General features: G+C 47.8%; 1 protein-coding gene across 1 annotated transcript; it reads left to right on the top strand.

Moving 5' to 3' along the window:
* The first annotated feature begins 36,956 nt into the window (after positions 1 to 36,956).
* XIRP1 (xin actin binding repeat containing 1) lies at positions 36,957 to 58,810 on the top strand. The gene is made up of 4 exons (XM_049799133.1): positions 36,957 to 37,023; positions 47,128 to 47,288; positions 48,595 to 48,648; positions 50,291 to 58,810. Exon 4 carries the CDS (start codon positions 50,291 to 50,293, stop codon positions 57,980 to 57,982), a length of 7,692 nt encoding a protein of 2,563 aa, XP_049655090.1. The 5' UTR covers positions 36,957 to 37,023; positions 47,128 to 47,288; positions 48,595 to 48,648; the 3' UTR covers positions 57,983 to 58,810.
* The last annotated feature ends 2,983 nt before the right edge of the window (positions 58,811 to 61,793 follow it).

The following is a 61,793-nucleotide window of genomic DNA, read 5'->3' on the forward strand; positions in this document are numbered from 1 at the left end:
TCTGGGTCTCACAGTCATGAAAAAATCAGTTTCCATTTACAGATTAGCATCAGGGCCAGGCTCCCTCAAAGCATGGGTACCACTTCATCATGTCACCTCAAGGATGGATGGCCAGGATGGAACAGAGAGTCATGCAGAAGGCCCTGGGAAGAGGCATAGCACTAGAGGGAATGATGGACAGCCTCTCATGCAAATTCCTGCCTGGTTATCCACATCTAGAAATTGCCCTATCCAGTAGGTACCTAGGCATCATGCTCAAAGGAGCCCACTAGAAGTCCTTCCCGAGCCTGTGCTCCTTTTCTCTCCTGTGATCTGACCCACTCAATGCACACCCATCATATAACCCCAGACAACCTCTCATTAGCCCTTACCCCTCAGCACCCCGTGGGGGTCTTGCCTGCTACAGCAGGGGAAAATTGAGCTGTCTTGGCAGTAAAGGAAGGTGAACTCGGGAATATCCCCACCAACCTCCTCAACGTTGCTGTGATGTGAAGCCAGTACGATGGGGAGGACCCTCTAACGCAGAGCATGCAACACGTGTGCATTTTGTTATCATCTCTTCACCCTTCAGAAAGCAGCTGGGATTCCCCAGCTGTGGCAGGATGTCCGTGGAGCTATAACTTTGTAAACTCAGCTCAGCCTTTCAGGAAGAGATTTCTAATTTTATCCAGGCCATTCATCCACCCTTAATTTGCAATGAAAAAAAGAAGCTGTTGCAGGGTTATTATTAACTATTGGCCAAGACGGAATGAACTACAGGCTTGGCTGACTCCCTCTTTGGTAGAGAGCAAGTGCGCAGGCAGCAGACGCGTCGCTGTTTTGCTTCCCAAACATTTCTGCTCCTGAGTGAGGATGTTTGGTAGCCAAAGTAGCAGGAGAACCTCTATTTCACAGGTGGAGCTGTGTTGTCCAGGCTCCACCTCAGCCAACTGGGCTTGGAGACCTTTGGCCAGCCTGCAGTTCTTAGCCTTGCTTCTCCTCCACCTGCTCATAAGTGCAGCACCTCTTAGTGTCAAGCCCTTGCTCTGCTAAAATGAGTGAGAAAAGTCCTTATCGACCTCACTCAGGCTCTGAGATCAGATCTCAGACACAGCGGGGGGGTGTTTCACCATCACCTTGTGAAGTTCCCTTGTCTCCACTCCCTTCAGCGGTGGTACCTCTGAACACTCGCTGAGGACAAGATTTCTTGCAATACAGAAGGTCACATTCAAACCACTCAATCAAGCACGAGATGATCCTGAGCCTTGCTGCAAGGTCAAGGAAGCGATGTGTTAATCTGGCCCAGCACTGGTTCCCAGGGCAGAGATGTGAAATGCCCTAAGCTGGAGATCTAGAACCAGGATAAGAGGATCTCCAGCTATACCTTTGCATCCAGCTATGCCATGACCGTGAATGAGTCTGCCTATGATGTGTTTGCAAGAGGTGATTAATGACAAGTCTTCAGCTATGAGAAATCTTTTTAATACAACAGGTAAAGTAACAAACAATAGAAGAAAGCAACAGCAAGAAATCCACTTCTTTATTAGTTGGGCTTATAGCCCAAGGATTCAAAAAACCGCTCTTAACCAGAAATGTTGCAAATGCTGTTACCGTTTCCCTAAAGCCTCCCAAAAATACAGTTACTCTTATGCTTGTCGTTGCAGGATTTGCCACTTGCTTCATACTTTTCCCCAAAATCACCCTGGGAAAAATGTTCTTGCTAACCCAGCAGGTATCCCATTGCTCCACCTGCTTTTGCTTGCGTCGAGAGAGGATCCATGCAGTACTAAACAGCCCTTCACCATAGACATAAATCAGTTTGCACCCAACATCTACTGAAGAACCTCATCCCAGAATTTCCTGCCAATCCCCTGCTAAACGAGAGGGGAGAGGGGAGACAAACCAGGTCCCAGAAAAATATACCCTGGACATGTGAGTGTGTAAAGCTGTAAGGCATGGGGACTTCCATGGTAACCCTGTGTATAAACAGGACCAAACAGCTTGAAGTAGCTGCTTTCCTTGCAAGGCCGATGAACAAAGTATCTCTGTAGCTTGGCCAACACAGCAAGCTCCAGCCAAATGTAAATAGCCTGCAGGGCTTTTTGGCACTTTGCGCTCTATTTTGCATACAGCTGGTAATGTTTTAAAGGCCAGGCCCAGCCAAGGGTAATGCTTCCAAGAACAGAGCAGGAAACACTTTGTGTACAGAAAAGGGTCTCAGGAGAAATCAGTGAAATCTTAAGACCTTTTGTGTTTCTTTCTCCCTCCCCAAATCAGTGTGTTTCATTTTTACACTAAAAATTTCCAGAGCTCCAGGTAGGCTGCCTAGATGCGACCGCCGTGTTTCGTGCTCTGAGCGCTCAGTAAGAGAGGTATTAGCTTGGATCCTGCAAACACATAAACACTTGCTGTGTGTAGGCAAGTCCTGCTGAGCGTATCCGCGACGTCTTTCAGGGGAGAATTTGCTGAAGCCAGCTGATGTGAGTGCAAAGCGTGAGAGATGGCATCAAGGGAGGATCAAAATTGTATCAAAGCATCTAGTGACACCCTTTGAATCTTCCATAGTACCAACGCCAAGGAAATATCACGATATTTTCAATTGTCTGGATATCATTCAACCTTTTGGAAGACATTAGCAGGACTTAGGGTTTAGGATGGGTAGTTGTGATGGAGGGAGGCAGTCTCTACCTCGAATACTACTAAACTTCTGCTCTCCACGTGCTTGTCCTTGTTTGTGGGATGGGATTTCCCTCTTGATAGGAGGCTGAGGAACTGGGATTCCACTATTTTGTTCAGCTTATCGCCTTAGCACCACCATGTAGGGTATGAAAAGGAGAGATTTGGCTCTCCTGCAGCCTCTCCCGCTGCTGTCTGCTGGAGTAGAGGGCTGGGGAGGGGAGGCAGATGGGTCAGGCGGAGTAGAGCCACACTGAGCATGCAAGGCTGAAACAGGTAGTCACATAGGATTAACATTGCAGTAGGAATTTTGTTATCCTTTGCTATCATGTGTTTAAAATCACAGCATACCAGCACAGGCATTTTGCCCACCTGGCCCTCTCCTTTAAACTTCATTGTGTTTGAATGTGTTTATACATTAGGACCATCATGTCCTAGAGGGACACTGTCCTTCTGTTAGCTGTCCCAGTCACTTGATTATTCAGGACTGAAAGATGGGGGCTGGCTGAGTTAGCAGCAGCCGTCAAAACTGGCAGCGAAAGGGAATATATGTCAATAACTCAGAAAAGTGAAGCAGACACGACTTGGAGAGGAGTTATTGATGCACCCTCATTAAGTCAAATAGAAAGTTCTGTTTATCATAATTTAGTGTCCTTTACTTTGTATCTTACAGATGTCTGTCCTTCCACAGGTAATTCATATGTCCAAAGCCAAATCACTGCCCTCCAGACAGGGCTGGAGCACAATAGAAGGATCACGCTGCAGAGCAACCTCCGGGGACAGATGGGGCACTGTGTGCTGCTGTCAGATGTAACAAAGAAAGAGCCACGCTTTCATGTCTTTGTATTGTGGCTGCACGTCATGGGCTGGCCAGGGAACAGAGAAATGGGGAAAAAACAGAGTTGGGATCTATAATGAAAACCATGCATTTGACCTCTCTGGCTGGGGACACAAGCTAAATCTCATTGGCTTTAAAGATGGCAAAATCAGGTTCTCCCCAGTCAGGGCTTAGCCCCCTTCCCTCTGACCAGCTTTGACTTGTGTGCATTGGACATTCATGGGATGCAGAAACTCTGGTGTTGTCAGATACCAAGGAACCAAACTGTCCTTGGCCACAGGGACATGATGATATGCAAACACGCAGTTGTCCAGTCTGGAAGTTGCAACACAGCCGGCTTTATATGAACGTCTTTTCAGCCTTGTTTCCAAACTGAAAAGGCTTCTGGACCTCCTGGGTGAGCACCTATCCTCCTCACTCCAAACCTTCTCCTTTCTTTTCCAGGCCAGACAAGGAACAAACTCCCACTCCATCTCTTGCTTCCCATGAGGGTTACGCAGCCTAACTTGAGATTAGCACTCACAGGGAGAGACCCGTCTCTAAAATGCCCCTACCTCTCTCCATGAGAGAGAGGGAGTGAGAGAGAGAGATGCCAGCACAGATCTCGAGAGGACATCCTGGAAGAAGGGGAAGAAAACACCTTCTTATCCCAAATTTCAAAATGTCTTTGTCCAGTCCCAACAAGTGATTGGCACACATGCAAATGTGTCTACATGTGTTCTTGTACCCAGTAACTTTTGAACCTGTCAGTCAGATGCAGGGGAGGATACCTCATAAGCAGCTACAGTACATGAACAAAGGCAGAGGAGAAATTAATTTCCTGGAATCGATTTGCCCTTAAGAATTTTTGTAACCCAAAATGGTTGATTTGTACAATCAAGCATGGTTGCTGGCAAGTCCAAAGAGTGTAAGAGAGGTGATGGGTTTATTCAAGGAAAATGGGAGCTCTTAATACAGGCAATTTAAAAAATAAAAAAAATCAATCAGGAGGTACTAATCCACAGGGAAACTGGAGACAGTGGTGCTCATAAAACCACCCCCTGTCAATACCTACCTATTTGTCACACATGAAGAGTCAAACTGTGGCATTGCAACTGTGAGGGGTAAACTGGAACCTCTCAGACATGCAAGTTTGAATCAAGGAGGAAGTCCCTTGCTTCCCAGAGCAGGTACCTATGGGCTGCACCAGTTATGGTTCAAGACCTCAGCAGTCTGCTGAGCAGGTCGTGTCCTGAAGAGCTGAGAGAAGTTGGACTCAACCCCACCGAAGGCCTGCAGAGTCACTTGGCTTGAACCTGGAGGAAGCCAACATATAGGTTGGGTTGACCCTCACTGATGTCAAAAAGGACTTTAGCCTGGATGTCTCCAGGGAGCTGGGGTGGAGACACTGCTGCCCAGCATGAGCTGCGATATCAGAATCCAGCCTTTTGTTAGTCTGGGGGAATGGAGGTGGGATGGCCTTGCAAGACAAGCAAGCACAAATGGCTAACAAAGCAAGATAAATATGGGACATAAATATGTGATGGTGCAGGAGGCGGTACCATAAACTTATTTTATTGCCACTTGTCTGCAAAGGCCAACATAACTCACTCCCTTTGCCTCGCTCTGTCATTCATGAATAATGAGATTGCCCAAATACATGCCAATAAAAACCTCACACCCTGCACTGAGATGTGTGAACTCTATCCTGAATAAGGAAATAAAGGAACAGGGATTTTTAATAATGATCAATCCCCTGCTCTCCATATCCTGAATATCTGATGTAGCATTTACTGATTACCAATACAATCCGATCCTTCGTGTAAGTTCCTACACAGCTGCTCTCTGACTTAGCCCCTCTCTTAAAAGGTCTTCAGGAGCTCCTTCAGGAGTGATATGAGTACACCTGAACTCCTGCAGGCAGAGGTCCACAGTGTTTGGTGAGCAGCTCACAGCAAGCGTAGCCCAATCTCTGGACTGAGCAGGTCTGTGCAAAAGCAATCAGCGCAGTGCCGTTACCCGAGCAAGCATCCTGGGGGCTGAATTAGTCTATCCTGCCTCTCTGCAAGGTTAATGTGGCTTTTGACTTGTTTTGGCTCGCAGCAAGCAGTGCAGGCATACTTGCAGAGCCAGGCTGTGCCCAGAGGCACTAACAAGGGCTTGACCCATGCCTCCAGCGGGAGCGGGGAATCTGCCTCGTGGTTTTAGAGATACATATTGAATAGCTAGCAACTAGTGCCTCGGGTACCGGCAGATGAGAGGTTAATGCTTCCTCCCTTTTTGCTGAACATCAGCTTCTTTTCACCTGCCCCAGAGAACAGTGACTTGGGGTGGTGTCCCCCTCCCTCCCTGCCCAGCCACATCCCCACAGCCCCCTCCAACCCCTGTGTAAGCCAACATCCACCAGAAAACGTGACAGTGGGACTGACTGTGCCAAAGCCAGAGGGGAGGGAGCTGGTTCAGGCTGGTGGATTTGCAAAGCCATGGAAAGAGGTTTCTCTCTCCTGGGGCAGGGCAGCAATCCCCGGCCCATCGCTCCCATGCACCGATGTGCGGGCTCGCCAGAGCCCACATCAACGCAATCTCTGCCTCCCAAAGGGAAAGCCACTTCAGGGATGGGATGTCTCTTCCCCTGCACTCATCACAGCCCAAACCCTGCCAAGCAGCCCTCGTAGGAGGCAGAGCCGGGGTCACGCACTCCCTGCCTTCCCCCTCTCTGCCAAAGGGCAGAGCGAGAAAAAGACAGCAAAATAGGGAATGTGGGTCAGCAAAGAGAGCTAGAGCCTTTTTCCAGAGCCCACGAGGGAGAATTGCTATAACCCCACGCACAGGACATCGATGGGCAGCAGGGTGCCTGCTGGATGATGCACAGGCAGAGAGCTGATCCCCAGAGCTAATCGTCTTTCCTCCTGTTATAGACCAGCACTTCTGCGTCACCGTGGTCAAAGGGAAAAAGGAAAGCAGACGATTCTCGTTGTCTTCCCACTACCGGGTGTCAGCAGCACTTCCCCAGCTTGCACGGGCCGCATCACCCAATACCATTGCTGCACTGCTCCATCTGGGCTGAGAGCTGGGAGCTGTAAATCAAGGTGTCCAGTGGTAGTCGTAAGGGGATAAAGCATCCACAGTAAAATTTCTCTGACAAGTAGTCACAGCTGAGATATCACTTGATGGATAGCAGCAAAATCCCCAATACAAGGTGATGGATTCTCTGTGGCTGCGAGCAGACTGAACTCTGCTGCGGCTGTCAGGGCTTTAGGACATCTGCCACTTCAGCAGGTACGTGTGAGGACGTATCCACCCCAAACCCTACACCACTCTCAGCAAGAGTAGCACAGGTAGCTTTCTTTTTCCAGTTGCCTCCAGCTAAGGAGAGCTGACTTTGTCATTAATCCATCAAGCACAGAGGCATCAGTTTTAGTCCCACCTTCAGCACTTTGCTCTTCTCCACCTCCTGATCCATGTAGGTTAAAAAAAAATAAGTAATTGCCTCACCTATCTAGGGTGATTTCTCCAGGGCAGAGCCTACATCAGTGCCAATCACTATGGGGCCTCAAAATGGTTTAATCTCTCTATATGGGTGTATAATGAATTACAGTAGAGTGTTAAAACAGTGGAGATGGAGGGACCATGACATTTATGCCAGATGCCAGGACATGGGGCACTCACCTTATTAGATCATGTGCCCTAGAACTGGAGCCAACACCAACACTGAGTTCTGTAACTTCCCTGTCCCTCAGGATGGGCTGGTTCCCAGGGGTGGGCTCAAGAGATACAGGAGAAAGCTCATGTCCTGATTAAAGCCAAGCAGCCCAAGGGTTATTTTCAGGGTGGTGGGAATGTCGTCCATCTCCTGGGACAATCTCCAGCCATATCAGGATGTACAGCCACCCTGTAATAAATACCCATCCTCATTTATGACATGATCATAAATGTAGCAGCAGGAGCTGTAACAGAGAAAATAGTACCAGATATGGCTTGGAAAAATATAATCAGGGCAGGGTTTTCCATTTCTCTTTGGTTTCCTGGAGATACCAGGAATTTCAAGAGATGAGGTATATCTCTAATATATCCTGATATTCTGCATGCTGAGCATCAGCTCTAAGAATTATTTGGGCTGTAAGAACTGAGGTTGTCATAGGCAGCTTCCCTGAACTAAAGAATTGCATCGCAGTCCAAAACCACTTACAGTGTCCCAAAAATAAAATACAGGTGCCTAAATCCACTCAGCTGGAGTAGATATAGGGTAGGGGTTACTTTGGTTGGTTGGTTTCTATCTTGAAATCTTTCAAATAAAATATAAATTGTGGTTTTAGTCAAAGATTTCTGGGGGAATTGTTGGGACTTTGGCAAAGGCTCCTGCTTGTGAGATTTTGTCAGCTCTGTGCTGAGCAGGACTCACTGGTGGTTCTCACTGGCAAAAGGAATCAATACGCCACAGAGTCCGTTTCTCCTGGCACATAGTCTGGTTGGGTATCTCAGCCCACAGAGGGTGAGAAGGAGCAAAATACAACCCTCCAAAAGCTACCACAGCTCCACACCTGTCTAGACCTGTGCACCGAATGTGCAACTTTGAATAAGTGAGTCTTGTCACAGGGATGCCTGCATTTGCAATGCTGAATTATGGTCCATTTTTTTCCCCTCCAGCCTCATGTGCCACATAGAACTCAATGGCCTGACCCTTAATCCTCCGTCTGGGGGACAGTACCTGGTACTGCCTGGGCAGAGAGGTATCACTAGAAGCCCCTTCTCACCTGGGTAGAGTACCATGACCCTGACCTACTCATGCCCATGTTGCTCTCGTCAGACCCAACGCAGAATTGTCTCGTACATTGGGGAGGAAGATTCCTGACAGGTAAATGAGCCCCATTCTTCAGCTCAAGACTTCAATGCTCAGCAGATATGTTTGATGAAGGACAGGAACTTATACAAAAACAGTTGCTTCTCACTAAAAATTATGTTTAAACCTCTTTTCTGCTTGGAAAAGACCCAGTGTCATTTTGTGAAGGGCTGTGGATGATGCATAACTCAAGCATGCTGGAAAACCAGTCTGGTCTGCACCAAGGGAGAAAAATGTACATTACAATTGAGGGCTTTCCACCCATATCTCCCTTTCTGCAAGGCCCAGCCACAGAACAGGAGAAGATTACTGTGTTATACAACCCAGCCACACACCACTCAGAGTTCACATGCTGTGGTGGTACTCTGGAGACAGCCTGCACATAGCAGAAGGCTACAATAAACACTACTGCAAGACAATCCCATTCATTTCAGTGAGACTCTTCTCAAAGAAAGCAAAAAAAAAATCCAGAGATGAAGGAAGAAATACCCAGACTAAGATGACATTTGGATTAGGTCCTATTTTAGGTTCTGTTTGCAGGAGCTTTTGGCCACGTTTAGATTCCGCTATAGATGCACGACCCAACGTGGCACATGTCTTTCTACCCGAGGAGCCACCTGGGTGGGGATGGGTTGAAGAAAGTCTCGGCTGCCCACCCAGAGGGTTTCATTGTCAGAGCAGCCAAAGCACGCAGCGATGAAGGGAACTGTTCCTGCATTTGCCGCACAGGGTGTCTGTGTCCCTACAAGTGACCTGGCCCATTCACCCCAGAAGATTCCCTTTGACAACATTTGGATGATGTCTTATTTTAGGTTCTGTTTGCTGGAGCAGAGATCTAGGCTGCATTGTGTGATGCCTCGATGTCCAGATAAGGGACATTTTGAAGAGCGTGGAAGTCACTTTTTGAATGCCATGAGCTGATAAGCAGTATCTAGGAGCCACAATAAGTTACCAAGCCTCCTCAGCTCTCTTCCTTCCCTCCTTTCCCAAGTCAGGACAAACTTTGTGGAGGACTGAACTGACCTTGCACTTCCATCCCTTTGAATTCCACTCTCACTGTGCCCTTCCCTGCTTATGGTACCAATCAACAGTGACAGCACATAATTTAAGCTAGGGGAAGGGTGACATTTCCTAAGCATTTGGACTTTCTGAGATTTGATACAGATGACAAACCTCATCAGGTTGAAGATCTGGGCTTTCTTGTGCATGACCCTAAAACAGTTCAGGTGGTTTTGAGAGCTACCCCACTAATGGTCCTTATTTTCTCAGCTCACCTGTGGACTGCCACATTCACTCATACCTTAACAAATGGACTAACACCCTCTGGAGCCAAAAATAGTTCCTGCTTCGGCCGCAGTAAGAGCTATACAACTGGGAGCATAACAGACTCGCATCCTTGGCAGAGGGGACACAGGCGAAATTGTTAGCAGGCACCAAGAAGGGGTTACAGCACCTCGAGCCCTCAAATAGTGCCCACTGGTGTGACAGCCACCTCCTTGGTGAACCCCAGGGTCTGCTCAGGGAGCCGAGATGCGTGGACATTTAAACAGGGAGCTGCTCAGGCTCTCGGGAGGATCTCAGCTGTGCTTTATAGCAGGCGATACCGGAGAATTACATCCTTTTGACAGACATTGAGTTGGACCTGTAATCCAAAAGCTGTCACTGCTATAGAAACTGCTACAAAGGAAAAAAAAGTCGCGCGGCTGTTACCCTTTAGCACTTTGGCTTTATCTTCACAGTAACTTGCCTTCCTGCTAATATAGATTAGATCAACACTGACAAGGAGCATGGTGGAGTCTAACAATGTCAGACAGTCAGAGAGCTGCTCTGATGATGTTTAAACCACCCAGTCCAATGTTTTGGGATTTGGGTTTTTTTGGTTTAATGCAGAGGACCGGGCCAACCGAAAGTAAATGGCAATAAGGGAGGTACCTGGCAATTTCCAAGCATCTTCACCTATATCTGTATTTTTTCCCGTGCATTTATATATATGCATTTAAAGTCTGCAGCCAAAGTGGGAAATTCCTAGAAATTCCTCTTACCCATTAGCATCGTACGAACGCAATCACTAACTCCATGGTATTTTTGCCTGCACAGGGTCACATCAGCAGCTGGATTACATGGAGCTACACTTGGATGTCCCACTGCAGATGCAGCCCCGAGCCCTTTCAGTGGTAGAGATTGGCCTGTACAGTAAATACACGCAGGCTGGTTACCAAAGAGGGAGGGTGGTCGTTCTTTTTGAGCATTAAAAGTGTCCTGGGCCCTTTGAGGAGATCTGTCTATCCTACATTAGGTCAAACCCTCTAATGTAGTTGAACATTTGCTGCCTTCAGAAGGGTTAACCGCAGTAACCAGCCTTGAAGACACAGCTGCCACTCCCCAGCTGGTGGAAGAGGTTATCAGAGATGACCATCTCTAAAGTGTCCATTCAGTGGAATTTGTCCAAGCTGGGCTTCCGAAAATGCTTCTGTGCTTTCTTTGGATTTTAGCCACTAAAGGGAAGATCCAGGTTGGCACTACTGTACTGCATTTAGCATTATTTTGATGTCTGGCTACAGTCTGTTTATAATAACCGTTCATGAAAGATGTGGCCCTGATCATATGTTAGAGTTATTCTGGTGTTGGCCAGCGGAAGGAGGATTAGGACTGACCTTGGAAACGCTTCTTTTTTATCCTTCGTTGCTGTTACTGTGCCAGGCAGCCTTTATAAACTCACCCAACATTTCTGCCCCATCTCATTCACAAGATGATTATTGCACTAGTCCATCTTTCCAAGATGCGTCCTCTTTCAGTGCTAGGCTTTATTAGTTTGATAATTTTCCTGTATTGTCAGGTAAAATGCTAAAAGGCTACATCTTGGGGGAAGAAGGGGCAAACCTCTTGCATATTCAACAATTGGTGTAATTTAAATAAAAGATGGGGCTGAGGAGAATTCCAGCCTAATTACACATTACAATGGTGCTGTGCTGCTTCTGGGAGAGCAGCCAGGCATCTGGAAAGAGGTTCAACTCACAGCAGGGGGGAGCTGACAGGACAAAGGAGAGAAGGCTGGGGAATAAGCGGAACAGAAAATACAACTAGAGGAGGGTGGCCCAGCTTCAGCCAGGAAATGGCAATATTACCAACACCAGGCAGCATGGACATTGCAGCCATGTGGCCCATCGCGGAGGTAAATCTGGGCCAGAGCAGTTTAAATCCAGATGTCTCAGGCTGCTCCTTAACCTTGCACCAGGAGCACACGCAATTCATAGCTGAGCTTCTCAACTGTCATGGGCCACCTTGGAGGCCTTTTCAAAGAGTCATCCCAACATACTGCCTAAGAGCTCTGCTCCCTTTGGGCCACCTTGGAGGCCATTTCAAAGAGTCACCCCAACACAGTGCCTAAGAGCTCTGGTCCCTTTGGACTACCTTGGAGGCCATTTCAAAGAGTCACCCCAACACAGTGCCTAAGAGCTCTGCTTCCTCTCCCATCAATGCAACAGCTCTACACATTCCACTGGAACTGGCCTTGTCTGCACCTCACTCACTTTCAAGACACTGTTAAAATCTCCCAGTTTCTCCCCCTTGGACAGATCACCACTCCTTCTTGCACAAATTCCCAGGGCAGAGGTGGGACTATAGGACCACCTTCCCCACATTTCCCCTGCATCCATGAGGCTTCCCTGGCTGAGAGCAGCAGCTGGGAATGGTTAGTAGACATTGAACTCATGTCCTTTGCAGACAAGGGGTGGTCTTCTCTTTCTTGGCATACAAAGCAGCAGAAGAGGGTGCCCTGGCAGCTGCTGTTTGAAAACATAGCTTAAGTGACTGTGAAGAGCCAGATGGACTTCAGCCCTGAAGACTCCAGTGCCCTATTTAGCCACAGAGTGGGGACTTAGCGAGTGACTGCAGATTTTGCATGCAAGCTGTCTCAGTATTCTCCAGCGCTGGTTTGGAGGACTCCATCCAGCCTGGATCTCCAGACCCATTCAGACCTGCCAACAAACTGCCGGAACAAGCTTGGGGAGCTGAACAGCGAGGAGCCAACCCATTTCACCAGCCTTCAGACGATAACAATCCTTCCCAGCCCATGAGCCTGCGAGCAGGAGAGGGGAAAGGTTCCAGATTTCATTCTTAATCCTCCAAGTTATTCATATTACCCCCGTTCCCCAGCATTAGGAAGGGCAACGTTCCCTTATATGGTCAAGAAAAAGTGGAGAATATCTGCAATACATTCTCACATCTGTGCTCAGCCGAGCCTGGCCAGCATGTCCCTGTGAATGCAGAGGCCGTAACTGCCAAGAGCTGTGGAGCAAAATGCCTCCGCCCTGCTGTGAAAAGGCAGGCAAGGGGGATAAACAGATATGGGTGGAAACATTGCAAAATGGATCACATTAAGCAATGCTGCTCATGGGTTTATGGTATCTGATCTGGGATGTTTTCCCGTGCAAGCCTGGAGTCCAGTGGGAAAAGGCAACTTGCAAATGTGAAAACAACAGTAAGAAAATGCTGCAAGGCCAAGTGCTGGAGAAGTAACTAAAACGGGGCATGTAGACCCCCAAAGGACCCAGAAGAAAACTGGTCCTTCTTACTAAGACAAAAAGGTGCAGGTTCTTCTAATCAAATTCTCCAACATCTTGCCTGATATGAAGGTCGAGGTTTTGAACTGTGGAGGCTTAGAAGAAAGAAGGAGGGTTCAGACAGGCTCTTCAGGTAAAAAGGGACAAGACCATTGGGAAGATCCTTCCAACAGATAACATTAGGGCTAGAAAGAGGGACATGCTTCCACGTTTCTCTGTTGGTGGAGAAATAAATGCCATTTTTGAATTTTAAATACCAATACCTGTGCCACCTCGTGTGCAAGAGCATGACCCATCTGAAAGGTTGCCCAAGCAGTGTTTGGCTAATGATCAAGTTCTTAACCATGTTGATTTCTTTCACCTAGATGTCCTACTTTCTTTCAGAAAGGATCGGATGTTCAACAGATGGGTTTAGTTTTTGCAGGACACTTATATGCACATTAAGGAGAACTAAGCATGTTTTCAAGTGTAATCCCCAAGTCTGAGAGGCCTCTGGGCTAATAAAAAGTCAGTCTGTAGTCCTGAAGACTTGGCATGTATTGCATCCATATAGTGAAACCCAGAGCAATGTGACCACATCCAAACCAGACTCGAGCATTCCTGGGGTCATGCTACCCCAGGGCAAACCAGTGCCAGGGTGCATGCTGATGATGAAAATGTGTTTGGTTGTGACCTGCTGGTCTCGAAAAAGGGTCTTACCAGGACACAAGATGTCCTGCTCTGCCCTCCTACTACCTTGGCCTTGGTTCTGTGGCCAAAATCACCCAAGGCAATGGTGCAGGGAGGAGGCCGTTAGGCACCAGGGCAGCAACCTGGGCTCAAAGATATCTTGAGTTTCCTTCCACCTCCCACCTCCAGCCCTGTCAGAGGATGCTCTGGGCCCAAGGACCAGGCTGGGATAGAAGTTGCCAAGGTTGGGCTGGGGCTGAGGAAGGGGGGGTGAAGCATAAAGAGGAAGAGACAGACACAACTTCATCCTGATTGCCCCACATTTCTTTCTTCTGATGAACATTTGGATTTGACCTGGGATGAAAGAGTGGAGAAGAATGTTTAAGTCACTAGTAGCTGGCTGAAAAGGAAGCACACAGTCTCAGAGCCTGGCAACGCGGCTCACAAGCCCCCTCACCAACTCCAGCCCCAGAAGCTATGGATGCTCTGGAAATCAGAGCGTTTCTGTGTCAAGCTCCATATTTGAGAACTAAACAGAGGCGCTTTGCTTTTCAAAGGGGCCAAGCACCTTTTGTTTCTTTTTCCCCTGATGACTTTTGTTGCTCCTTTAAAACTAGAACACTTTAAAAAATCCTTTAAGATTTAACTAATGTTTGGGGAGCATCCTGTTCCAGAACACAGCTTTACACACCAGAAAATGGTCCGATTTTCAGGTAAAACCTTTCCTCCCATATAGCAGTTTCTTCAAAAAAAGCATCTTAAAAGCATCTTGATACAATACACCCCGTACTCACAAAAAAACCCCACTATCTCTACATCCTAGAGACTTGTGCGGCCTCAGGAAAACCTAAAGCCCTACTGTTGTGATGAAAAATACCCCAGTACTTTGATTTTCTCCTGAAGGTTGTATGAGGAGACATTGCTGGCAGCATGACCTATGCCCCTCTCCAGGTCAGCCCTGCTCTTCTTATAAACATTTTGCTCCTTTCCGCCAGCTCTGTAGCAAAAGCATCCCTGTCCAAACACATGGAGGAAAAACTGCTTTCCCCATGGTGGAACAGAGGTGATGGGACAAAGATGCACAGGAAATGCTGGGCACTGGCTAATTGAGCTCTATTTATGGGTAGGTAATTAGGTGCAGCTGCAGTACAGCTCTCATAGCTGCAATGAGAGACAAAACATATTCCCATTGCACGGATGTCCCTTAACTCTGTGCTCCTCTGGGGACAGCCTGTCTGGAAACAGCCTTACAGCATCCCTTGAAGGGGGATGGAGGAAGGAATGCAGACTCCAACACAGGAGACTGCTTCCAGGTCCCAAGAGTGAGCTGACACGGGAAGGGAATATCAAGACTGCCTGTACACTATCACTGCTCTGCAGCTTGGACATCCAGGCCGTTGTTCAGACACCAGGTATGGAGCATTTGGATATAGCAGCGAATAAAAGCACCTTTTACTGCCAGTGTCATGAAGTTTCTGTGCACTGGAGGTCAGGGGTCCTGTGGTCTCTATCTCCGGAGCGTGGCTGGGATACAGCCAACAGCAGGTAACAACCTTCTCATGAAGAGAACACTAGGGAGGCAAACACGCTTATTAAATGGACACAGACAGGGTGGTTTCCCAAATTCTGGTGGCTTTCTTACCTGTTCTGCTCCTCCTTGGTGGTGGGGAGACCAGATGTTTGCTGCGCTCACTGCATCCCCTCTGCTGCTGCATCCACTGGGGCAGTGAGTACAAAATCTGTCCCCTCTCCCTTCACAGGCTCCCACCTCCTATTTTTAAACCAAATTTCCCCTGGATCCATCAATTCCATTACAGTCAGAGAGGATCCTAGCAATGCCATTTTGACATGTCTGTGTTTCTCGCAGTGAACGATCCATGACATATCTCAGAGCCAAGCTCCTCTGAGGTACCCTCTGAAAAATCTATCACATCCTGAAGTGGAGACACCCCCTATTTTGTATAAATAAATATGATTTAATTACTCCGTGGGAGTGTCTGGAACCCCTGCAAGGATGAAGCTCCCTTCAGCTGAGTGCCTTGCAAACACATATGGAGACAAGTTCCCTGCTTTAAAGACCTTCACCCAACCTTTTTCCAGCTGATGGGGTGAAGAGGCAAGAAATTCTTGCAAATGTGGAAATGCTCCCCAAAAGTAAGGTGGAAGCGCCCTCTTGTGTCCTCCTAGCAGGCCAAGGGGATTTGTTATGGAAAAATAGATGGGTGCACGCTCTTTTTCACACCTTTTTGTACAAGTGTGGAATACCATCACTACCTAAAAGGTAGAAAATGGGGGAACAGGGATTTGTCCCAGTGTGACAGCGTAGAGGGAAGGACCATGCAGAGGCAGCACGATCTGCACCACACCATCAGGAAACCCAGTACAGAGCCCACCAAGCTTCACTGACATGTCCTCAACCAGAGAGGTGCAGGGAGGAAAGTGCCAGATGGAGGACAACAGTGAGGGGATTTGGGAAAATAAACTGCACAGAAAGTTAATTTTAACTGGAAGGGTTTTTTTAAAAAAAAGCAGATTTTTGCCTTCTAGATCCTTTCCAGAATGGGATGTGATTGAGAGACTGGCTTAGGGCATCTTTCAAGGAGCTTTTACTACCTGAACATGCCAAAGTACTTTGGTGCTTCCCACTCCCCAGATGTTTTCCCTCTGCTTGATATGATGCTCCTCTGAGGATGAGGACAGCGAGGAAGTGTAGGGCACCAACAGCATCCATCCACGGAAAGGGGCTCTGCCCAAGGTGCCTTGACCCTGGACACACATACCTTTGCAAGCAGGACCCTTGAGCCTCAATAAAAGAAATACCTCTGAGGCTCTGCCCCCTTTGCTCACCCAGCTGTGGGTGAGATGCACCCGGGAAAACAAGTGGTGGATGCAGGTCTCCACGCACGGGCAGCGGGCAGCTCGAGGCAGGTCGTTCAGGACAACCCCCACAGGAAAAAAATCTATTTGGAATAGATCTATTTGGAAACAATAATTCAACAGTCCCCCAAACTCTCCATCCTCGATGGACTGCCTTCTTTGGGTGGACAAACTCCCCCAATGCACTTTGGGGGTACCCTTGGCCATTTCACAACAGATCCCCTGAAATTAGGGGAGCAGTGAACCTCAGTCCTTCACAGGGCAAAGGGTTTACAACAGCCAATACGGAGGAAGAATACTGATTATGAAAAACACATGTGAACTGCATGACAAACACCATATTTAGAGTATTTACCTCTGAAGACGTGAAGACGAGACAGAGAACAGGGTTGTAAACAAGGAAATGAAGCTCAGAAATGGAAAGAGGTCACAAGCAAGGAAAGAGGAGAACACAGCTTGAGCCTCTGCAGCTGAGGGTTTATTCACATAACAGCTGTCCGCAGGTAATCCTGAGTTTCCCGTACAGACAGCAAAAGTAACTGGTTGAGCAAACAGCAGCCAAACCTACCTCCCCCCCCACCACCATGTGTGATCTGTGCTCGCTGACTCCTTTCCACTGAAAGCCTGCAGTTCCCACGGGGTTTTGTCTCGTCAGAGGCACGTTAAGCTCCTGAGGGCACACGCTGTACCGTGCCTGCCGACACACTCATCCATATGTCCCCACGTTGCTGTAGACAGATGACTTCTCTCCTGGTGGGGACATCCCCGGGGCTCCGTGCGTCTGACAGCTGCGGGATGCACACAGGCAGCCTCTGAATCCTTTAATACACCATTTCTCATGGCTGGAGACCACTTTCTGTATTTTCAGTAAATGGTGGCACCATGGACTGGGAGGTTTCAGGCTTCACAAATCTTTCTCCTTACAGGAAAAGAAGGGCTGGAAGAGATCTCTTATTTTTACCTTTTCTGCCTTTCAAAGACTAGCACACCACTGTTAATAATAACAACAACAATAATAATAATTAATAAATCTCACTCAGATCCCACTTTGGTATGCAAATGCTTCCTCCTTATTTGCATCTTTCCAAAAGACCATGGAGATATAAAGCCAGATCTATTTCTTAACAGTCACATCAAGCTGACAATGTGAAGGCCTTCAAGATAAATACGTAGGGCTTGGGAATACAGCTCTTCAGTGAGGATTTGCAGGCACTGAAGTGTTATAAAACTCATACCCAGCCAGTTCACCTATAGCCTGCGAGCCCTCGCAGCCTGCCGCAAAAAAAAACCAGCACATATCTGCACCTTTCAACCTAAGGTTCATTCTAATATCTGATCTTGAAATTCAGACGAGGCCCGGTGGAAAAAAAAAAGCTGTTTATAAGGCCAGAAAGAGCAGTTTGGAGTCCTGACACATGCAAGACTAATGCAGTTCTGCCCCATTCCCAGTCCCCTGGCCCAAAACCCTTTCCCTGCTCCTAACCGCGCACCAGGAGGGAACTCGGCCCGGGGACCGAGGAGGAGGCGATGACAGCTGCCAAGCGCCCCAGCCAGCTGGAAAAAGGCTGAAGATGAAGCAGGGCTGTCGGACTGGTCCCTGGGGAAGTGCCCCATCACCCCCCCCAGCACCGCTGGGTCGTTATGCAGCCGTTATGCTCCAGATACGCTCAGAGCCAGACCTCCCCCAGCTGAAAGCGATGGAGCGACACACATTTTCCTCCGCCAAGAATCGGAGATGAGTAGAGCCGGGCTTGCCGCTTGCATTCAGCGTGGGTTTCGGCAGCGGTGCGGTGATGCAGGACTTGAGCTGCTTCTTGGCCCCTTGCCCACAGCGCCGAGCCTGAGGCCGGGAGCATCTCCCCCTCACCTAGATTTACGCTGGCTCACGTTGCCAAGACAGATCTTAACAGATTTCCCACGCATCTGCTGCAAGGCTCGTGGTCGCGGCTGGCAGGCAGCAGTGCCATTCGGCCAGCTCCCCCTGAGCTGCTCTGCTGGGGTCCCTTTCCTCTGAGTCAACACTTTCAGGTACAAAACTTTGCTGTGCCAAGAGCCTCTAATGCAGGCATGGAGGAAAAAAAAAAAAAAAAAAAAAAAAAAAGACACCCTAATGGTCACCAAACCTTTGCACATCTTCCAAACAACCCACAAACACACTGCAAACCGTACACAAGGGCGCGTTTGCCACGCAGGAGAGGGCAGAGATGCAGAGGGGCTGCTGTTGCCTTTCTCCTTCCTCTAGTGTCAATCAGGATGGTGTGTATTCTCCAGCTTATTAAAAAAAAGGGGAAAGCAGAAGATTTTGCGCTGGTTTATGGCTGCACCCAGCTCTGATATATGCCCACAGAGTACAACAGCACAGAATATGCATGCTGTGTAGTTTGCAGACACACACAGAGCCTCACAGTGTCTTAGAGGCAGCCAGGAAATATTTCCTCCTCACAAGAAATGTATTTTTGCTGGTTTTAATTTTCAGAGCTTCCCGGGGGGGGGGGAAAGATACTTTTCAATGAGAAACCGAAGCCTGAACAATCTGCGGTTTCGCATTTTGCTGGGGAGGGTGGAGGAAACATCCACCTCCAAACGCTTTCATAAAACTATCTCAGGCAATCACCCCCTTTCACAGGGAAAAGCCTGTGAACAAAAAACATGATCAGCCCGAAGGGTTACTGCAGTCCTGTACAGTCAGAATAAGATGGTTTATACACTAAAGATTGAAAAGACAAAGTCTTTCCTTGAGAAAAAGCAGTGCATGAGACAAGCAGAATGCTCAGGGTGAGGAGAGTCACAGAGCTTTTAGTTGCATGGGCTTATTCGTACTCAAAAATGAAAGGTAACTCTAGTTCTCCCATTTTCCTCCTTCTTTCTTTCATTCTTTCTTTCTTTTTTTCTCTCTCTCTTTTTCTCTCTCTCTTTCAACATTTTGCCCCACTCCAGCATTCATTTTTCACTGCCACATAAATGGGCAGTTTCTCTTTTGCGATAAATAAGTGCAATGAAGAGTTAGGGGATGTGGCTTGTATCCGCAGAAAGGCATAGGAGAAATCAGGGAGGTTTGGGGAATGGTCATTTGCCTCCTCGAGCAGCTCAGGAAAGCCTGGGACATTGCTCCACAGGCACGGCTGCAATGGTGTATCCTGCTCTGGAGGGGAAAACCCACGTCCCCCTCCTCAGCACCAGTACGGGGGGGCCGTGGTGCAGCTGGTCACATCACTGGGTGCAAGAAGGGCAAATTTGGCTCAGGATTCACCCAGCTGGAGACAGCCATGCGGAAGGGTACAAAATCCACCTGGGAACAGGGCAAAGCAGGTTTTAAGCAGCAGCATTTGGGGGAAATGAGTCATGTCCTAAAGGTCAGAGCTCACACCCCTGCGGTTAAGCTGCACCACGAGAGGCTGTGAGCATTGAGAGGAGTCCATCTAGGTGCAGCATCTGGCCATAGCGAAGATGACTTCAGGGTGTTTCATGCAGAGGGAGATGCTGCAATGTGTCCTGGGGAAGCCATCGTCGGGCCAGGTAAGGGAACACGACCAGAAAACCTCCGTTTGTCAAAGCAGAGGCCATTTCTGGGAAGGGTTGGTTGCAGTAATAGTCTTGACTTGAAAATGTATTTCAACTGTCTTACACGATCAAACTGTTTCTTTGGCATCTTCAAAGCGCCATGGGACCTGAGGCCTCATTCCTCTACCCGGAGTCTAAGTAACATTGCTCACCTCAAGAAATCTTGTAGCTGGAAGTTCAGGTTGTTTTCCACCCACAAACTCCATAGGGTTTTGCACAGGCAATGCCAGTGATATTCTCAAAATCAGACTCTAAAACTCTAAAATGAAGGCCATCAGAAACCTGTCCTTTTCAGTATGTTGGGACCAGTGTTTCATTTTCTTACAGCCTAGGGTGAACTTCACCTTCACACACTCTGCAGTGGTGGGTGAACTTACTTATGGCCATGCTGATGTCCTGAGGGCCACATCTTAACTTCAGTGAAGTTCAAGGTGCCCCTGATTTGCTGCCTCTCATGTCAAGGTCTCTGCAAAAGCCGAGGCCAAGCAGGAGCTGGAGTTGGTCTTGGATGTCTCCACATCCTCAACCCTACAACCTTGGCTGTCTCTGCCACCCAGCCTCCACCTGAACCTGAGAGTATGGAGTCTGAAAAACTTCAACTTTTGGATCTTTTTCTGTCCTTAGGGAAGCCAGAGGCCATCCTACTTCTTGAAGTTGGAAATCACCAAATTTCCTGCCACAGTATGTCCAGCCCTCATAAAACCCAGCCACTACAGAGATGTCCCAAGAAAATCCAGTCTCCCAAGCTTTCCACCCTGGTTCCTAAAACAAAAAAAAAATGAAAAAAAGACTAGTCAGTTGCAGCAGGAAGCATTCAAAGGGTCTGGGCATCCCTGGAGGTTCTTGCAGCAGTTTTCCTGTGCTTCCCCCACAGACCATGCGTTTGTGTTTCAGCACACTGGGGTGAAACTGGAGCCCCACAGGCACGAGGGGCACAGGCAGCCCAGGGCGAGCACGCACATGAGCTTCCTCCCCAGTACACGCCAATGCTGTGGAAGCTCATTAAAAATGAACTGAGTGATGCGCCAGCTGTAAATGCAAAGACAGGTCTTTTCAAATAAGCCCTATTAGTTCCACATGTGCGTTTGATAGATAATTTTTTGGTTACTTAACATGAAACCAATAATTATGGAAATGACTGCGAGGATCCAGATACTCTCCACAAGAGAAAGACGGAGAGCGGAAAGAAAGCAATACCAGAGACTTTGCAAGGATTTTTCCTCCCCTAATGCACCCATCCTTAGTAAACTGCTAGTGCAGAGCCCTACCCAGTAGACCAAAGGAAAGAAATAGGCTCTGCCAGCATCAGCTCCCTGGAGCTGTGCAGTGCCTTCAGCTACAGGATTAAACGCTCGCTATGCAGCCACACACACAACCCTGAGGCCGCGCAGGCAAACGGCTCTCCTTACCCCCAAAAAATGGGGAAAACGTGCTGGAGAGAGTGCAAAACCTGGCTCTTTCTTCCACTGCCTGTAGCTAGTTTGTTGTAAATTCCCTGACAGGGGATCAAATCTGGAGGGCACGCACATCACAACCAGTATTTTTCAGAAAACCATTTACACATCAATCTGTTTATAACAAATAGCAGATCTCTACTCACACCCAAACTGATTTATTCCCTCTCGTGCTTGCTCGCACCCTGCACCATCCCACCATCCCCGCACACAGCCATCTGAGAAGCAGGGCACACATGCACGCAGCAGAGCAACACGGGCTAGGCACATGGGGGGAAAGAAAGAGGAACGCGCACGTTTTTAGAGGGAATACAGCTATCAAAACAACATTACACAACTGAAAAAAAAAAGAAGAAGAAAAAAGAGAGGTGGTTATGTAAACCACTGTCCCCGTCTGGTCAGCACAAATCTCATGTGGGCTTAGGTCAGTCCATTTGACACAGCTAGAAATAATTGTCTGTGTTAACCATTAGTAGTTCCCAGTTCAAAGTTCCCCACTAGCTGCCTCTGCGCCCTGCCTGTACCCCCTCTGCCTGCCTCACGTGCCTGCCTGCCTGCCAGGCGAGGCACAGGCAGCGTTGCCCACTCCTGCCCACATCCATTCTGGAGAGCTCAGCACCTCGGCAGGGGATGCAACACTGAACTGCAGCATCCAGCCTGGATGACCTGCTCTGCCCTGGATGGCCAAACCAAGCGCCCTCAGTGTCCCCACAGGGTGTCTGACCGTAGCAAACAAAACCAAAAAGCAGACCTTATTGTTCCTAGTGTGGTGGTCAGGAGTTGTCCTGGGCAGGCAAAAAAGCTTCGTAGTGCCTGGAATAAAACTCCAACCCCTACCCTGGAGAAGGCCTGTGTTGCAATCGCAGGACAAGGAAGGATGGATGACTCTAACAGGTAGAGCTGTGACCCTACAGAGGAACATGCCAGTGGCATCACTTTGCTGCCCAGGATCACGGAGGCATCTGGAGGACTTTCCAGCTTTGTCCTCATTTTCTGCAGTCAAATTCCCATTGCTTGAGGGAAAAGGGTGTGACTTGGTCATTTATCACAACGAGGAGAGAAAGTGCAGCCTGGCTTCTTAAAACCTCTCGGCTTTCTTTTCTCCCAGGGTGAGAGCCTATAGAGGGTCCTTGGGATGGAGGCACACATAAGTAACGTGGTTGTTTCCACCTTTCTGCAGGACACAGAGGAGGTATTTGTGGCTGACTGCTCTTTCTAGCTTGGCATTCTAGGCCACCACATTTTATTTAGAGTTAAGGACATCTGGAAAGGCCCTTGCAGGAGCACAGTCAGTGCTGAACGGTTTGATCCCCTTGGACAACAGGAGCAGAGAAGCCAAAAGAAAATCGGTGTCCCAAACAGGGCAAGGGTTGCTTGGGCTGGTGACTGGGAAGAACATTTGGGGGCCACAAAGGAACATGAACAGAAGGGTCCTCACAGCACCTCTTTACCCCATCTCCTCCACCTGGGGAAACTGCTGAAACCCCAAAATCACATCCCATCAAAGCTCCCAGTTTCTTCAAAAGACCTCTTCCAACTTCTCATCAGGCAAGACGCAAACCCCAAGAGACTTCAGATTAATGATTTCCCTTCCTTTGTTGTGGGAGGAAAAGGTGTTTCGGGGACTGGTACATTCAGTCCCTCCATCCTCTAACTAGTCCCTCACTGCCGTGATTTGGTACCTGGAGGTAAGTCAACCTGATTCAGGCACCTTTCTATGCAAACCAGTGGAACTACTTACAGCAGCGTGAACATAATGCAACGAGAGGAGAAGCAGGCAATAGGACTTGGAGGATTTTGTCCTGGACATTTGGGACCAGACGGTGCAGCTCAGCAGTGGGCAGGTGTGCACAGCTCTAACCCATTTCTCTGCCTCTGGACTGGGATTCACCTCTTCTTCTCAGCTCACAGAAACTGCTCGGCATGAACAATTAATTCCCGTCTTCCCACAGATGCTTGCCAACAGAACAAACCCAGTGCACTGCTAATAGTGAGGACTAAAATCACTGTGAGCTGAGCAAGGCCCCCAGCAGAGGCAGTAGCTGAAGAAACAGCCTAAGGCACTGTAATCCTGGCAAAAACAGTTTCAAAACACACTTTATCTAGTGAGTGTGCCTTAATGCTATGCAGAGAATTGTTTCATGCAGCCTTTTTCTGGAGAGAGGAGCTGGATAGCAGTAGTCCCCGAAATAATTCACGGGTTTTTAGCAGCCTCTATTACTCACTAGTGGATGGACTGCAACGTTCATTGTTTCATTCTGTCAGCCAAATCCTTCTTCTCTAAATTAAATAACTAACAAGGATGCATCCGAGTTTCAGAGCTTTGTTTTGCCCATACAACTAAAATCCTTCTAGCCTCCATCAGATTTGTCTCTTGGTAGCCCAGCAGCTACTAAAGTCACTGGTATTTTCCCATTACAGGGCAGGGCATCCTGCACAATCCTACAAGAATTGAATCTTGTTCAGTGGGAAACATCCAGCAGGTCAGGGAGACCCTGGGAGCACAGGAGAAGGGTGAAGGGTTCAAGTCTGGCACAAATCTAAGTACGTACAAAGCCAGGGTTGTGCTCTAGGCTGGTCCTTAGGCACTGCTGCAATGAACACGACTGATAGCATGAGAAGAGTGTACCACATGAAATCAGACTCACTGTATCCACAGAATAGAGAATTAAAATCATTAACGCTGCTCAGTTGGTTTTAGATGCTGGAATAAAAGCTCGATAAAGAGGTTTTGTTTCAGTAAGAAGCTAATCAGAAGACATGGAGAAGCGCAAGTTATTATTTCATAAAGTAATGACAGAGACAGTCAGTTTGTTTATCCAGATCGCTGCTTTGCCCTAACTCACTCACTCCTCGTCTCAAAGGTTTCTTGCTTAGCTTAGGCATTTCTGGGTAAATGATTTTCCAGCTTTTGATGTCAAATGCAGCCCTTCTTGTTCATTATAAACCAGCACGCTGTTATCTGCTCTTATTCGTGCACTGGCTTTGTTGCTTGGTCAACTTTCTGATGTGTGCAGAATAAATCCCAAGGAAGAACTTCATAGAAACCCAGTTATCGTTCGGTGCGAAAGCAGCTCTGTTTATGGCCATGATGCTTTTTGAGAGGGCTAAGAGGTTACCTTTGCCAGACTCTGACTTCAAGCAGACTTAGACATTGCCTAAATCGGATCCCCTCAGACAGTCCTGCCCTTTCTTGCCCCCAGGAGTGAAGCATTTTGATTCATTTCACCTGGACCCTGCCTCCCTTAAGGTCTGGCCTGCCTTTCATTTTTGCCAGGAGGACCAGGGTATTCCTTAGAGCTGCTAACACCCTGGAGAGATGCTCTCTGCTGCGGCTCATGCAAAACCTCCCCAGTAAAGCCACAAGCACAGGGGACCACAAGCTGAGCTGAAAAAACTCGCCGGTTTGGAGGATGAATATATGACCTGTGCCAGAAGCATCCATTTAAAAATCCCCATGCAGAGGAGCTCATTTCTGCTCCACCTGAGACAAGGTGGGGAGATGGATACCAGCAGATTTCCACCTGAATCAGAATCTAGCTTTGGGTCTAGGTGGTTGTTGGTGCCCCGGCTGTGATATGAATTTACCCAGTGTTTTTATGGGGAAGAATGAGACCTCAATAATTGGCAACAGGCTGACAGGAGCAGGGAGGAGGCTTCATCTCCTCCGCTCTCGTGTGCCAGCTCTCCAATTCACACCATCCCCATTTGCACATCAGCTTTTAATATTTAATTGCAGCTTTGCCAAGGGACTTTGCCTCCTGTCTTGTAAAGAAGGGGGAGAGGAAGGAGCCAGAAGCGTGGTACTGAAGAGCCCCAAGGAGACTATCGAATGGCAGATCTCGGGTGGAGGAAAGCGCTCTAGCATGTAAGTGATTTTACACAAAACCCCTCCCAGATCACAGAAGATGGAATGAATTAATATCAGAAAAAATCCTGTAAACACTTAGCAACTGGGGGATGCTGTGCTGATTGTGGGAACTGTTCAGGGTGGGCTGAGAAGACTATTTCTATCGACTGCCTGTACTGTATTTAAGGAAAAGGGGGGATATAAATGGAAAATCAGGGAACACTTCCCTCCGAACAGGCTCGTTCTGCCACAGAGTAAATCCCTCGAGGGCTCTTCACCTGGAATTGTTTAATGTTAGACACCACCGCAAAAATGGAACACAATCCCTAGACCGTGGGAGGTGGGAGCCTGTGATCTAACAAATCTGTCTCTTCTCTAACATCATGGGTAATGACCTGGAAAACAAAAAAAGGAAATTTCTAAAGCAACTAGTGAGAAATACATCTGCCTTCCTCTGGTCGTGATTTCAGATGTCTTAAAGGCATGAGAGGAGAGACAGAGGTTCATAAACTGCTGAATGATGTCCCTGTCCACCAGAAAATCTGCCCCTCTTAAGTTCATCTGCAAGTGGACACCCCCCAACACAGGTGGACGGTGGCTCTAGGCAGAGCCTAATATTCGAGCCAGTGCAACAGAAATCCCTTATGAAATGTATTTTGCAAGCAACATGGCTTTTAAAACAACTACTTTCAAAATCTAAATACAAATATCTATTAATCCCATAGTTCAAATGTCAGTGTCAGCAATTAAAGAGCAATTACATATAATTTGTATGTCCCTAGAGCTCTGTCTAATTCAGAAAGTGAACCCCAGACGACCTAATGTACTTCCAAGTGTCAGATCAGTCATTGCAAATCCAACGCCTGAGACTTCTGCTGCGCATTTCTGATGCCTGGAAAACAAGAACGTTTTTGGCAGAAGAGGCCAAGAGGTGCTTAATTCTCCAGTTACTGCCTGAATTCAGAGCTGGTTCAGGTCTGTGCAACACTGGAAACATAAGAAATTTTTTAACCAATAATACATATGCAAAATTTCCGTCAAATAATTTTTAAATTATTTAAAGCTAATTCTTCAGGTTCTTTCCTGCTCCCTGTCACAGAGACGAACTGGGTGATCTAAGAGAATTATAAAAGTGGCAGGCAGAAGTGGAAAAGACCCGTTCCCTGTATTAGGAGTAATTTAATTTAAATTGTGTCTTCTTCAACCCTATTTTACTTTTTCAAAAGTGAATTTATGTGATGAGGTTTTGCAGATGTATCAGCGAAGATGGCATTTGTTCCACAGCCCTTTACTGATGCACCGATCCCATGAGTGGAGATGGATGCACTGATTGTTGGCCTCTTTTCCCTGGATCATCACGTCCAGCACCGTAACCTTTACTCTCTCACTCCAATGCCAGCAGACAGAGAACATGGAAAAAACTGAGAAGCTGAGGCCAGCTCAGTCCTTTCCTTTTCTGTGCCATTATGCAAGGAGCAGTCCAGAGCGCAGAGCAGTTTCTCTGAGAAAATCTGTGTCCGTCTCTGAACTGGTTGCCAGGTGGGTGGTTAATCTACTGTTGTAGTTCACCTTAGATCTGGGGGGTTCCAAGGTGGACTCTCCCTCTCCCACCTCCATAACAAAGAAACCTCACTCAGATAAGGTCTTTCCCAAGGACAGCATCTCAGCACGTCAGGCCTTGAGCTAGAGACAAGTACTTTTCTGTCATAAGTGCTCTTAGCTTTTATACATTACCAAAGTATTATTTAGTCTGGGAAGGCAAGTCCTGATTTAAAAGCCAGATCTTCTCAACAAACTTCCCCAAATACAATGACACAGAAGAATTTGCCCTCAACCCCAACGACTGGAGCACTCCCAGATGGATAATTAAAGCTTTTAATCTTGATAGTCTCTAAGATGCCACGAGGGAAACCAGAAAATGAGGGAGAGATGAACTGAGGAGGAGACAAGAGGGGTGTGGGCATCTCATCCCCTCCCGGTTTCTTTCAGCTGTTTCTAACCAAAATGCTCCAGGGAGAGTCACATTTCAACCCAAGCCCTTTAAGGGCTAATTTCTCTTCTGGTTACAACCCATAACTGAGATCAGACCACAATTCTGCTAAGAGTGAGACAAATAAGATTAGCAACAGTACCCAAAGTGCATCTCCCTCAACATAAGAGTGACAGAGCAGCTGTCAAGACTGTCTCTTGAACTTCCCCTTGGGACAGTTTAGTTCTGAATATCCCAAACTTGATCAGTTTTCACTGTAAAAAGTCGTCTATCTGACAGAAGCTTTGGAGAAAGCTGAAAGTACGCTCGCCACAGCAAGGAAGAGAAGGAAGGTGGTTTCTTCTGCAAAGGTCTCACTCATCACTGGTGTTAAATTAGGTCAGGTAGTGACTTGATAAATCCCTTTACATTAGGTTAAAGCTGAATAAATAAACAATGCATTGACCTTCTAGAAAGCCTGACTTCATCTGCAAGCCACACACTGTGAAAGTGCAATAATACACCACTTCCAGCCAATATAAGCCCCCAGCACATCCACCACCAGTGGGGAGACAGGGTGCTCTAGGGACACATCTGCATGGAGCTTGGGAGGTGAGGGCTCGCACTGGATCTAGCGGCACTGCACTGAACTAACCCATTAGACAGAAAGCCAATCCTCTTTGGGGCATTTTTCACCTCTCTCTCACTCTTCAGTATTGCTTTTGAAGTCTATTGGGTTTGATAATTTCCAGAGGGTAGGGGAAGGAAGAAAGAGCCTGTCTGCTATCTAGAAAAATACATTCAGACTAAAAAGGGATTAAGGTGCCATCTCCTGTCTTCCCTTCAGGTACCAGAGCATCCTGGACTGTGAAAGCAGCATGTCAAAGCAAGAACATCCCAAGGTGAGAACCAAAGGCTCAGACAAGGTGGGACAGAGCATGTACTAACAATATAATACTCCAGTTCTTGGCAATTAGAGAGCAGGGGAAAAAAACCACGGGGGTTTGTTTTGGGGGTTTTTGCAGCATCTGGTGCTGTTTTGAGGACATCTCAGGGCAGGTCAGATCCAATTTCCTTTTAGCATGTACAGGTAGACTGACACATAGAAGACGCTCCAGGATGGGATGGAAGCTTCATGTATAACATTCAAATTGCTCTGGAGCGAATAAATTGTAGGGGTAGAGACTGATGGAAGACCATCAAGACGTGTAGGACCTGGCAGAGGATTTAGTACCAGTTAGAAAGTGAGGGAAGGATCCAGCCTGAGGGAAATGCACACAAAGTTATTAAGGCACCCAGACAGCCACACTGGGATGACAGATATGACACTGAGGAACCTCTGCCCTCCTGCACCAGCAGCTGGAGGTTTTTGAGGTTACCCTGTGTGCCTCAAACAACACTTAGCACCTACCAAAGAAGGTAGGTGCTTAGTGTCATTTCTGTCATTCTACCCTAGGGTGCAGAAATCACTTTCCTGGTGCTTTTGACTGTAATGAGACTTAGATATCAAGTTCACGAGTAGATGTTGCTCACAGCTGCATTTAGATGTCTATATTTCAGCACCTTAAACTGAATTGCCCCCTAACTAGAAGCTGTGACTAATGTTCTCACATCATGGCAGAGGTGCACCTCCCACCCAGCAGTGTCCCTTATATCATAGTTTGATTGCAAACTCATCAGCATAAAGTACAGTTCTCAGCTCTGTGTTTGCATCTTGGGTCTTGCTTTGCGATAAGGGCCTCTTACAACCTGGAATAACAATGATAAAATCACACACTGGAAGCCACATACTCTAAACTTCATCCAATTTCCCTGCTGAAGACAGGGTTGATTCCCACCGACCAGAGAAAGCTGAATTGAACCTCATTTTAAAAAGGCAGAATCTGAAAATGTTTATTTTCAGTCCAGGTTTTTAGGATGAACCTGAAGGTTTCCCATGAAATGATAGAGAGGGGGGATTTACTGACTGTTTGGAAACACAATTTCCTAGAGGAAGAGGATGGAGATGGGGATAAAACAATGATCCAAGAAGCAAGACAACAAGTGGTCATATTTTTTCTACTCCAAGGCTTCCTTGCATGACCACGGACAAATCAGGAGGGTGCACTGGAAACAGGCAAGACAGAAACTTCTTCCACACTTAAAAAAAGGGCTAGAATGCATTTAGATCATGTCCCTGATATTTACTCCAGAGAACATAGAGCAGAAAGTGATGAGACACTCTTTCATCCCAAAAAGATAGAAAGTCAACAGATGTGACCTTCCCGAAGAGCAGGAAATAAAAAATTCAGAAGATTTATTACTGAAGTTAGATATGAGCCTATTTTGATGTTTGTTTGTGGTTTTTAGCTCATGGAGAGAAGATATCTGTCACAGACTAATGTCACAATGGGGAAAAAACATGCCTTATTTCAAAACCTTCCCAGCGATATGTGCTCAAGCAAGTCCATGGAATATCTTCCCATCCCTAACATCAGTGCCCCAACAAGGAATCTCAGAGAAATCCTGACCAGCTTTGACACTCCTAAAGCCACTCCACAGTGTAAGAGTTTACATTTTGCTCCACTGAAGACACCGACTTCCAGTGGTATTTTGAGGAAGAAGGAGCCTGATGCTAGAATCATGACAACAATCAAACCGCTGAGCACGGAGACCAAACTCCATAAAGACCCATCCTTCCCTTCCTCTCTTCAGAGCATCCAGAAGAAGGCACAGTGGAGTCCTGCCACCATCAAATGGACAGAGTCTCCTGCAAAGGTTAGTAGGTGCTCTTCTTTGAGAGCTCCTGGAAATTTATTTTCTTTGGGTACCCAGAGTCATCCTTATAAGCGGTTGGGCTTCGTGGTGGTGCTTCATCATCCGCTGATGCCAATCCCTGGGCCTGGGGACTGCCCTGTGGAAGTCTAACCTTCCTTTGTTAGGGAAGGAGGAGCAGGTTACAGGGGAGCCATGTTGTGGCATCAGAACTACCATTAGGATAGAACTTGTGGTGAGGGTGAGCAACACAGCCTACTGCAGAAAACCCTTTGGCACATCACCTCCCTGCAGCATGGAGGCCACCTCTTTTTCTGTATTATTAGAAGCTGGAAAACACCCCACCAGATCCTCAAACACATGCTGGGTCTCCCTCAGGCCAGGTTCTGCAATGCCACAGCGTCCAGTGGGAAAGGGGTACCATGTGCTGTGACAAGTGAAAGATAGACCTGACTCTACTGTTAAATACCAAAGCACCAAAGGAGCTGGAAATGGATGTTAGTGCCAGTTCATGCAAGCAGCTAACAATGGCTGGAGCCAAGCAACATCTACAAGCAAGCGCAAATTCATAATCACCTACAGCTTAAACTTCCTTCCAGCCCTGTTACTCTGCCCAGACACAACAACATACCTCCTTGGCCCAGCCCTCTCAATCCAGACACCAATCTTTCTTTCTGTGCTCACACATAATTTATCTCTAGTCCCATCCAGCTCTGGGTGATTTAATGGTACCAGGGGCACAGGTTGTATGTTCAACAAACTATTCCTTGCCATGATCCTTTTCCTGGAGGGAAGGAGCTGGTAGGAATGGGCAGCCTAGATTGGAGAGAGACCTACATCAAGGAAACAAGAGAGTGCCATGAAGTTGTTATCATCTGGAATATTAATTATGTATGAGATCCTGTCTGAAATGGTCATGTCCATCTCACCGCTGTATGTATCAAGCCAGTGGTCACTGCTCCACAGGAGGGACTGGTCCCTTCACTGGGAGTATAGCAAAGGGCAACACCAATCGTTACTGGGTTTGAGACACTAAAATCATTGTGGGAGCTGGTAGAGGAAATGGCTGGATACTCCTGACTCTGAAAGAGCAGCAACGGTTCCTCAAAAAGAAGGATGGGTATAGAAAATATCGCTTAGCTCTGGAAACTGGGGAGGGGGCGGTGGGAGAGAGGCAAAAACGTACGACGCACTGTCCTTGGAGAGAACAGAGCAAAGCCAAGCCTGGGTCAGGTCTACAGGAAAAAAAGTCCAAACCACACACACTATGAGGAGGCAACGTCAGGGCCACCTTTGTCTCTGGAAAGTCTCTGGTGCAGTCGCCTTCCCCACAATGGGGCTTTGTGCAGTTCCTCTCCTCTGTTTATGAGTATTTACCTGTTTCCACGCTGTCATTCCCACACAGGGAGGGAAACTGTTCCGCGACAGCCAGGCGATCATCTCCTCGGTGCAGGATACAGCCGATGACTCAGCCACAGGCAGAAGCTGTGAGTTGGATTTATTTTGGTTACCAGTCCATTGCTACTCTGCTGCCAGCTCTACAGTTGCAGCTAGGAAGGGTCTACTCGGTCCTTGTGCAAAGTTGTATTTCCCATGTAATCCCATAGCAGAGACTGACCAGGCAATTCTGGCTGGAGATCGTGTGGGTACTGCCAGGACTGGCCATGCAGGAGCGTGGCCAAGGATAGGGAGGGCAGAGAGCAGACAACCCCACGACTGCAGCCATATCCCTTCCAGCCCTGAGCGGTCCCATTGCAGGGAGCTGGCAAATCCCAACACAGTTGGGATCCGGGCCAGTGATGAGTCCACGCTGACTCTCCCTATGCTGTTAACCCAGCATTTAAAAATAGCTGGTATTACCAAGGCAGAAGTACGTCCACGTTTAGTTTGGGATGAGTAATATCTCCCTGCATCTCAGCCTTGAGGATAGGAAAAGGGAGAGGTTCCTCTGTACCTAGTTAAGGAGTCTTGGCTGGGCTCCTTTTTGAATTGGCAGTGACAGTGTATCAGACACAGCCATCCTTGGCTTAAGATAGGACGTGTAAGCGATCCCTAACGCTATGATATCATCGGGACTAAAGCAGGTCAGGGATCTTTCAAGGCAAGAGGAATCTGTGAACAGTGAGAGATTCAAGCTGAAGCTTTGCATGGGAAAGGGTTGAATTTTACTAAAACTCACTGTCAGGAAGGTTTTGTAGATTTGGAGCAGAAAAAAACAACTCTCCAACAATCCCATGAGTGGATTTGAGACTAAGGAAACCATCCTGACTGCTTTGGGCCTTTATCAGGAATCCAGGGACCCCATATCCCGTCTATCTAGGATTTGTTCTCTTTTCTTTCCATTTCTTCCTTTTCTTTCACAAAAGAAGGGGGGAGAAAAAAAACATGCTGTCTGGATTTGAGACACTGTATTTAATTACCCAGCTGCATGGGAAAAGAAGTCTCTTACATGAGCACACAGACAAATAAAGGAGCTGAAGCTTCCACAGCGTTGCTGGGATTTTTGTTTAATACCGAAGCACATGAAGTCACCATGCTATCTTGCTGAACACAATCACAGTATTAGCTGCAGCGTGCCTTTTACAGCGCAAGGAATATCTTTTCTTCTGGCTGACGTACAATGAATCATGGTCTATCTCAGAGCCTTACACCACTCTCCAGCCCCTGACTCAAAGGCGTTGCAATAGCAAAGACTTCACGTTGTCTCCAGCATGGCTTCTTTGGTAGGGCTAGGGTTTATGTGGAATGGGATCCTTCTAGGGAAGCAATTGCAGCCAGGGAGCTGGAAATATGACAGCAACCTCTAATGTAGGTGCCAGATTTGCTCAGAGACAGGAGTTGTAATGTTTCCTAAAAAGTCCAGGAACCAGCTGTCCCTTATCTCTTCCGGGACATGAAGACGTGTCTGGGACTATACCTGGGCTGTGCTTGGTCATTCCCATCGAGTGAGAGGGACATCAGTGCTCCACCAGCCCCAGCAGTGACGAGGGCAGGTCTTCTACAGGAGCCTCCTCACCATCACCCAGGGACTGCCCCACAGCCCTTCCCCAGGGCTGGGGAGGGGACACCCAGTCGATGCAGTGACCTGGGATGGGGAAGGCAATGTTGAGTAATTTGAAGCCACACAATGTTGTAAGGTTCTCAGGTCTGGGACACTGTGATCTGGAAGACAACAGATTGGCAGTTTTCAAGACAGCTCTGCCAACTGGCATTTGGCTTATGAGCAAACACATGTCCATGCAACAGGTCAGAGCTGAATAACGACACATGAAGTCAAAGCACTGGTTGCTGTACCTTCTTCCAGACACAGCATAGTCACCTCTGAGACACTGCTGGAGTCCTGAGCATTGCTAAAAGGGGAAGGCCGCCACACCCCTTAGAAAAGCCCCTTTCCAGGCAGCTAAACCAGATGGGCTACAACCCCAGCCATGCTGACAATATCAGATGATCTGGAGGAAGGTGCCACCAAAGATGTTGCCAAGATACTAATTAAAGAGGTCCAAGCGGCTGTAGTTAGCAGTAATGTGAATAAACTGAGCAGTGGAAGACTTACACAATAGAACAAAACACTTCCTAGGGAGGAAGACTGTAAATCAAGGAACGATTTTCCCCAAAGGGGAATGGTTGAAAGCTTGAGTCCTTTAATATTAAAGAGGAGAAGGCATCAGCTAATTTGCTGCAGGTAGAGTCTCATGAGTACTCTGGGTTTAAAAATTAACAACTTCTAGATGAATTTTGGCAATGAGAGAGAGGAAAATCATGGCCAAGAATGAGAAAAGAGGGGCATGCAGGTGGGCATGCCGGTCCCTCAGCTCACACACATACATATACGCTTGTGCATGTATGTATTAATAGAGCTCCATTATTCAGTGCTTTCAGCTGAAGGGCACACGAGGATGTTACCTCAGTGCAGTGCAAAGACAAAACGGGAGCCTGACATGACTGCAAATTACAGAGCATCCAGACAGCCTCCAAAATGCATTTAACTCCCTCCTCCCCCTCCCCTTTCTATTCTGTACTTGTTTCGACCTCTACTCACGGGGGATTTTCAAAAGCAAGGAGAGGAGGCGAAGGAGAGGGCAGAAAACAGTGGGTTCCCCCATCTTGCATGCAGGGAGACCCAGGCTTGGTTGCAACGCTTGCTTGGCAGGGGATGGGTTTTTTCCCCCCTGCTCTCTGTAGCACCCACACTTTCTTCTGCAAGGGGGTGCGGTGCCATCTAGCGACAGTGAAACCATCCCACTTAGAGCCCAAAAATTGGTTCACCGCAAGGATGCTGCCGCACAGCTGCCACCCAACACCTGAGCGGTGGAGGAAGGCTCTCACCCTCCATCTCTCCGTGACCTGGGGCCTTACAGCCAGCATTCCCCCTTCTGCAGCAGATGGGTTTGGGTGAACGTCACTAGTGAACTGGAAAGATCGGAAAGGCAGAGGAAAAACGCTGATTTAAGATAAAAGGCTGTGCTTGTGCTCACAGACGGTTCTGAGTTCAAGGCAACTCTGGCACCAGCAATGATAGAGGCTCCTGCAGTCAAAATATTCCTTAAAGGCTCATTTTCCTTTCAACGGTTGCTTTTCATGAGCATGACAAGCGGGAGTTGAATGTTGGGACTCCTGTAAGTGGCCAGTCTGTCCAGTTCTAAGTGCTTTGTGCCTCTGTGACTCTGACAGGAGGGAAACTTGGGGTGTTTAAGCATGAGATCTCTCTGCCCCCCTGACTAGAGCACCCCACATCACAGAAAGAAGGGGCAGAAGCAAGTGTCATTCATCCCCTTTCACCTCTTCCAGCCCCTGTGACAGCCAGTCAGGGATGCTGGGACCACAGGCACCATTTTTGGGGGCTGCCAGGGGACCGTGCAGTGGTTTCAAGGCAGCTGTGGAGGGCAGGGGAGCCGGCCAAAACCAGGACACCCTATCAGACTCTCAGTAAGGCCCAGTGCCCCATTAATTAGAGGGTTTTTTTCATGTCCTGCTTTCTAGTTAGTTGCTGTCTTCCAGAGAGGAGGAGAAAAACCCTTCCCCAGGAGCTGTGCAGAGCTCAGATTGTGCAAGCTTGCAGGGAGATGCTCACAGGAGCAGTTTGCGGGGGCACTGATGGGGGAGACACGCGTAAAAGTCACAATCCGTAGCAGACCAGGTCCTCCACCTAGGGATGGACAGAGAGACAGCAGGAGAATGAACAGACGGCCATGCGTGCAGTCAGACCACCCACACACACACGTATGTATGTTGTATGTTGCAGTTAGACAGGTGAATGCATGTTGCAGATGAAGAAAGAGCTCCACATAAATACGTGCCTGCACCCCGCGTGTTCCTGCTGGGCACATGCATGTCACAGGGACACACACACACACGCACGCACGCACACAGGCACGTCGTGAGCTGCTGATGAGCCCATATGCTCTGCCCTTCACCTCCTGCCTTTATGTCCCTCCACCCATATGGAATAAGTAAGATACCACCATCCCCAGCCTCCCGCTGTGTTTGCTGACACCCCTGCCACCCAATTCATGCCCCCTGAGCAAGTGGGTGTTTGCTGACAGCCCCTGCCACCCCCAGCCCTCTGCCTCACAGCCTGGCTGGTGACCAAAGACCTGTCTATCACCCTCCTAACAACATCCCTCGCTTTCCTGCTTCGCATCATTGGATATACTCAGCGTGGACCACTTCGGTCTGCACCTCCTCGGCCGCTTAGTGCTGCCTCGCTCGCAGCCGTCACTCACAGCGTACGGTATTCTCCTCAGCACGCAGCACTAAAAAGGGTGGCTGTATTTTCCCCTGCCCCCAGAATGTTAAATTTCAGCCCATTCTAATTTAGCTCTTTTCTCCGATCCTCATTTATTGAAGGAAGCAACAAAGAACAGGCAGACCACTTCCAAAGGAGGGGTGATGATCTTCCTCGGCATCAGGTTTAACACTTCGTAGCCTTGCAGGACGCTTAAAGAAACTGGGTGATGGTAGGGAGGAACCAGGTCCTTCCAGGAGCCTTGGTGAAAGCAGATGATCATTTGGAGCTGGACGTGATGTAATGTGATGTGATGTGATGTGATGTGATGTGATGTGATGTGATGTTGGAGAGGAAACCTCGTCACATGCTGATCTGCAACCTGGTTAATGTGTAGCATCTTCTCCAGGGACTGATACTTGCAGACCCACAGGAAAAAGAGAGGGGCAGCAGCCCCTCCAAACACCCCTGTGAAACTCCAGCAAATGTGTTCAGGAGGAGGAAACCAAAAAACTTAGCATCTCAAACTGGAAAATCAGCAGCAGTGAGTTGTTTGGCCCTTTGGAGCAAAGAGGATGGAGCCCCTTTGGGGACCGGGGTCCTGCTTCACCTGCTCAGCACAATGTTGCCGAGATCTTTATGTGACCAGTGAGCCTGGCTGAAACGGAGATGTGCCTGAGCTACACACTGTACAAACACATTGCAGAGGGGCTAAAAGACCTTGGGGAAGTACCCCTACCCTGTATTTCTGATGGTGCATTGGGGAACGGGATGGCTAAGACACCTTCTGTGCTGGCAGATAACATAGATAAGATTTTTGCCCCAGGACCATCTGGTCCAGCACAGCTCACGTCTGTGCATCTGATGTGCACATCTGAATGCCGGTTCCCCATTGCACCACAGCCTGGAAGCATACCCCATCCCGTACTGGGTTACACCAGGGGTATTTTGAATGAATAAGTTCTGAAAATAAGTCAGGCCCCCAGACTTTCTCAGGCTCCGTGCGATTGCTAAAACTCATGATTGACTCAGCCTGGTGGAAGACTAACCAATATCACTCTTCCCTAAAAATAGACCAAGTGGTTCATCCTCTCAACATAGCCCAGCGCTCGGTGATAAAACCAGCTGCCAGAGACCACTGGGAGGCAGTGAACAGGACCGCGGGTGTGGGGAGTGGAGCAGGGCTCCTCATAGGATACACTAAGGGCTGCCCAGCTGTGAGTTTCACTAGATTTTCCACTGGGGCTGTCTTCGGCGTGACACAGCTGTTGGGACTACCGAGACCTCCCTGTAAGTAATTTGGGGGTAGATTAGAGAGGGGTGAAATGTTGCATGAATATGAACTTCAGAGTGATGCTCGAATGCAGGGCAAATGAGGATGCTTAGCGCTTCATGCTATGAAAACTGTGTGGCAGCTCATGGAAAGCCACGGATTTTATTTTGTTGGCCCAGAGTTTGGTAAATCCCACCCTCTGCTGCAGAAGGTGCTGTCTCTGTGTTCCACGGATGGTGGCTTTGGTCTGATTCAGCACCATCTTCTAGGGCGCTTGGGCATGTTTAAGGCAGAAACAGAGCATTGTACGTGTATGCTTTTCCCCTGTCCTGAAATATTGAAGTTCCTAGCTTTGAGGCTTAAATTCATGGGGCCAGGTCTCAGTGTCTACTCTCTCCCCAAAAATACTGTTATTTACCAGACCAGCAACAGGGGAAAGAATCTGTACGGGATTTGTTTGAGCCAGATGGATGCTGGAGGTAGAGGGGACATCTTCCAGATCTAAACCGTGTTCAGGACTGGTAGGAAGCAGGCAGCAAAACACGGACTGTTCGGAGGGAAATGAGCTTTGCTTCATCTTACATCCCTAGGGAAGAGGAGGTGGAGTAGGATTAGTTAAGGAGGGAATTTCTTTCCCTCTCTCTTCTCTCCTGGTCTCCAGGGAGGGCTGAGAAATGTGTTTGTGACCCTGAGCCAAATAAAGGGCTTCAGGAGCCTGTTAGGTCAGCAGCATTAATATGGCGATACCATTCCCTATTTGTGCTCATGTATGGAAAGTAACTCCAAAAAACCAGCACGACTGTAAGATGGAGCAGAAATCTCCTCCTGTGTGTGCGTGTGTGCATCTCATACCTGATTATCCACTTGCTGAAGCCTTTTAGCTCTAAGGTCTGTGTCGTGGCCAGTAGAAGAGAGCCGGGACTCCAGGTCCAGGTCTCGGTGCTGCCCCTCAGTCACCGTGTGATGGCCTGACCCCAACAGCCTGAGCTGAAAGCAATATTTTCCTGCTCATGCATTTGGCGGTGGTTAAGGTTTCCTTCTGAGATACACGTCCTTCTGACTGCTGCGAGAATGACAGAAATTCTTTAACTTTCCCCGATTCACTCCAGGTCTCCAGTTTTCACCCAAATCTTTGCTGGAAAATATCTGAAGTAGCTTCAGGTTTTTATTAGAAAAGAGGGATTTGGGGAAAGAAACATGGAGCTGATGCATCAGGTACAGATAACACTTGAGAAGAGGCAAAATATGAAAACCCATGTTCTTGTCCAGGCAAACTGGTAGATAATCCACTAGTGGTAATTAAGGGATCCAGCATAGGTGGAAATTCACAGGAACATTCTACAAAGGCCATTTTCAGTTCTTGAATAGATGCAGTATTTTGCAGGATACAAAAGCTTCCTTTTGGGGAGAAACCAGGCAAGGATGCCCTAACCCTATTGCTAGGGGATGAAACTCCTTCTTCAGCACTGGCAAAAGCTCCAGGTCTGGGTCTGAACACGGTAGCAGGAATCTCTGCATTAAGTACTGTACAGTCTGGTATTTTACTCTTTTAAAGCCAACCATTTCTCTCCTCCCCCATATTTTTACTGGCAATTTGCCTCATTCAGAAACAAATGGAAATGCCGGGGAAACTTAATAGCTACAAGTGGGTTGGGTTTTTCTCTTTAAAGCATACTGCTAAATTTTTTTTGGCTGTGGCTGTTTCTTCCAAAACAGTATTAAGTTTTCTTGGTTGTCAGTGATAAAGAGCTGACAGCAGCATGGAAACACCACGATAAGAATAGAAAGCAAAGGCAGGGTCTCAACAGCTCCTCAGAGCCGCGTGGTATCCATGCAATGCCCGTGCGTAAACACCATGGCATGGCGAAAAAAAAAATATGCTTAAAAACGCATGCCACAGCCCTGAGCCCGGCTGTGCTCTGCATCCCAGGCGGGATGTGGAGCCGGTGATGCTCTCAGGGCTCATGCCTGCGCAGACATTCCCAAGGTATTTCTTCACGGTGGCTTCCCTTAAAAGGTCTGGTATTCATGGCATGCTAAGAAGCCCTCTCCCCAGGCAGAGGTTATTCCAGTGGGTAGCTTGGTGTTGCTTTCCCTGGGAAAGGGGATTTTAGAGGGAGGGAAGGTGCTCTCATGAATGGTCATCCTGCATTGAAGTCTGCAAGTGCTGAGATACTGCTCTACGGGAGAAGGTAGAGCACACAGAGGACATGGAGCCTGGCAGAGGGGTTAGGGACAAAAATAGTCCTGCTGCCGGCCAGCGTTCAGGGACAGGTGAAATAGAGAAACAGGGCAATAAAAACAGCTCTCGTTGGATGTCAAGCAGGGGAGTTTATCACCATTTCAGTGAAAAAAACCCTGTATAAAGAACAGATAAATAGTTACCGGAGGGTACGAGAACGGTGCCGGCGTGAGCGGGGCATGATACACCATCCCCAGCATGTCAGAGGGCAGTGCTGGATACCGAGATCCCAGCGATACACAGCCTGGAGGAGCAATTTATTAAACATCTGCTCACCCTTTATTAACCCTTTGCAAATAACAGAGGAGCATGGAGAACGAGGCAACGCTGAACGGATAGTGGGGGCTGCATCCACCTTGTCTAGGCACTTTGTATCCCAAAAGCAGGGGGGCCGACTCGGGTGATGTTGAAGACCCTCTCTAAGGAAAGACAGCCCCACAGCAGTTGGCCCACTCGGGAAGGCCACGTCCCCAACCAGCAATGCCACTCGCAGCTGTCTCTCAGCAGAACTTCTTGGCATTTTTTGGTACCAGGAATAGAGTCCTCCACATTCCTGGATTTTTGCAACGCCCAGAAATAGCCCCGAGCTGCCTTGGGGCAGATACTCAGCTTCGCCTGAGGCTAAATTCTCCCAACTCTTCTCTGGAGCTGTTTAAATTACCTGGGGGTTGTGGTATTGCTCCGGCAAAGGAAAGTCCAGCTGACACTGAGGAGCCAAAAACATTTGCAGAAGTGACTAAAGATCATGAACCTTCAGTTTAGAGGTGCTGGAAATTGTAGAGATCTGATTTTGAAACTCAAGTGCAGGATACAAGACACTCTTCAGTAGCTGTTTTTTCCTTCATCCCCTCCCACTCCCTCAGATCTGCAAATGCAACTTTATACACATGCAAAATGTTAATTTACTATAATTTAGTAGACAATTCCTAAAGCATGAAATGATATTTTAAATCTTATTTCCTCTTCAACACAGCTGCTTTTTAATTACATTATTTTATTTTACTTATTTGTTTAGCACCTTCCTCTGGTACTGGTGCTTTTCTTTTCAGCCTATTTCCCACGCCAGAATTCGTATATTAGCTCTATGCACCAGAGCTGCTCAAGTGATTGCAACATATGGCTTGCAGACGGCGCAAAATCTTTCTTAAAGCTTTTCAAAAGAGAATGATTTATATTTTTTGATATGCGTTAGTCATTACATCTATGATCTATACCAGAGATGTCCCCCACCTCCAAATCAGGGATCCATTGTACGTGATGCTGTACAAACTTACTTGAAAGGAAAAGTTGTATTCATGAAACTTTGGAAGCAGAAAAAAAGTGTTGTTAATTTGTATGATTTTTGTTAGTTATCTAACTGTAATCTGTGGTGTGCTTACATCTGAGTTGGTTAGGCGAGCCTGTGAAAAATCTCAGTTTCCACTTTAAAAGATTGATTCCTAGCTTATGCACTTACAACAAAAAGGTAACTTGGACCAAAACAGTCAAAAACCAGATGACTTCTTTTAAAAAAAACCCCATGTTTACAATTGCCAGTCTCTCAAATAATTGGCCAATCAGTGGCAAAAAGAAAAAGCTTGAATTTCAAATCCTCACTGTCCTTTGTAGAACTGAAAATGAGAGAAAACACTGCAGTTTGCAAACAGAGCAAAGTGTGATCCGGGAGTCAGGAGGGAGTACCCGTAAGGATAAACAGGATGTTTTAGAGCATCACTGGTCCTCACTCTTTACTAGAGGCTGCCTAAAATCCCGTTGATGCTCCCTGCTGTAGCCTTCTCCGATCTTTTTTCCCCTTCCTTTGGAAAAAATAGCACATGACATTTTAAAACGCGCGAAAAGCCTCAAGAGTGGGTCAAAGAGGCCAACGAGAAATAGCTAGAGATGCTCTCGCCTCCCCAAACCCTCACCCTCTCAGGACTACCCTTCCCCGCACACCCTTCGCTGCAGCATCCCGGGACCACTCACCCTTTCGGCACCTTCAAACTGGGGCAGCGAGGAGCCTGCCCCGCTTCCCACACCACCTTCGGCGTGTGTCTCCTCTGGCAGAGCTTCCCCATGGACCAGGACCGCCAGTGCAGGGGCTGGGGGCAGAGATTTAAACCTTTCCCGCTGACCGAGCACCCCCAATGGGCTGCCAGGCTCCCGGATTAAGCAGCAGCACTGGTTTCCCAGCCAGCTTTTATGGGTGCTTACCCATCCGCGCAAATTCCCCCAGCCCAGCCATGGAGCGGTGCCGGTATTTAGGAGCCCCTTTTGTCAGGGGACTGATTCTCCAGGGTGTAAAGCTGGGAGGAGGATGGGGTAGGTGTGATTCAGCCCATGCAGCTCCTACATCCAGGGGCAGAGGCTCTTAGAAATGAGGTCCCCGTCCGCAGGGACAGGTTTCCAGCTTCGTGAGGGGGACGGTGAGTTGCTGAGTTGTCGCCAACACGCACGCTAGGGACAAGCAGGTGGGAATGGGGACGCACATCCAGCCACACAGCCTGAGTCAAGGGACTGAACTGGTAGTGACTGTATGATTGGGAGTAACCCACAACCTTCCCAAGCAGGGAGGAATAGCAGAAATGGCCCCAGATTCCCAGGAAACAGCCAGCCCAGAGCAGCACAAACCCAGGAGCATTTCCATGCCAGTTCACCTCCATCCCCTTGGAGAACAGAGTCCCTTTCACAATGTGAAGAATTGCTACTTTTCCTGCCCTGATTCCCCCAGTGCTAAGAAGCTCCAGGACACGGGTCCCTTTGCTCCCACTAGCCTTTGAGTATTGGGATTTGGGTGCCGCACCGTGGGATGCTCCGAAAATCTTGCAGCACCCAAGCCGTGGCACAGCCAAGGGGTGAGACACGTCTGTGGTCCATGGCATAGGACGTGCCAGGTCCAGCAGCTGTCGTGACAAACCCAAAGCTGATCTGCAAAGGAGCAACGTCAGGCAGCCACTGAGCAGCTGATGGAGGATGCCGAATTCGGCTGCCTGGGATGGGATGCTCTCCGGAGCACCGCTCCCTTCGGCGAGCAATGGAGAGGGACGGGACCTTAGCACAATTTGCACTACTGGGCTATCCCTTTCCCTCCGGCTCGTGCAAGCCCTGTGGAAGCCCCCGGCTGCTCTCAGGCCCCGTTACACAACCCCCGGTTCACGGACTGCCGTGGGGCACCCACGGCGACACAAAGGGCTTTGCTTAGCAGCTGTGTTTGCTCAGGGCGGCTGATTTTGGGAGCAAAGCCGATGACATGTGGTTGGCCAGGCGACCCGGGAGACTGGTGCTGAGCTTGCAGCTTCCTTTTTTAATAGGTGACTCAGGCGGTTGGTAGCTCACTGGGGTTGGTGGTGGGAGCCAGGCTGCGAAGGAGTGCCAGCGGCAGAGGTGGTGGACACCAACAGGTGGGTAGTGTTGTTTCTTTATAGGATAAAGTGGTTTTAATGGAAAGCTGAGCAAGCCGGAGCTGCTGTGTTACTGGCGAGATGGGGTTTTCTCAGGAGAAGAAGGGGGAAAGGGTTTTGTTAGTGATTTGTTTTCCACTTGTTGGGAGCTGGCTGTCAGATGTAACACGATTACAGTTCAAGAGACCTGTAATATTGTCTTCAGCAGTTGAGTGATTTATGGGCTATAACTGAATAGGAAGTGAGTGAATTTTTACGTGAATATTTAAGAGCCTTTTTCCCCCTGTTCCCTTGCCTTTTCCCCTTGTGTCTAGAAAGATCAGTGAGTACAAATGAATATGAGAAATTATTTTTCCCCCACCGCAAGTTTCCAGGTCCCACAGCCCTCCCTGCCCACCTGGGGTGCAGCTTATGGGGCAGAGAGGCTGTAAACTGAGCCCGAGCTGCACATATGTGGAGCAAGGGAAGAGCTAAAGAAACCCTGACAGCTGCTCCCTATGGACAGTCCTAACATTGCAGCCCCTCACACGAAATGTGCAGATTCATCCGGCGCCAGACGCTGGCATGAAGGACATTTTGCCGACAAATCCCAGCGGGGAGGAACATTCCCCGTATCCTTCACTTAGACAGCAGAGCTGTCGGCCGCGGTGCCAGCCGCTGGGTGGGACGGGAGGAGGGGGTCCTCAGGAGATCTTTCCTTCTATTTTAGCTCACAGGGGATGCTTTAATGCTTGAAGTATCAGGTTTAAAATCCCTGGGGCCGCAGTCAGTGCTAGTCAATCAGCGCCACGCGGGATGCATCATTCAGCGCTGGAACGGATGCCGAAAGTACCAGCAGAGCCCTTTTGCTCGGTGAGGCAGAAACGTGGAGCCCAGCACAGCTCTCGAACTGGACTTCCATGCCCTCCACCTCATGCACAACAAATAACACCCTAAGTCCAGTCTGTATAACATCCTTTGGCTCTGCTTTAGCATCCCCAGCTGGGAAGTTTCCCCCTCCCTCCCAAGGGATGCTGCGCAGCAGCACCGTGCTCACAACTCTTCAGATGTCCTAAGTGCTGCTTGGATGCCGTTAGCAGCACACATGTGACAGCTCGGCTTTCTCGTTAGTGGAATGAACTGTTGTTCTTTTGCTCTTATCTATAATTAGCAATTTAGAGGGTGGCAGCAGCCTGTTTCGTCAGGCAGAGCTGCGTGGTGAGACCAGACTTTCCGCAAGCGCAGAGCCCGCCCGGAGGGTTTGAGCAGCCCCCATCTAAGGCAGGCAGTTTTGTGAGAAGTGATAAGCAAACAGAGGGCTGTGCATAGCCTGTACACTGCAAAAATGTCAAAAAGGGGAAGGGGAAAAAAAATAATAAAACAAAGGCAGCAGTAACGGGAAGGCTTTAATAAAAACCTTACATCTAATTATAACCGTCATTAAAACAGAAGACTTGTGGCCTTTCAGCCGTCCAAGCTAACAGATGAAGGACTAGGCAGCACTAAGGCTGTGCTATTTCCACTGCATGGACTGGAAATCTTCCTTCAGCTGCATTATTTGCTCTTGGCTGGAGGGGCACATTGCACTTCTTTGTGCAGCATCTCAACCCATGGGCCCATGGGCCAATGCAAATTATATCAGTTCAGCGGTAATACCCATAGCCTGAGGTGGGAGGAGACCATTAAACATTACCAGCCCGGCTCTAGGACATGGGGATGCTTTTGCTAAACACTTAGCACCGAAATGGTTAAGCACGGCAGTGCTTGTGTCAGCCCTAGGCAGGGTCCCTGCCTTGCTGTGAAGTGCTCCCATCTCCTAGGGGTAGTTTTTAAGGGATTTTTTTCAACGTGGCCATGCCCTTGCCAAGGGCTTGTGTTCATTCACCCAACCAGAAAGGCTGCAAATGTGTGCTTGGTTTTCTTTCTGCTTTAAAACTAGCAAGGCTGACTCTCCCAAGATCTCCCCATTGCTCTTACTGGGAGGCTTAGCCAAACCTCATTACCTTGCAAGGAAGAAAGCTTCTGTTTTCCAGACTGATTGGACCCCTTTTGCCTTTCCAGTAGGTAATTCAGCAATGTAGGAGAAAAGAAAGAGATTCCCACACAAGATTTTTCAAAGCCCTCTTCAAAGCTTTCTGCAGGTAATTCAGCACATGCTGCAATGTTCTTCTCACAGGGTACAACCACAATACAGAAAGACCATGAGATCTGAGGTAGCTTTGCTAGCAATGACTTCACTTTCCATTTTTACAGAGTAGGCCCCTTCAAATCTGTGCCTCGAGCCTCCAAATGAAGGGAGAAGGCCACTGCAGCAGATAGAGGGGTTTGTGTTAGCAGATATTGGCACCAGCTCTGGTAAAAACAGTGTTTCAGCCATGCCTTGAGCCTCTCCTCCCCATTTCCAGGGTGCTGTTCGTCTCAAAAAGCCAGGGACCTAGTCAAAGTTTGGGATCTCTTGAGCAGAGTGGGGAAAAACTGATGCAATCAGAACATGGTTGCAACCTCGCAGCCTATCTTAAGATGCAGAAAATCTTCCCCAGCAGTGCCACTGTCTCCACTGGCTGTAGATAGATAATTCCTCTTGACTCAGTGTTTAAGCTGTGGACAGCAGAAATCAAGGAGAGAGGTCCCATATTTACACGGTGACTTAGCAAAAGAAGCATTAAGGAAATATCTTCTGTCTCCTCCCCTGGTGTCCTAGTGACCTCTGGCAGAACTGGGCAGCTAAATCTTTATTGCATCCCACTGCTTCCTCATGTATCCAGCCTCAGATCTGCATCAAAATGCCTGTACATCTGCAGGAGCAGCTGGAACCAAGGACAAAAGAAACCTTGGGGTCTGGCACCTTCCAACAGCACACTGGCCAGTATCTGACAAGCTCACTGGGGTCCCTCTGCTCCTTTCTTCGTGGCTTTTTGGTGCCTGCTTGTCCCTGTAGGAACTGGTATTTCATTTGAAGCACCAGCTCCCAGAATCCTGTTAGTATATAACATTAGCTGTTGTCACTTTAAAATAAAAACAGAGTAAATGTCCTTCGGTATTTCAGAGGAAAAACTTGAAAATCTGAACTCAAAATGCAGAAAACAAAGAAAAAGAGTCGTTAGGTTTGTTATTTACAACATCTCATGATTTAGGGGCTGAGATTTGAGGACAAAAATGCTAGAATTGCTGCAGTGCTTCTAATGTGCACATATTAAAAAGTACATCAGCCCTTTCCTGGCTGTGCAATAGCTGGATTTGTGGAGAGAGAGCCCATTGTTCAAACAGAAAGCATTGCAAATACCGCACTAAATCCGAATGCAGCAGTGCAAGTCTGCAGATAAAAGGAGAACCTTCTCGTGTTTTTACAGCGGTAACAGAGAAATTACAGCTCTGACTAACCTGGAGGACTAAGATGCACCATATAGGTGTAAAGCTCTATATAGGTCTGTGTTGGGAGGTGGAGATGGTCATCCTGCTCACACCTAGCAGAGTAATGCAAAAAAAGAAATTTCTTAGCTAGAATTTGGAGTTGCCTCTTTCTTTGAAAACTGAACCCATCTGCATTAGAGCCATTAATTTTGACACGACCCTCTCTCGGGGGATGGACACAGCTCTCATCCTCAGAGGGAGGAGAAGCCCCTGTTGTTTAGGGGGATGAGGACCAATGGGGATGGAGTACAATAGATGGGAATGAGGGAGCATGGCCCGAGCATCATCCAAAAGTACATGACCGCTCCAACCATCCAGCCCCTCTGTGTACATTACACCTCAGGAGGTCTGGCTAATAGATCCCCTCCTCCCAGAGTAGCCATTTCTCCATGAACCAGATAGGGACATCCTCAGCTGTAGTCATCTCCATGGGAGGCAGCTGAACAAATGTAGGAGGAACGCTGAGTATCTTGAATATCTCAGCAATGCCATGATGGGTCCCGGTGGGGGCCCCGTGGGAGCTGGTGCAGCTCAAAATATCAGAACTCTAAACTAAGAGCAGGGTTTGGTCCTCTGGCTCTGCCAAAGACTCCCTGCTACATCCTTGGGGAAATCTCGTAGCCTCTTCATCTCTCCGTTCCCTGAAACAGGCTCCCAGGGCAGAGGTAAAGACAAATAGATGTAACTGCTTGTGAGGCGCGGCGATAGGAGAGCGGTGCAGCCACGGAGCAAAAAAAGTGGGAATTGGTTCAAGCTGAACATGCATAGCTCCTTCACGTCCTCCGACTCACTCATGTTTGGCGATAACCTTGCCCAGGGATGCAGGAACGGGTCCATGCTCTGTGCCCCACATCAGGTCACTGCCCGATGTGTTACTCTCATCCAGGCTCAAAGTCCATTTCAGCCATGAAGGAGGTAGAAATGTCCGTGTTTTTCTCCCTGAACCAAAAGGGCATGATGTTAAGTTTTGGGGGACCGGGGGCGGGGGCTGCCAGGGGAATCGGTGTGGGGATGGCGGAGCCCTCGGTAAGCGATGCTGACGCTCCAGGCTGGCCGTGCCCTCGCCTCTTCGGCGCATAGCTCACCGCACACGTCTGTCCCTGTTTCAGATGAGAGGACGCGGTCATTTTTAGACATATCGGACGACGCTAGCCACATACCTCGCCAAGGACGAGGGAGGTCCTCTGCGCCCTCCGTGAAGGAGCTGTCGGCTCTCTATCTCTCCCAGACAGCTGCTGCTGCTGCTCACGCCGGCAGCCCCGCACAGCCGGTAAGCATCGCGCCGCCGTCCTCCCCCTCGCAAATCACCGGCGGCATCCGAACAATGTCCTGTCCCAGCAAGTGGCTATAAGAGGGTGAGAGAGGAACATGTCTGGTTTCATAAATCCGGAGAAAGACAGCATTTGGTTTTCCAAAAATTACCAGCTTCCCCTTGTCATTCGCAAATATTGAATAAATGTTATCAGAGGTGCTGATATGTATGCGTATGATGTATAAGCTGCATATACATACACACACACACACACACACATATACACATTATATTCACACATGCACACACATACCAAACACACACACATCTACATCCACTAACCCATAGATATTTTTATTCATACGTAAGATTTCCACCTTATTTGCACATACATATTTACACACTCACATCCATGGAAGAAATATTCAGCACACAGCAACACATACATCTCCATGCTATACCCGTTCCAACACACGCACATATATATATATATATATATGTCCATATATATCACACACAGGCATAACTTTACAGTGCAGCCCTCTCTTCCTATGTTTATAGCCCTTGGTCTGGGATCCAGGGATTTAATCACCCACTCCAGGCTGATCATCGGGTCATAGGGCAATTCAGGTTATAAGGTTTATGAAGCACTGAGCTACATTTTTCCCAGTTTCCCAGCTCTACTGGTGATCCAGGAGTAACACGGGGTGTGAATTCACATCTGGACCTTTCCTGCAGGCACGTTCATGCTCCCTCCCACTCTCAGTGTTTTGCAGGGTCCCTGTCCAGAGATGCAGTCTCTCAAGCGTGTGTCAGGGATCTGTGCTGGCGGAGTCCAAACTAAAGCAGTCCCAGTTGAAAATAAATGAGTGGAGACTGTAATTGGAAAATTACAACTGGTTAGAAGCCTAAGGAAAAAAATAAAAAATAAAATTTCGGAACAATGCATTACACAATCCGTAATTCAATTACAAACGTAGATCAGTTTTATTTTTAAAATATTGAAGTATAAACAAAAATATAGGCTAAATCAAACTTTGGAGACATCAGTGCTCGTTTTGGTTTTCCCCCAACTCTAAACAAATGTGTTTAGGGTCTTGTTTGTTGACTGAGACTTTTAGAAACAAATATTTTTGATCAACCTGGAATAAGATTGTTTTTCCCAGCTGTACAGAACTGCCAGTGAACTAAAAAAACCCCTCTCTTGTAATTGTTTTCAGGTCTCTGTAGTTGATATATATGTATACACATATACATATAATACATATAAGATAATGTGTCTTCCTATGCAGTTTGATGTCATTTCTTCTTGTGTCTTTTCCAGAGTACTGTGAAGGACAACTCCACTCACTTTCCCCACAGACAGAAAAAAACCAAGGTAAGAAATGTTAAAGATAAGCACCGTTATCTAACCAAATATTTGTGGACTGTGGTGGAGTGTGATTTAAATACCCGCACAAGGCAGCAAGGAGCACTTTCATACTGAATATAGCTATCAGCTGCTTGGTTGCCCTTCCCCATGTTCAGAAGTTCTTCACAGATCCAAAAAAAAACCTTATTTAAAAAAGTGCATTCAAAGTACATTGGCTCATGTGAAAGATTTGCATTTTACACTTGCTGTAAAATATGCTGATTTTGGTATTCTTGTGTTGTTTTTTTTTTTTTTTACTAATGTTCAATACTTATTTTTAGCCAGAACAATCTGTGTGTAACAGAGTGAAATAACACCGCGCGCCATTGCTTTGAGCAACAACTAATAATATTCCAGGCATAACTCTACAGACGTAACTCCACAGGCATGCCAAGGGTCAGCAGATCTGTTTACTGAAAGGAAAGCCACCAGGATTACAGTCTCTTTTAGATAATGATTACAGGCCTCAGCTACCTTCCCTTTGGATAAACGCCAAGCTAGTGCAGGTTGCAGGTATTCAGTTCAGCATTCGGCACCCAGGCTTCCCAAGCTAAGGAAAAAAAAAAATGCAGAAAGTGATGCTCAAAGGTAGGCTAAACAACCACAGTCCACCCCATCACGACCGTACCCTCTGTTCGCTTCTGTACCAACGCTGCTGCCAATTTTGAGTTGAGCTCAGGTTGACTGAATCTAAACAGGTCTAACTTTTGCTGGCCCCCAGCTATGGGCATTACCCCAACCTCTGGTCCCTCAGCCTTGCTTTTTCCTCCTAACAGAGCACAGAATTTGGCCTGCTGATTCCAGCAGTTTGTAAAACTTAGTTAGTCTCATGCCTGTACAAGTCTGCCAGTCAAAAGAGCTTTGTTTAAGTCTCTAATTGTGTAACTGTGCATCTATTCTTATTCAAATGATGACGTGGGGTACTCTCCTGAGTCCAACAGAAGAAATCATTAATCAGACAGAATCCCTTCCCCAAGCCCTCACTCCTGTGCAGTGGGCAGCCCATGGTGCTACCAAAAGCCCATCGGGGTAGCTCACTACCCAAAACCAGGCTGTCCTCATCAGCTCAGTTAGACACTTTGGTTCCCTCTCCCCATTTTCTTCTTGGGGAAGAAATAGCTCTTCACCAATAGCTCTTTGGCTTTCTCCTGCACCCACAGCCTGTGTTCCCAGACTCTCTGCAGGTCCTCACACTGCCCTGGACACTTGGGAGCAGGGAGAGAAGTTAACGTTTATCTCGCTACTCTAAGACAGCCTTCTTCATCTTATTCTCGTGACCACTCTCTCTTGCTGACAGCCCAAATCAGGTTATTTCTGTCGAGCTGTAGCTGAACTTAATCCTGGAGACTGTAGACTAACCACCGCACGTGCCTGGATTAGGGACCTTGCTTTAGAGTGCGCTGCTGTGGCACCGGAGCTAACACCGAGCCTGGAGCGTGTGCAGTGGTGTGATGCTTTGGAGTGCTGTGTGCTACTGAACCAAAGGTATGGAGCTTAGTAGGTGCATGGATTTCCCTTGTCGGCTGGCTTTTTCCTTTGCCGTTCTATTAACGGCCATGGGGTTGGAGGGTAAGAGATGACGCTGACGTTTAAAACTGTTTCCCTAAAGATGTCAGAAGCTCAGCAATCATCTAAAGTTGCCATCAAGAAAATGGAAGACGACTTACCTCCCCCTCCCGCCCTTGGCTCAGTCCAGGTCATCGCTCCGGGGAGCCAGGACCTCAACCCACTCCCTGTGCCTCCTCCAAAGCAAGCCTTCTCCAAGTTCTACCAGCAGCGTCAAGTGAACGAGCTAAAGAGGCTCTACAGACACATGCATCCTGAGCTCAGGAAGAACTTGGAAGAAGCTGTGACAGAGGACCTGGCGGAAATGCTTAATACTGAAGATCCCAACGCGCAGGCATCTGTGAACCTGGACAAAGTTCTTCCAGGGGAGGTTCAGTCCATGCGCTGGATTTTTGAGAACTGGGCACTTGACTCCATTGGGGACCATCAAGCCACAAAGAAGCTGGCAGAAGAAGAGATCATTCCCGGTGGGGATGTGAAAAGTACTTCCCTGAAGTTTGAAAGCCAGTCAATCAACGGGGACAATCTGTCAACATCAGCCAAGGTATCAGAAACAGACCTTGCCAGAGGGGATGTGCATACTGCCCGATGGCTGTTTGAAACGCAACCACTAGACTCATTAAACAAACTGTATTCGGATGAAACCGAAGTGCAGGAGGCGGTTCTCAAGGAGCCTGTCCAGGGAGGTGATGTGAAAGGTGCCAGACAGCTCTTTGAAGCGCAGTCCCTGGATGCTATAGGACGCTGCTGTTCAGTGGAGGAGAAAAGCATCCTACAACTCAAGTCAGAAATCCAGGAGCTAAAAGGCGATGTTAAAAAGACTGTCAGGCTCTTCCAAACAGAGCCCCTCTGTGCCATCAGAGACAAAACTGGGAACATCCATGAAATCAAGTCTGTCTGCCGAGAAGAAATTCAGAGCAATGCAGTCAGAACGGCTCGCTGGCTGTTTGAGACTCAGCCCCTGGATACCATCAACAAGGACACTTCCAAAGTGCAAATAATCCGTGGGATTTCACTGGAAGAAATTGGAAGGCCAGATGTCAGTGGAGCGAGGTGGATATTTGAAACTCAGCCTCTGGATGCCATCAGAGAAATCACAGTTGAAGAACAGGATTTCAAGGCTTCAACGGATTTTGCCACAGGGGCAGATGTCACTAAGCAGCGAATGCTCTTTGAGACCCAGACTCTTGACTCTCTGAAAGGAGAAGCATCAGAAAGTGTTGTAGCCAAAGAACAAGTCATTGGAGGTGATGTGAAATCTACGCTCTGGCTATTCGAAACCCAGCCAATGGAAACCCTTAAAGACAATTTTGAGGTGGGACGTTTAAAGAAAGTAGAGCTTTCAGCAGAGGAGAAGGGCGATGTGAAGCAAAGAAAACATGTCTTTGAGACCTGTCCCCTTGGCAGCATCTCCAAGGCATTTGAGGAAGAAATTCCAGCCACCAACATGGAAGAGGTAGTGAAAGGGGATGTGAAGTCTTTCAAGACCCTGTTTGAGACTCTCCCCTTAGACAGCATTAAGCAGGCTGATGCTGAGCCCATCACCAAAGAAGAGGAGAAGATTCCAGCTGGTAATGTCAAAGCCAACCAAATCCTGTTTGAGACAACACCTCTGTATGCCATCAAGGATAGCTTTGGCAATTTCCATGAAGTCACATCTGTAAGCAGAGAGCAAATCATCAGTGGTGATGTCAAGAACTACAAATGGATGTTTGAAACCAGGCCCCTGGACCAGTTTGATGAAAGCACCAAGAAAGTGGATATAATACGGGGGATCACAAAACAAGAGGTGGTAGCTGGTGATGTCAGAACAGCCAAGTGGCTCTTTGAAACTCAGCCCATGGATGTCATTCATCACCGAGCCATGCAAGGTGAGGAGCATCCCTCGGTGAAGCGGGAGATCTCCCAGCGGGGGGATGTGAAGACCTGCAGGTGGCTTTTTGAGACCCAGCCCATCCACACCCTGTACGAGAAGGCTGAGAAGAAGCAGGAGGAGGATGGCGGTGTGCCCCAAGCTGATGTGAAGTCATACACATGGATGTTTGAGACTCAGCCCCTGGACTCCCTGAAAGGCCAGGAGGAGCAGTATTTACAAATCAGTAAGGCATACAGTCAGGAGGAATTACAGGGAGTTGACGTCAAAACTGTCCGGCACCTATTTGAGACTGAACCCTTGGGTAGCAGTGTTGTCGGTGAAGCTGACCGCAAAAAAAACATGCGGTACTCCAGTCGTGTGGAGATACAGTCTGGGGAAGTGTCCAGAGTGAAGGAGTTCTTTGAAGCTAAGCCCTTGGATACAGCCACCAAACCAACATCCCAGAAGGATGATGGGACAATTGAAGCCGGATCTGTGCACAAGTTCACTTGGCTCTTTGAGAACTACCCCATGGACTCCCTGAAGGATAGCTCTGAGGGCATCCAGGAAATCCCTCCAGAGAAGGATATCAAGGGGGGAGATGTTGGAGGCAAAAGGTTTGTATTTGAGACCTATTCCCTTGACCAAATCCATGACATAGTGGATGAGACAGAGCTCCAGAAGATCCAGAAAGACACCATGAGCAAAGCTAGTGTCAAGTCCTGCACAATGCTCTTTGAAAGCCAACCCTTGTATGCTATCCAGGACAAAGAGGGGGGATACCATGAGGTCACCTCAGTGCAGAAAGAAGAAATCATGAAAGGTGATGTGAAAGGTGCCCGGTGGTTGTTTGAAACTAAGCCTCTGGATCAGATCAAGAAGGAAGAAGAGGTGTTTGTGATTAGGGCTGTCACCCAAGAGGACATCAAGAAAGGAGATGTCCAGGCTGCCCGGTGGAGGTTTGAGACAGAGCCTCTTGACTCTTTCTCAGGGGGAAAGATGTCTGTGCCCAGAACAGTAGATGATGTGCAGAAGGGAGATGTGCAGTCCAACAAGCAGCTCTTTGAGTCCCAGCAAGTGGGCCAGAAGAAGTACGTGAGGATGGTCAGTGTCAGTGACGTTCAGCGGGGTGATGTGAGGACATCCACTTGGCTTTTTGAAAACCAGCCTGTGGACTCCCTGTACGGGGATGCAGAGAGAGGATCATCTATCAGTACAGTGCAGAGAGAGGACAGCCAGAAAGGGGATGTAAAACGCTGCACCTGGTTGTTTGAAACCCAGCCAATGGACACCCTTAAGGACCCAGAGGCGATGACCAGTGTCGGGGCCCAAGAAGCAATCCCTCACGCAGATGTGAAAAGTACAACGTGGCTCTTTGAGAGCACACCCTTGGATAAATTGAGTGCTTCTGAAGGTAGTATAGAAACAGAACGGAAAGAAAGGACCATGAAGGAGACTTTAGAGACGCTCTGCACTTGCCAGGCTATTCAGCACGACGGGATCCTCATTGAAGCCAATGATATGGAGAGTGTGAAGATGGTGAAGTACCAGCTCAGCAGCCCAGGTGCTCCAGAGATCCTGAAAGAGGAGATTGTGGGAGGCCATTTGCAAAGGATCATGCTGCAGCTTCTGCACAGAACCAATGTGGAAGCACAGAGTGTGCTGGTGGAGGAGGACAGAGAGGGCAAGATCAAAGTAAGCCCATTGCAGCTACTGGACCAGCGTGAAGCTGTTAAAGGCAAAGAGGACTTCAGTGGAAATGTAGCTAAGGCTTTACAGGGTCTCCTCAGTCAAGACGCTTCCATCAAAAAGGGGATGGTCTTACAAGAGACAAAGTCAGGATCAGTGAAGATGACTCTCTACTCCCTCCTGTTCCATTCTGTCCAGCAGAAAGTTGTCAAGGGGGATGTGAAGTCAACGATAGGGAGCCTGTTGGCTTCTTCTCAGGAGCAGAAAGCAACAGCAACCGTTAAGCGTGAGGACAATGAGAAGGGAAATGTCCAGCTTTTTGCGAGCTGCATTGAGAAGGGAGATCTAGACTATCTGAAGAATCTCCAGCAGGAGTCAGAGATACAATCCCTCATCTCTTCCCAAGCAGAGCAGGGAGCAGATGAGAGTGCCCCACAGGTTGTGCAGGGGGCTAAGATACATATCTTACCAAATAAAGAACAAATAGAGAAAGTAATTGCAGAGCCAGGGGCTATGGAGGGAGCAAAACAGGTATTTGCATGTGAAAGCATGGGCAAAGAGGGTGCTTTAGAGAGAGAGGCTGTGCGTGCAGCAGGTGTGACAGGCACAACCGTGCAATGTCTTGGGAAGCCCCTGCCCACAGTGATGGGAAAGGAAGAAATTCTGTCGGGAGGGCTTAAAGTGACTACAAAGTCAATCCAAAGGGTTGCAGATGTCAGCAAGAAGGCAGAGAAAGAAGAAGCCACCACTGCCAGTTTGAAGGAACCCAAAGCTGTGACGCAAGGTAAATTTCCAACCCAAGTGACGGCTCAGAGGGAAGAAGTGGCTGGGAAACAGCAGAGTTTGGTGACTGGGGAAGCCAGCCAGATGCAGCCAGAAGAAAAGGCCCTTGGGAGCGATCTTCAGGCTGCAATGCAAAGCCTGAGGCTAGCAACAGCAGAAGCAAAAAACATTCAACACCACGTCCAGAGCAAGCTACAGAGGAACAGGGAGGAGGTCCACACGGCCTGCAGGCAGCAGGCAGCCAGCACACAAGGGACAGTGACCCTTCAATCAACCGTACGCCAACAAGACTCTGCATCCACCACGCAGGAGAGCACCAGCACTGCCATCAGGACCACCACCACTAGAGTCCAGGAGGCATCCAAGACCCACACAAGCGTGTCTCAGAAGAGCATAGCATCACACAAAAAGGTCAGTGCTTCAGAGGAAGTACAGGGAGGACAACTATTGAGCCAGGAAAGCCAAGTCATGCCTAGTAGAGATTTTAGCATTAAGGATGGCCTTTATACTGCCACACCCGTGAAAACCTATATAAACCCTTTTGTTGAGTCTGATTACAAAGAGCAATCAGTGCAAGAAGAAAGAGATGTTATTATCAGAGGGGATGTACAGACAGCTATCAGAGCACTGCAAAGTGCCGCCACAGAACAGCGCCTGGTAGAAAAGGAGGATGTTGTCCGAGGTAATTTAAAAGCCACACTTCAGTCGCTGGAAAAGTCTAACGTTAATGTCTCCAGAGGGGATTTTAAAGCCGCTATGATATACAGAAATGCAGGGCAGTCCTATTCTGTGTGTAAAAAGAAAAATGAGACTCCAGTCGTTAGTAACCAGACTGCTGTAGTGGCTTCAGGGTCTCAGGCTGATAATGACTTTCCTCCTCCTCCTCCCTCAGTTGCTGTGATGAAAGCAGAGCATTGCTCACCCTCAACTAAAGCAACAAGAGAAGGTGCCCTTCCACTACCAACCAGCAAAGATGAAGCCCCAGGATGTTCTGCACCACTCCAGACCCCTCTTCTTGCCCTCCCTTCTCTGTCCTGCAAAGCCAGTGATCAGAGTCCTGCAGAGAAGCCCAGGACGCCTCCAAAACCAGAAATTACTGCCCCACCCCGGAAAAAACCTGTTCCCCCTCCAAAACCTGAGCACCTCTTACACGAGGCACATTCTGCCTCTGCGAATAACAGCACAAGCAGATCAACCAAACCCATCCCTCCACCCATCCCTCCAAAACCTTCGGGCCTGAGGGAGATCAGCAAGCCAAAGCTTCCCCCCACAGAGCTGGGATTAAACTGCGTGGAAGTACGTGAACAATCAGGCCATGGGGAGGTTCAGGCAAAATGCTGCACTTCGGAGACATCTGTGAACAAGCCTGTCACAGTTCAGGGTATGAGCCCTGACAGAATGCTGCCAAAAAAGACTGCCAAAACCCCTCTTCAAATGGCAGAGGAACGGTATAAGGCTAGCAAATTAGGACAAGGAAAGGTGGAACCAGAGAGTGCTAAGACTTCAAAGCCAATAAAAAATGGAGTGGTTAGTTTTGAAGTCGAGCACGGAATGATGAACGGGAAAGCAGTAGCTCCAAGGCGATGCCCAGGTGAGGTGGTTCAGAGGCATATAGAGCTGTGCCAAGATGAGAACGGGTGCTCTTCAGGATCACATCCAACCTGCCCCGGTAGAGCTCAGACACTTTATGTGTCAGGACAGACTGGGCTAAGCACCTCCCCTGTGGGCCACACCACTCCTCCAAAGAGAGGAGATGACATTGCACAAAATGCCTCGTCCAAGGTGGAAAGGGAAAGTGTGTCTAATTCTAATGGATCGTGGGACAGTCAGAGAGTCGTGCAGCAGGTGAATGAGAGGAGGCAAATGTGTCATTCAATGTCCTTCCATCAGGAGTCAATGAACTCCCTTGAGGAGCAACAGCAGGGGAGTAGTGGGCAATTGAAATGTCCTGATGGGGAGGCAGAGACACCTGCCCAGGAGAAGCCAGCAGTTGTTATGAGAGAAAAAAACAAGAGAGAAACAGAAGATGAGCGTCGGAAGAGGCTTTCAGTACACAAAGAGGAGATCATGAAAGGCAATGTCAAGGAGGCTATGGAGATCTTTGAGAACCTCAGGAGACAGGAGGAGCTGCAAGAGATCTTGACTCGAGTGAGGGAGTTTGAGGAGGAGACAAGCAAAGTGGACGTGAAAGCTCTGAAGAGCTTTTTTGAGAAGGTCCCTGACTGGGTTGTTCGTCAGAAGGCCCACCAGGCCAAGCAACAGGACAGGGCTGAGACACTGGCAAAGGAGGACACCGACAGTGTCTCCTCAGTGGAGCTGGTTTTTGGGGACCTGGAACGAGCAAGTGCTGAGATTATCCACCTGAAGGAGCAGACACTTGCCCGGCTGCTGGACATCGAGGAGGCCATCAAGAAAGCTCTTTATTCTGTCTCTAGTCTCAAGTCTGAGTCAGACATCGATGGGCTCTCAGGGCTGTTCAAGGAGTCTCTGGGGAACACCCAAAGCTCTGTGAGCAGCAGCAATATCCGTAAAATCAGTATTGTCTCAAGCAAAGCCAAGCAGGAAGGAATCACACTGGAGACAGGGGAAGCAGCATCTGTGGAAGGTACAAAGGTGGCAGAAAAGACGGAGGTAACGAAGGCAGAGCTAGAGGTCCCTCACCTCATTCAGTCTCGTGTCAGCTCTCCCTCCTCACCCTCTTACATCTCCATCGAGTCTGCTGCCAGAAAACCAGCAGAATCACCCAGGACAGCACATTCCCCCTGGGACATCCCTTCACCAGACTGTCCTGACGCTGCAGGAAAAAGGGATGCTTTTGCGAAGGACGGCTTTAGCTCCTTTAACCATCCATCAGCAGGGTCTACTGGGCATGACATGACCCCCTTTGAGAAGAGACCAGAGCCCGTCCAAACAAAAGCTGGGCTGAGCTCAATGAAACAGCACACCCTTGGCAATGCCAACCATCCGAGCAGCGAGAAGGAGAGGTGCCCTTTGGACACCTCCAAAGGCAGCTGCCACTGTGGGATGAAAGGCGGCTTTTCGGACTACTGCTCCCTGAACGTCCCCAGCCCGCAAAATCCACGGAGGCAGAAAAGCATCTTGGAGCTGCAGACAGGGCCCGATGGGTCCAAGCTCTATGGAGCCACCCGGACTGTCATGGAGCAGTATGAGGAAATGGACCAGTTTGGAAACAAAATCATCACTTCGTCCACCACAGTCACCAAGCAATCTGAGACACAAACATCTTCCACGTGCAATGTGGCCTCTCATCCCCAATATGAGGTATCTGCCTCACCTGTGTTTCGGAGGTACTTGAAGAGCACAGGCGAAGACTTCCACACCAACGGCAGTTTTCAGGAGCCGGGAGTGGTCTTTGTGACCTTTGGCAACTCCAAACCAAAGAAATAGGAGATTCTGGAGAGCAAGAGAGAACTGTATAAGACAAAAAAAGAAAGTCCACAATAAAAAAATCTCCTGGTTTATCCACGTTACATACAGGGATTCATCTACACCCTAAGGACTTCTCAGGGTCATCGTCTTGGTGTTTGCGTACAGACAGGACAAATGCAGTCTGCCTTGACACTGGAGGAGAACAGCCCTCACCTGGCCAACCCAACAGACTTGGTGCTGCACCACAACCCGGAGCCCTGACACTGTTAGAAGCACAAGGGAAAAATCCATCCATGGGCAACTTAGGGTAGCTTCTTCCCCCCAGAGTCTTGGGGAATTGGCGGGGGGAGGTTGTATCAGGCTTCTCTGAACTAATGCAGAAGAAAGGACAGGTAGGATCAATTAAAGAACCAACCAATCTGGTCATTGACGAACACTTTTATGCTAGCTTCTTTTTCTAATTTCAATATAGACTTTCCAAGAAGGGCATCCTAAACACACATGTACACACATGCTCATATTGATGGGTGAGTTGGGTAGGTTTTCTCTTAGCTATTAACAAAAGAAAAGGAAAAAAAAAAAATCTCAAATTGCTGTCACTGTTGGGGTTGGGGGAGGTATTTATCAGTTTATTTTTCAGTTCCTGGAAAGTACTCGATGCTACTGAAAATTGTCAAGCCAAGACCTACAGCGATTATCAGTGCCATTCCCCCAAAGAAAGATGTTATGAAAGATTCTCTACTTCAGTCAGAATGGTTACTGCTTTCCTTTCTTTTTTTTCGAATTGTAATTTATTATTCAATACATACAAAAACCTTATTTTAGATTTTCCATGCTTTCATACATGTTTACTGTTTAAATTCATTTTGAGACTTTGTAAAGCAATTTTCTTTTTATTATGACTTTGTTTTGTACATTCTCAACTCAAGATTTTAGATATTTTGTGGCTTTTTTTTTTTTTTTTTAACTTCTATTGCTGCGTTCTAAAGGTAAACATTACCTCTAAAAATACTTTCGTGTGGTTGAGTTTCTTTTGTTAAGTGCTTGGTTCCTTTCAAAGTACCTAGAAAGCATCCCTCAATGAATTACTTGAATCACATATTGAGAGCATTCTAAATCACTGGAGGGAGTTAGTCTACATCTTCTTTACAACATGGGCAGATTAACGGCCCTGCGGCAAGCAGCATTCATACTCTTGTCTGAAAAGTGAGTTGAGTCCAGGATGATATGCACCACCCGATCCAGGACCCTGTGCAAGTGTGTAGAGACTGGGTAGGATGTATAAGCCAAGAAAGGTCTGAACACTTGCCTGTACCCATTTCCTCCATGTGAGAAGGCAGCAGAGGTTTTGTGCCTCCGTAAGCCTTACAAGGAGGGGCAGTTGATGAACCAGCCGTTGCTCAGTGCTGTGCCTCAACCTCACATCACAGGTTGGCCTCAGTTTGGGAATGAGGCGAGCAAGGACGGGGTTTGCTCCAGATGTGGGAGAAGGCGAGGAGCCTACAGAGTGACTGGATGGTTTCTCAGGGAGCTGTGTCCTACTGCCTGGCTGCTGACCCCTGAGTCTGACTGTAGACCTTCTGGCTGGTCTATGGCAAGCCACTTCACCTCTCAGTGCATCAGTTTATTTTTCTGCAGAAGGGACTGTTTCAGCATCTACCACTTCACATCCCTGAGTCCATAGCTAGGTTTTTAAACAACAAATAATGTCTCACATCATGCAGTACCTTGTTCAAAGTGTTGCAGACCAAGCAGAAGTTCTGTTTCAACCCCCAGAAAAGCAGGCACATACCCAGAGCTCTTTGGTTTGTCTCTAGGACCCCATAAATTTGAAGGTTAGATATGCCAAAAGAATATAATTATCAGTTCCATCAAAGAGTACACCGAAGGTTGAGGTAGAAGAACAGATCATCATAAACTGAGTGTATGGTTCTCTGGTTTCACAGAATCAGAAAAAATAACTGCTTAGACTTTCCCAATTGTTTTAGTAGGACCAATTGTAGAAATAGGGGAGAATCAGTAATTTGGAGCTGATCTTCAAAATTTTTGCAACACTGCTTTCTTATCCTTGATTGTTTCTCATCTTAACTTGTTTCAGGATGCCCGTAATACATATTTGTTTCATTTCTTTTTAAGGACAGCTGCAGAGCAGTTTTAGTAAGTTGCAAACAGGTTGCTTGGGCAATGAAAATTATTCCACAGGAACTCAAATAAACCCAAATATCCCGCACTGCCAGTGCTTAAAAATACTGATCGTATTGTTTGTGTTTCTGGTTTTACAGGATTTCTAAATGTCTCAATGAGCCATTTATGAGGCTAAGATCATTTGAGATGTGTTTCTTTCATGGTATTTCCATCAGCCAGGAACTGAAATATCATGAGGGGACAGATGCTGCATTATTTCAGGACCATACATGGCTCCTTGAAGCACTGAAAGAGCTGGAGAAAAAAAAACAAATTGAAAGATCTGAAACTCAAATACAAGCTGACGGACCAGCTCATATTCTCAGACTTTGATAATAAACCAGCAGAGCACATACAAACTTTCAAATCCCAAATGAGTTGTCATAGTTCTTCTGTGATCTTTGGATACAAGGCATGACATTGTTCACCATTCTTTGCCCTAGTGGGTCGCTACATTCTTACACGGTGCTAGGTAGATATTTTCAAGAGCAAAATGGCTGGGAGAATTACCTGGGCCAGTGGACAGAGGACAGATGGCCTTGTCTTAACTGTACATCCTTGAGTGGTCAAAGGAAAAGTTCAGCTACAGATCTGGTTCTCTTGCAGCAGTAGATATGAAATATGCCACATTTGAAGTGCCTACATCAAGTACTACCCTTCCCAGCTCCATTTCAGCCACTGGTCTCCCTGAGGATACTCAGTCTTAGGTTAGAAAGCTTTGTGGTCACCATCTTCTCCACCTGTCAGTAACACAGGCATTTTCAGGCTGACCTCTCCTACTATAAAAATTTTAATTCACCTACGGAAAAAAAGGCAACAACTGATAAGCCAGCTGCAACTTTCAGCATGGCAGTAATCAGCAGTATGCTAGAAGAGCCTTCTAGGAACACTCTGTAACTGCTTTTCACAGAAGACTTAAGATCATTTCCTTGCCCACAGTGCCATTCAATTGCTGCTAATCACCTCTCTATCTTCCAAACCATTAGGAAGGCTTATTCCTGGGGCTGATAAAAATACCTCTGAAGAGCAAGAGTATTTGCCATGCATCAGACCGTGAGAACTTAAAATAAATCCCGTGGTGAGAGACCTATAAAAGATTATCCCACTTTGGAAACACACTCCAGGAGTACATGCACTCATTCCCATCTAAGAGCAGAGAGATCTTGTTTGTTTGCTAAACAGCTCTGCTTCCTTCCTTGGTCATGAATAAAGGAAAGCATTTTTTTCTTATGCAACAGAGACATGTCAACCGTCATTCTTTTCTCTGCCAGGACACACACCTTCGTGCTGTATGAGAGCTTGTCACTGTCAGAGGAAATGCCTGGCAGAGTATCTAGAAGTAACCGAGATCTGGACTGCCAAATACAGCAAAGTTGATCCATTGACTGAGATTTACTGTCACCGGGACTGGCACTTTGCTCCATCGTCACAGATGATGCTGTGTTCGTGCAGCTGCCCATCACCACTCACTGTTCTTTGCCAAATAGCCTGTTCATTTCCTCCAGTGAAATGACATCCATGCCAAAGGTGCAGAGCTTCGATTTCTCTTGGAGCAACCCACTAACACGGCATCACTTTCCACCTGGTTTCTGCTACCATTTTCCACCTGAAGGATCTACCTTATCTTTGCACAAAAACATATTTC

Source organism: Accipiter gentilis, chromosome 4, assembly GCF_929443795.1.
Source record: "Accipiter gentilis chromosome 4, bAccGen1.1, whole genome shotgun sequence".
Taxonomy (NCBI): Eukaryota; Metazoa; Chordata; class Aves; order Accipitriformes; family Accipitridae; genus Astur; species Astur gentilis.

Coding starts and splice junctions, on each gene's coding strand:
- XIRP1 (XM_049799133.1), top strand. CDS start 50,291: ATGTCAGAAGCTCAGCAATCATCTAAAGTTGCCATCAAGAAAATGGAA.